Below are 72,089 nucleotides of genomic sequence, written 5' to 3'. Positions count from 1 at the left end.
CATATGCATACAAAGGTCGACGTTTCAATACTTAGAAGTATTTTTCTCAAGACAGCATATGTAGAGTAAAACGATAATAACAGCGCTCGGCGGCGCACAGAAAAATATATATACTCACCAGCATGAGATCTTCACCACGGCCAGGTGCAGTGAGCGTCCCCTCCGGCGGGAGTGGCGCTGTTTGCCAGGCAACAGTACAGGACGCCGTCCCCGGCCGCAGTTAGGATCATAGCCGGCCGTAACTGTAGCAACATGGATGCGCAGCTACACAGGGTGCCGGTGCGTGACATAACATGAAAGAAACACGTATTGGCCCAGGATAAATAGTGTATCATGTAACTAACGTTAGAGTCCACCATTTAAGGAGAAGAAGTGTACAATTAAGGCAATATACAATTAAAGAAATATCTGCCAACTAAACCTTTCATTAAGACCCTGTGGTCTGATGGTCTGTAGGCGATAGATCCACTTAGATTCCAGTCTTAACAACTGTCCAGCCCTGTCACCTCCACGAATAGATGCAGGTATATGGTCAATGACAATGAATCTGATGTCAGAGATGGAATGATTCATTTCTAACCAGTGGCGGGCTACCGGTTGGTCCGATTTTTTGTTTATAAGAGCACTGTTAATAGCGGATCTGTGCAATGCCATCCGCTCACGGACCGTTCTGATAGTTTTTCCTACATAATGGAGTAGGCAAGGGCAGTACAGCAAGTATATGATATGTGTGGAAACACATGCTTTATAGGGAACACTTGCGCAGTGTGGGGATGTTTAAATGTCCTGGTCACCACTAAGTTCATGCATGTGGTGCACTTTAGGCACTTATAGCACCCTGGTTGCCTTTGAAGAAAGTTGGTAGATGGGGTGCTGCTGGTAAACCCCGTGATATCTGTATGGACCACGAAGTCCTTAATATTGCGTCCCCGAGTGTAGCATGATAGGGGTCTGAGCGATTTAAAGCACGGTAAGGACGGGTCTGTTTTCACCAAGGGCCAAAGTGCCTTGGTGGCTCTTTGTACAACAGGGCTACTGGTGGTGAATTGCTGTTTCCATGGGAGGATGGACTCCCCAGATTTTTGTTTGCTGGACAGTAAAACTTCCCTGGGCATGGATAATATCTCCCTTTGTAGATTTCTGAGGTGAGATAATTGATACCCTCGCTGATGAAATCTTTCCACAATCATGTTAGTGCTGTGAACTGCTGCCTCCGCGGTGCTGGATATTCTTGCTACCCGCATCAGTTGTGATTTGGGTAGTCCGCGCTTGAGTGGTTTGGGATGATGACTAGAAGATAACAGCAGGGTGTTCCGATCAGTAGATTTTGTGTAGATAGCAGTTTGAATCATGTTGTCTTGTATGGTCACCAAAACGTCCAAAAAGTTTATACTCCTGGTTTGGACATTAATGGTGTATTTTATTGGAGAGTCACTCAAATTGATGGTTGCCACATGGTCCTCAAGGATCTGGGTGGGACCGGTCCATAGCATAAACACATCATCGATAAAGCAGACAAATAAGAGGACATATTGTTTAAATAATGGATGATGAAGGAACTTCTCTTGTTCTTCACTAAACATAAAAATGTTGGCAAAGCTGGGTGCCACTGGGCTCCCCATGGCACACCCTTTGAGTTGTTGGAAGAATCTCCCATCCTATAAAAAATAGTTACGCTCTAATGTGAGACGTAGTAGTTGCAGAAATAGTGATTGGTCCAAGTCCTGTATGTCATTATCCTGCAGGAATAATGCTACCGCAGCCATTCCTGCCTGTTGGGGGATGGACGTGTACAAGCTGCACACGTCCATGGTCACCAATACCGTATCAGAGGGAATGGTGTTGATGCGGTGTAATAATGTAAGGAAGGCTGTGGTGTCTTTGATAAAAGTGGACTGGATCTGGACATGAGGTTGAAGAATTGTATCCAATAATTTAGAAACAGGTTGATACAGGGATTGATTTGCAGTGATAATGGGTCTACCGGGAGGATTATTGATATTTTTGTGTATTTTAGGGACTGTGTAGATAAGTGGTACCACCGGACTAGATTGGACAAGAGCTTTGGCCACTGAGGGCTCCAGTTGTCCAGATGTCACTGCTGCATGCAACAAATTGTCCAATTCGCTTTTATATGCTGTGGTGGGATCTTTTGGAAGTTGAACATATGTATTGATATCTGAGAGCTGGGATTCCAATTCCTTTTTGTAGTCGGCCAAGTCTTGAATGACTATGGTCCCTCCTTTGTCCGCTGGTCGAATGGTAATGTGTTTATAGTTGGATAATTGAATGAGAGCTTCCCTTTCGACACGAGACATGTTGTAATTGGTGGTAGAGACTGCTCCATTATATTTATATATATATATATATATATATATATATATATATATAGAGAGAGAGAGAGAGAGAGAGATAGATATAGATATATATATAGCAACTGGAAAGGACCGGCACTCATCGGACTTAGCAATAAATCAGAGACAGACACGGCGGTCTTATCAGCGACGTTTCGGTTTATTCAACCGTTTTCAAGCTCAACCAGTGTAACAATACAAACAGACTTAAATAGACAAAAGAAAAAATCCACTCACCAACCCCCGTGTGCCAGCCGCCAGCCACCGTCCGATCATCCGGATCCCCTGACGTCACTCAGATGAGACGCGCACCCTCCGGTACGTCCGGACTTCGGAACTGGTTGCTAGGCGACCTGTGAATACAAACAAAAATATGTAAAACAATTAAAAACTGGAGATCATATGCAGGCAATAAAGTACGCATTTTAAACAGTGGTAGTCTATGGTAATAACAGATGACTGACTACGAATATGCTGGTCAGATAAACATCGTTCCTAACTAAGTAGAAGAAAGTCACAGTAACACACCGAAGGGTTTTATAAAAAGCAATGGAAGCTGCAGGACTCATTCAAGCCAAATGGATGCACAGTGTTTAAACGGTGGATCCATTTGGTTTCACGCTGTAGGAGAAGTTTACCCCCTCTGAGATTCATGGGCACCTGATCTATCATTTTGTACCGTAACATGGCTAAGTTATGTTTGAATTCCCTAAAGTGACGGGGCACCGGCTGCTCCATGGGACCACTTTTCCCTTCAAGAGCTGCCCTGATGGTGGATCTATGTCCCACCATTCTCGTTTTAAACTGGCAAGTGGTCTTGCCGACATAGACAAGACCACATGGACAGGTGATAGTATAGATCACATGTGTCGACACACAGGTCAACACATGTTTAATACTGATCCTCTTACCCGTGTGCGGGTGAGGGAAACTGTCTCCTGTTTCCAGATAGCTGCATGTAGTGCACTTGGCACATTTATAACAGCCGGGTTTGCGATGTAAGAAGTTACCAGGTATTTTGACATTCACATTGGAAACATCGTTATGTACCAGTATATCCTTCAAATTACGCTGACGTCTGTAGCTGGGAAGTAGCTGATGACGGGCAAACGGCTTAAGATCTGGATCATTGGCCACAATGGGCCACAACTGTTTGGCAGCTTTAGTGATAGATTGAGCAGCCGGGTTGTACGATTGTACAAACGGAATTTTGTTGGTAAGTGTTTTTTTCTCTTTAGGTTTCAGTGTCTCCTCTCTGGGTATCATAAGTGCCTTGGCTTTAGCTTTATACAGGTCATGGTGACTATAACCTCTGCACAAATTTTTTTTTACCATTTTATCAATTTCTGCTTCCGCATCTAGTGGATCTTCACAAATGCGTCTAATTCTCAGAAACTGTGAAAATGGGAGACCCCTTTTTTGGGGATCAGGAAGTGCACTTGAACAATGGAGCAGAGTATTTCTGTCTGTGGGCTTGGTGAAGAGACTAGTACTGACCTTGTTATCTCGCAATGAAATCTGTACATCCAAGTAATGTACGCTATCCTTACTAATTTCGTAAGTAAATTTAATGGTTGAATCGCGAGTGTTAATCTCCTCAATCAGTTCAACAAGCTCCTCTTGTGTCCCCAACCAGACAATGAGGAGATCATCGATGTACCTCAGGAACAGTCTAATTTTGTCACCTACACCAGGATTATCAAAGAAGAAGGCTTTCTCAATAGCAAACATATAACAGTTTGCAAACGCAGGGGCCACGCAAGATCCCATCGCGCAGCCCCTGCGCTGTAAGTACCAGCACTTATCGAAAAGGAAATAATTGTATTCTAATGTCATAGACAATAACTTGATGAACAGTTCAATGTCCGGACCATCATAAATGGGGCTGTTCTGTAGGAATTGTCTTGCAGCCTCTATCCCTTCAAGATGTGGGATATTCGTGTAAAGACTTGTTATGTCTAACGTACATAACAAGCAGTTTGATGGCAAATCTGTAAGTTCCTTAAGTCTGTTAATAAGAGTCGTCGTGTCTTTCAGGTTTGTGGGCTGAATTTGTATCGAGGGCTGGAAATAGTGGTCTAAAAATGTAGCCACTTTGTAAAAGACAGAGTCACGGGCTGCGATGATAGGGCGGCCCGGAGGGTTGGTTGCGTCTTTGTGCAGCTTAGGTAGGGAATAAAGTACTGGTGCAATCGGATGCGTTTGAACAAGAGCGTCAGCTGTCGATTTACTCATTTTATTATCCATAACAGCTTGAGACAAGACTTGTTTCAGGAGATCATTATATACTAATGTAGGGTTATAAGGAAGTTTGACATATACCTCCTTGTCAGCTAATTGTCTCATTAGTTAATTTCTGTATTGCTCTATGTCCTGGATCACAATACCACCGCCCTTGTCAGCCGGGCGGATGGTAATTGAAGGATCTGATCCCAGACTTTTAAGGCATTTCAATTCTGTTGTCGATAAATTGGGTACCTTCTTATGGTCGCGTCGACCCTCAGTGGCAGCGTGATGATCCAGTACTTTATTGAAGGTTTTCAATGAGAGATTGTTGGTGATGGGGTCAAATGTGAATCGTGGACGGAAAGGATTCTTTTCAGTCTCACCTTCATCATCCGTCCTATTAGTAGTGCCACCTTTTTTGGAGAAAAATTCTTTCAGCCTTAGTTTACGGTTGAATTTGTAAGATTCGACCTTCCAAGTGAACTCATCAAATTTGGGTGTAGGGATAAACGACAATCCTTTACTAAGTGCCGTCATCTCTTCAGTCGACACAGCTCTTTTGGATAGGTTGAAAACTACTTGTTCCGATTGCCCTGATTGTAGGTGACTTTCCTTTTTGAGGATGCGGACCCACTGGCCTCCTCGTCGCGTAGAATGTCCCCGTACTCTACTCTTTGAGCCCGGGTCTTCACCCCTAAAGGGGGTCTTTGTCTGTTCGTGTCCTCTCTTTCGCTTTGTGAGGAAGCTCCTCCACTGGAGGTGTCGGTATCACCCCACCTCCTACGTGAGCGGTATTGCCGTCTGCGGTCAAGACGCGGCCGTGTTGTGGGATTATTCTGGACCCAAGTGTACACCTTTTGCTCTTGATAATCTTTTTGTACAGTGTCGAGTTTATTTCTCTTGAATTTGATAAGGTCACGTTTGTAAGTATCAACTTGTGTAGCAAGTTTCTCTAACCACTTGTTGTCCACGTCGCTTTGCAGGGTATTGCAGTGTGTGTGTTCAAATGCAGTGATCTTTTCTCTGACGTCTGTCAGTTCTTTGGTGGCTTCTGAAATGACCAACAAGATCAGATCTAAGCTACACTTGTTGAGGATAGCCACCCAGCGTCGGCAGAAGTCTGGGCTGTGCTTCCCGATTGTCGGTGTGTTTCTAATTCTGAAACCACGTGGAATTAGACCGGCCCTGTGGTAATCCGACAAGGTTACGCCGTGGAGATGAAAGTCAATTTCTCTCTTTTTCAATTTTAGCAACTTTGCAAAGAGAATTTCATTCGGTTCGGCCCCTCCTGTAGCCGCAAGATTTTCTTGGAAGCGGATACTGTCGGCATCAGCGTCAGAGAAACTGTGGGTTTCACCCGTAGGTAAAGTGAAGTTTCTATAACCGGCTTGTTCTTGCATGTTAGGAGCTGCCAGCTCTGCGATAGGATTCCAGTATGGGTGGTCTTTTTGGAGCGAGAAGGATATCGATATTCACGGCGGCACTCAGAAATAATAGTCGACACAGGTAGCTCCAAGCCTGTGTCGACTATTATTACTGAGTGCCGCCGTGAATATCGATATATTGGAGGTTCCTGGAAGGGGAACTTTATCGGAAGACACCGGGACATTTATTGATGTACAACGGGAGTGCTGCCCCTTCCCTGGCTATATATATATATATATATATATATATATATATATATATATATATATACATACATATATATATATATATATATATATAGATATATATATATATATATAGAGAGATATATATATATATATATATATATATATATATATATATATATATATATATAGCCAGGGAAGGGGCAGCACTCGTCTGCGGCACTGGGGACTGCAAATAACTCACACAACAACCAGCTTGGAAGTTGACGTTTCAGCCTTTATCAAGGCTTTTTTCAAAACAGCTTACACCTTGAAAAAGGGGCAGTTTGGAGCCCCGAAACGTTGGATCAATAAACCACTGTTTTGACACCATTGAAAACTCCTGTCGAGTGCCACTGCTTGTCTGTAAGCTGTACGATATATATATATATATATATATATATATATATATATATATATATATATATATATATATATATATAGCAGCAAACTCTCACCAATAACTTGTTACAGCAATGGATAAGAAAAGAGGCGGCACTCCAACGGATTTGAAATCAAGTGCTGATGTATTAAGCAATGGTTACAGCATATTAATGAGTGCAAACGACAACGTTTCAAGACCTGAGCGGTCTTTTCTTCAGGTCATGCATAATGTGCAGGGTGAAAACAAACAGTTTCTTACCTCACTTGAGACACATATATAAGGTGCAAACGACGTGAAATTGTGCAGCTACGATGCCGAGATGCTCCACCTTCCGGGAGGCTGGACACCTAGGGCCGCCCCATGGGTGTTGCCTCTGTGATGTCATTACACCTCCGGACATCGCGCTGTATGTACGAAAGGATAAATGTCAGGCATGTGCAAAAAATAGTGCATAAAATCGTACATATATATAAGGAGACATACATTTAAAACACTAACCAGATGGGGTTAAGTTAAGCATAGCTACCATAGCGGTATAGCTAACGTATATATCGTAACAAAATTGTTGTTACAGTTAACCAGGTTAGCTGTCAAACGCGGCTGTCACGTTCAAGGATTGGTGTGTCAGATCAGGTCTCCTTCAGTTGCGGTTGCCTCTGGTCGGCCACCGTCCTGGCTGTGACTGCCTGTTAGCGATGTATGCGGACGCAAGCATAAGTATAGTGGATGGTTGCTTAGTGTGTACGCTAGGGAGCAACCTGATAACTTCTAATGATAATGTACCCAATGAGGGACCTTATGGTAACAATACTCGATCTATTGTCCATACTGGGCGAAAGAAGTGTTCGATGAGAATTTTAGAAAGTCCAAATAGATAATTAAGTCCAATGTTCCTTGCGATCATCACAAAAAAATGTTCCAAGTGAATTTATCGTTGAGTCCATTCGGCGTCAGTGTGTTGAGGATGTGGATCCATTTGGATTCACATTGTGATAGTTTTTTTTGGCGATCACCACCCCTCATAAGACGGGGTACGTGGTCGATGACCTTACACCGCAGGCTGGCGAGTGAATGTCCTGAAGCTTTGAAGTGTTTTGCGACCGGTTGTTCCACACCCTTTGATTCCTTCCCTTCCAATACTGCACGTATTGACGAGCGATGTTGGGCCATTCTGGTACGGAGGTCCCGGATGGTTTGACCCACGTATAGGAGGCCGCACGGACAAATGATGATATATATAATGTGTGTCATAGTGCAGGTTAAGGTCTGTTTTAACTTGTATTTTTGGCCAGAGTATGGATTTTTAACATACGTCCCTGGCTCCATGTAACTGCAAGTGACACACGTGGGGCATCTCACGCATCCCCTGTTGCGGGTAGGTAGAAAAGTCTCCTTAAGGATCGGAGTGAGGTTGGTTTTGACTAGCATATCCCTTATGCTACGACCCCGTCGATAGGCTGGCATCAGTGTCTTATTCTTCAGGCATGGCAAGTCTTTGTCACTAGACACAATGGGCCACAACTTTTTAGTGGTTTGAGGTAGCGACACACAAGCTGGTGTATATTTGGTGACAAAGGGAATTCGATGATCTGATGTTACTCGGGGTGCCTTTTGCAATAAATCTTGTCTGGGGATCTGTAAGACCTCTTCTTTGGATTTTAAATGGTCTTTGAAGGGGTAACCTCTCCTCACAAATTAACAACCGTTAAAACGGATTACGAGGAGTACAAAGTGTACAGGTGGCTCAGCGGTACCCAACCATCCGCGTCACGTCCCTATAACAAAGCTCGTCCATCATGGAGAAACAAAAGATCACAAAACAGTCGCAACGTCTCCGCATCGAACAGTGATAGTGACTTCCGAGCACCCGACTCTGATGAACCCTCCACTAGCGCCACTGGCCCTTTAGGAGCAACTACCAGAGCAAAAGCCGGCGACACACGCGGCGAGGGGGCCAAAACCAAAGAAACTTCAAAGCCTCCCTCCAAGGGCTCGAGTCATTAGTATTCAACCTATCTGCCCATACACTGACGGAATCGGAGACAGCGGTCCTAAACAAGGGCTTATCTTTCTTACCTACCACCGTCCATCAAGACCTTCAGTGGAAAATCGATCTATATGGCTTACACCGCACATTAAAAACCAAAGAATTTTTTCAAAACAAAACAGACACCGCAAAACCACAGATCCATCTACCAAAGAAACAACACTCAACTACATTCGACCCACCGTCCAGCAACGCTTCTCTAAAAACATTCAACCGGCTATTAGATCACACGATCACTACAAAACATCAGGACAATCAATCGCACCAAAACAATTTGTCTAAAGTTGAAAGGGTGGCGTTAAAACATCTAGCCCAGGATCAATCAATCATCATCCGCCCCGCCGACAAAGGCGGGGGCATAGTACTCCAGGATAGAGTCAAGTACATTGGAGACTTGGATACTTTGCTGCAAGATCCTATAACATACCGCCGGTTACCGATAAATCCTACTGAGAAATTCAAAACTGTATTACACAACATCTTACAGCATGCGGTAAACACCAACCAAATCGATGCTAAGACAATGAAGCTCCTGAGCAATGACTTTCCAAAAATCCCGGTGATCTATTCGATCCCCAAAATCCACAAGGATGAAAGGAACCCACCCCCAAGACCGATTATATCAGCCATCGATTCAATTGCCCACCCAGTAGCTCAATGGCTGGATACATTTTTACAGCCACTAATAGCCCAAGAAAAAACCCTTTTGAAGGACACTACACACCTTTTGAACCAGTTGCAAGATTTACCAGATATTCCATCAAACATGGTGATGTGCACGTTGGATGTCAAGAATTTATACTCAGTAATACCACATAGCAGTGGTCTGGCGGCGGTTGAAACATTTTTATACCGGAAAAAATTCGACATCATTCCCATTCCTTTATTCATCGAACTTCTCCAATACACCTTAAGTCATAATTACTTCATCCACAACGGACAATTCTTCATCCAATCCACGGGATGTGCGATGGGGTCTCCCGTAGCGCCATCGCTGGCGAACATTTACATGTTCCAACAAGAGCACCAATTATTCTTCTCGGATCCCGCTGTATCAAGTAAAATCTTCATGTACACACGGTACATCGACGATTTGATGATATTCTGGACCGGCACGGAAGAAGATTTGCTACTGACAAAACACTCCAATTAAGTTTACCCACGAGATGAGTAAACAATCCATCCATTATCTGGACGTTGCAATTAAAATCGTGGACAATCGTATCCACACATCAGTATATAGCAAACCGACAGACAGGAATACGTTCCTGGCCCGATCCAGTTGTCACCCGCCAGCACTTCTCCGTGGTCTACCTAGATCCCAGATGCTGCGGGCGGCCCGCATCTCGAGTGATAAACCTGCTTTGGCCGCTACACTTGATACAATGATCAAGAAATTCGTGAGGAGAGGTTACCCCTTCAGAGACCTTTTAAAATCCAAAGAAGAGGTCTTACAGATCCCCAGACAAGATTTATTGCAAAAGGCACCCCGAGTAACATCAGATCATCGAATTCCCTTTGTCACCAAATATACACCAGCTTGTGTGTCGCTACCTCAAACCACTAAAAAGTTGTGGCCCATTGTGTCTAGTGACAAAGACTTGCCATGCCTGAAGAATAAGACACTGATGCCAGCCTATCGACGGGGTCGTAGCATAAGGGATATGCTAGTCAAAACCAACCTCACTCCGATCCTTAAGGAGACTTTTCTACCTACCCGCAACAGGGGATGCGTGAGATGCCCCACGTGTGTCACTTGCAGTTACATGGAGCCAGGGACGTATGTTAAAAATCCATACTCTGGCCAAAAATACACGTTAAAACAGACCTTAACCTGCACTATGACACACATTATATATATCATCATTTGTCCGTGCGGCCTCCTATACGTGGGTCAAACCATCCGGGACCTCCGTACCAGAATGGCCCAACATCGCTCGTCAATACGTGCAGTATTGGAAGGGAAGGAATCAAAGGGTGTGGAACAACCGGTCGCAAAACACTTCAAAGCTTCAGGACATTCACTCGCCAGCCTGCGGTGTAAGGTCATCGACCACGTACCCCCTCTTATGAGGGGTGGTGATCGCCAAAAAAACCTATCACAATGTGAATCCAAATGGATCCACATCCTCAACACACTGACGCCGAATGGACTCAACGATAAATTCACTTGGAACATTTTTTTGTGATGATCGCAAGGAACATTGGACTTAATTATCTATTTGGACTTTCTAAAATTCTCATCGAACACTTCTTTCGCCCAGTATGGACAATAGATCGAGTATTGTTACCATAAGGTCCCTCATTGGGTACATTATCATTAGAAGTTATCAGGTTGCTCCCTAGCTTACACACTAAGCAACCATCCACTATACTTATGCTTGCGTCCGCATACATCGCTAACAGGCAGTCACAGCCGGGACGGTGGCCGACCAGAGGCAACCGCAACTGAGGGAGCCCTGATCTGACACACCAATCCTTGAACGTGACAGCCGCGTTTGACAGCTAACCTGGTTAACTGTAACAACAATTTTGTTACGATATATACGTTAGCTACACCGCTATGGTAGCTATGCTTAACTTAACCCCATCTGGTTAGTGTTTTAAATGTATGTCTCCTTATATATATGTACGATTTTATGCACTATTTTTTGCACATGCCTGACATTTGTTTTTTTTACACATTTTTTATGCTAACACCCATTTATCCTTTTGTACATACAGCGCGATGTCCGGAGGTGTAATGACATCACAGAGGCAACACCCATGGGGCGGCCCTAGGTGTCCAGCCTCCCAGAAGTCGGAGCGTCCCGGCATCGTAGCTGCACAATTTCACGTTGTTTGCACCTTATATATGTGTCTCAAGTGAGGTAAGAAACTGTTTGTTTTCAACCTGCACATTATGCATGACCTGAAGAAAAGACCGCACAGGTCTTGAAACGTTGTCGTTTGCACTCATTAATATGCTGTAACCATTGCTTAATACATCAGCACTTGATTTCAAATCCGTTGGAGTGCCGCCTCTTTTCTTATCCATTGCTGTAACAAGTTATTGGTGAGAGTTTGCTGCTATATCTACACTTATTGGAAGGCACCGCGGTCCACTGCTCTCATTGTCCTGAGTGCCAATCATCAGAACAGTGGGGTCCCTTGACTGGGGCTGCAGGCTTAAATGCATTGATCAATTCATGAACCAAATCTCCACTATTTATTATCAGTTAATTTAGTGTGTGCAGAGCACCTCCAATGTCTATATATATATATATATATATATATATATATATATATATATATATAATCACGGTATAACCGCACTCCAAGCCAGCTCTTGTTAATAGGGGTGCTCCTTAAAGCAGCAACGTGTGCTCCCTCAATATAACATATGACGGGCCCCTTGGGGTCCAATCAGGGCACTCACCAAACGATTTGTGAAAAATAGTAATTTAATACATCACCAAATGAAGTAGTGGACCGTAGTCCTAGTCGCACTGTTACTCTGCACTGCTGTTGTCTTGACAAAGGCCGGTCTACGGCCGAAACGTCGACTAGGACTACGGTCCACTACTTCATTTGGTGATGTATTAAATTACTATTTTTCACAAATCGTTTGGTGAGTGCCCTGATTGGACCCCAAGGGGCCCGTCATATGTTATATTATAAGGGCACGGTAGTGCCCTTATATTAAGGCTGAATCCAACGAACGGATTTTTCCCATAGGGAACTTTTCGGATGGGGGCATGGTGTTTGAGGGACTGCACCTCAAAAGTGACTGGGCGTACTGAGCTGAAATTTGGCATGTACGCGTAGAATCGTCAACCGGTGCTGCGTGCCAAATTTCAGGGCGAAATATTAAAAAATGACCAATTGGGAGCGATCTAAACTTCCAACTGTCAGTTTTTTTCTGACACTTCAGAAATGACACTTTGTCACCCATGTTAGTCTATGAGGTTTTTTTTGGGAAGGCATAACTCGGGGTAGAGGAACAATTGAGACTTGGGGTTTGTTTTATTAGGTAGATATTGTCCCAGTGGAGTGCCTTTTGGGGTTGAGGATTTTCAGATAGGTGCAGTTTTTTTATAATTTAGTGAAACGTCCCCCATTATAAAGATAGGAGGTTTCAACTTGTTGCGCAGCCGTAGAAGCCACCAGGAGGGGGAGTACACAGAGAGGCTTCACTTGAGTGTATCAAGATGGCCGACTCCTGCTCGCAAACTGAAATTCTTTTGTGTAAGTGTAATTAGTGGTGTTTATGTTATACATGGGGGTGAGGATGGAGGGGTGGGGGGCGCTGTGTGATTATTTTCACTGACACTGTTCTAATGACAGAGTTTAATAAGGTCCGTGCTGTTCCGGAGGTGGGTGTAAGCTGAGTGACGTCAGCTAATTTATTCACTGCACTGCCAGCACTGCCGGGAAATTCAAATATGAAAGTGCTTTTTGTGGGGAAGTGCTCCTGGTGCTGGGCTGCTGGGTGACTGTCCTGCCGTCCAGCAGGCGTTATATGCGGGCGCTGTCCGGGTTACTTTACCACCCTGCAGGTGTGTGTTGTATGTTAGCTGTGCAGTGCACGGCGGGCGGCGGGCAGCGGGGATGATCAGGGCACTGGCTGTGGCTTCTCTCCCCCATAGAGGAAGTTGTGGCTCAGGCTGCAGCCAGCAGGGACAGAGGGAGAAACAAACAATTGTGGCGCTGCTACAGGGGAGTCGGCTGACAGCTGCCCGACATGAGTGCAGTTGCTGAGCGCTGGTGAGTGAGTTCAGATGGTCTCTGTGCCAGCTGAACGTCACATGCAGAAGCAGCAGATATAGCAGCCTGGAAGAGGACTCCATGGAGCAGGGTAGCCCAGGGGCAGCAAGTGAGTGCTCACAATGTACCCCTAATGCCCACCATAGGCGTGCACACGGGGGTGCACAGGCACCTCCTTATGACTGTCAGCAGCAGTGTGATGCTGCTGCCAGTCTCAGAGCCGGACGGGCTGGCTGCTGTTGCAATGCTGCTGCTGAGCTGACTCAGCCTCAGACCGGCTCTGCCTCACTAGTCAAAAGCAAGTCAAACCAGGCTTTAGGATTCCCCGCTTGTCCCCTCCCCCGGTCGGCTAGCAGTAGCCTGGGCTACTGATAGTTTTCAAAAGGGGCGTGGCCTAATCACGGACCCCCCATGGCCACGCCCCCTTTTGAAAACTATCATGCTCCTTTGCTTGTGCATGGGGTAGCTTTGCCTGGGGATTACTGTAGCTGAACACCTGCTTACTGATCTGTGGCATGCTGCTCCAGGCTGAAGGTAATGTAAGCATGGACTGGGGAGGCACCAGTGTGTGAGAGCATAGTTTGTAAGAGGAACAGGGGGGGCCTGATTCAGGATCACTCGCTAAGCAGTGTTCTTTTGCTGCTTAGCGAGTGGAACGCCGCCCTCCGAACGCCCACCCCCTGTGTAATATGAATATGGATCAGTATGCGCTGTGTAATGTGAATATAGGTCACTGTGCAATGTGAGTATGGGTCTGTAATGTGAATATGGTTCGCTACGTCCTGCTTAATGTGAATATGGGTCACTACGTTCTGCGTACTTTGAATATGGGTCACTACGCACTGTGTAATGTGACTATGGGTCACTACATGCTCTGTAATGTGAATATGGTTCACTACGTCCTGCTTAATGTGAATATGGGTCACTACGTTCTGCGTACTTTGAATATAGGTCAATATGTCCTGCGTACTGTGAATACAGGTCACTACGTCCTGCGTACTGTGAATATAGGTCACTACGTCCTATGTAATGTGAATATAGGTCACTACCCTCTGTGTAATGTGAATATAGGATACTAATCGCTGTGTAATGTGACTATGGGTCACTACATGCTGGGAAATGTGAATATGGTCACTACGCGCTATGTAATGCGAATATGTGTCACTACGTGCTGTGTAATGCGACTATGGGTCACTACATGCTGTGTAATATAAAAATGGGTCACTACGTGCTGTGTAATATGAATATGGGTCACTGTGTGCTGTGTAATGTGAATATGTGTCACTACGTGCTGTGTAATGCGAATATGGGTCACTACGTGTTGTGTAATGTGACTATGGGTCACTACGTGCTGTGTAATATAAAAATGGGTCACTACGTGCTGTGTAATGTGAATATGGGTAATTATGCTGTATGTGCTATGAATATGGGTCACTGCGTGCTGTGTAATGTGAATATGGGTAATTATACGCTATGTAATATGAATTATGAATGTAATATGAATGTACGCTGCCCCCCCTCCGTGTACGCTGTGCCCCCCCCTCCGTGTGTACGCTGTGCCCCCCTCTCCGTGTGTATGCTGTGCCCCCCCTCCGTGTGTATGCTGTGCCCCCCCTCCGTGTGTATGCTGTGCCCCCCCTCCGTGTGTATGCTGTGCCCCCCCTCCATGTGTACGCTGTGCCCCCCCTCAGTGTGTACGCTGTGCCCCCCCCTCAGTGTGTACGCTGTGCCCCCCCCTCAGTTTGTACGCTGTGCCCCCCCTCAGTTTGTACGCTGTGCCCCCCCTCAGTGTGTACGCTGTGCCCCCCTCCGTGTGTACACTGAGCCATTATATATTATTATTTATTATATTTCCTGCCCAGACGCTGACCTCCCCATGCCACAGCCAGGACTGAGGAGCTTCCACAGCCTGCGGACCAGATTCAGGCGCTTCCTTGAGTTGCCTCCGCCACCGAGAAGGCAGAAAGAAGACACCCGGGCCATCAGAGGAGCAGCTGCATCCAGGTAAATCCGTCCCCCCACTGTCCCTGTGTGTACCCTGTCCCCCACCCCACTGTCCCCGTGTGTGCTCTGTCCCCCCCAGTACACCCGTGTGTGCTCTGTCCCTTCCCAGTGCCCCCGTGTGTACGCTGTCCCCTTCCCAGTGCCCCCATGTGTACGCTGTCCCTTTCCCAGTGCCCCCGTGTGTACGCTGCCCCCCCCCAGTGCCCCCGTGTGTACGCTGCCCCCCCAGTGCCCCCGTGTGTACGCTGCCCCCCCCAGTGCCCCCGTGTGTACGCTGCCCCCCCCAGTGCCCCCGTGTGTACGCTGCCCCCCAGTGCCCCATGTGTACGCTGCCCCCCCAGTGCCCCCGTGTGTACGCTGCCCCCCCAGTGCCCCCGTGTGTACGCTGCCCCCCCAGTGCCCCCGTGTGTACGCTGCCCCCCCAGTGCCCCCGTGTGTACGCTGCCCCCCCAGTTCCCCCGTGTGTACGCTGCCCCCCCAGTTCCCCCGTGTGTACGCTGTCCTCCCCAGTGCCCCCGTGTGTGCGCTGTCCCCCCCAGTGCCCCGTGTATATGCTGCCTCCCCCCAGTGCTTTCGAGGGTATAGTGCCCCCGTGTGTATGCTGTCCCCCCCCAGTGCCTCCATGTGTATGCTGCCCCCCGTGTGTGCGCTGCCACCCCTCCGTGTGTGCGCTGCCACCCCTCCGTGTGCGCGCTGCCCCCCTACTCCGTGTGCGCGCTGCCCCCCTCCTTCGTGTGCGCGCTGCCCCCCTCCTTCGTGTGCGCGCTGCCCCCTCCTCCGTGTGCGCGCTGCCCCCCTCCTCCGTGTGCGCGCTGCCCCCCTCCTCCGTGTGTACCCTGTGCCCCCTCTCCGTGTGTACGCTGTGCCCCCTCTCCGTGTGTAAGCTGTGCCCCCTCTCCGTGTGTACGCTGTGCCCCCCTCTCCGTGTGTACGCTGTGCCCACCTCTCCGTGTGTACGCTGTGCCCACCTCTCCATGTGTACGCTGTGCCCACCTCTCCGTGTGTACGCTGTGCCCACCTCTCCGTGTGTACGCTGTGCCCACCTCTCCGTGTGTACGCTGTGCCCCCCTCTCCGTGTGTACGCTGTGCCCCCCTCTCCGTGTGTACGCTGTGCCCCCCTCTCCGTGTGTACGCTGTGCCCCCCTATCCGTGTGTACGCTGTGCCCCCCTCTCCGTGTGTACGCTGTGCCCCCCTCTCCGTGTGTACGCTGTGCCCCCCTCTCCGTGTGTACGCTGTGCCCCCCTCTCCGTGTGTACGCTGTGCCCCCCTCTCCGTGTGTACGCTGTGCCCCCCTCTCCGTGTGTACGCTGTGCCCCCCTCCGTGTGTACGCTGTCCCCTTCCCAGAGCCCCCGTGTGTACGCTGTCCCCTTCCCAGAGCCCCCGTGTGTACGCTGTCCCCTTCCCAGTGCCCCCGTGTGTACGCTGTCCCCTTCCCAGTGCCCCCGTGTGTACGCTGTCCCCTTCCCAGTGCCCCCGTGTGTACGCTGTCCCCTTCCCAGTGCCCCCGTGTGTACGCTGTCCCCTTCCCAGTGCCCCCGTGTGTACGCTGTCCCCTTCCCAGTGCCCCCGTGTGTACGCTGTCCCCTTCCCAGTGCCCCCGTGTGTACGCTGTCCCCCCCCCAGTACACCCGTGTGTGCTCTGTCCCTTCCCAGTGCCCCCGTGTATACGCTGTCCCATTCCCAGTGCCCCCGTGTGTACGCTGTCCCCTTCCCAGTGCCCCCGTGTGTGCTCTGTCCCTTCCCAGTGCCCCCGTGTGTGCTCTGTCCCTTCCCAGTGCCCCCGTGTGTGCTCTGTCCCTTCCCAGTGCCCCCGTGTATACGCTGTCCCATTCCCAGTGCCCCCGTGTGTACGCTGTCCCCCCCCAGTGCCCCCGTGTGTACGCTGTCCCCCCCCAGTGCCCCCCTCCTCCGTGTGAGCGCTGCCCCCCTCCTCCGTGTGAGCGCTGCCCCCCTCCTCCGTGTGCGCGTTGCCCCCCTCCTCCGTGTGTGCGCGCTGCCCCCCCTCCTCCGTGTGTACGCTGTGCCCCTTCCTCCGTGTGTACGCTGTGCCCCCTCTCCGTGTGTACGCTGTGCCCCCCCTCCGTGTGTACGCTGCGCCCCCTCCGTGTGTGCGCTGCCCCCCCCTCCGTGTGTGCGCTGCCCCCCCCTCCGTGTGTACGCTGCCCCCCCTCCGTGTACGCTGCCCCCCCTCCGTGTATGCTGTGCCCCCCCTCCGTGTGTATGCTGTGCCCCCCCTCCGTGTGTATGCTGTGCCCCCCCCCTCCGTGTGTATGCTGTGCCCCCCCGTGTGTACGCTGTGCCCCCCACCGTGTGTACACTGAGCCCTTTTATTTTATTATTTATTATATTTCTGCCCAGACGCTGACCTCCCCATTCCACCACCAGGACTGAGGAGCTTCCACAGCCTGCGGACCAGATTCAGGCGCTTCCTTGAGTTGCCTCCGCCACCGAGAAGGCAGAAAGAAGACACCCGGGCCATCAGAGGAGCAGCTGCATCCAGGTAAATCCGTCCCCCCACTGTCCCTGTGTGTACCCTGTCCCCGTGTGTACCCAGTGCCCCCATGTGTACGCTGTCCCCTTCCCAGAGCCCCCGTGTGTATGCTGTCCCCTTCCCAGAGCCCCCGTGTGTATGCTGTCCCCTTCCCAGAGCCCCCGTGTGTACGCTGTCCCCTTCCCAGTGCCCCCGTGTGTACGCTGTCCCCTTCCCAGTGCCCCCGTGTGTACGCTGTCCCCTTCCCAGTGCCCCCGTGTGTACGCTGTCCCCTTCCCAGTGCCCCCGTGTGTACGCTGTCCCCCCCCCCAGTACACCCGTGTGTGCTCTGTCCCTTCCCAGAACACCAGAGTGTGCTCTGTCCCTTCCCAGTGCCCCCGTGTGTGCTCTGTCCCTTCCCAGTGCCCCCGTGTGTGCTCTGTCCCTTCCCAGTGCCCCCGTGTATACGCTGTCCCCTTCCCAGTGCCCCCGTGTGTACGCTGTCCCCCCCAGTGCCCCCGTGTGTACGCTGTCCCCCCAGTGCCCCCGTGTGTACGCTGTCCCCCCCCAGTGCCCCCGTGTGTACAGTGCCCCCGTGTGTGCGCTGCCCCCCTCCTCCGTGTGTGCGCTGCCCCCCTCCTCCGTGTGTGCGCTGCCCCCCTCCTCCGTGTGTGCGCTGCCCCCCTCCTCCGTGTGTGCGCTGCCCCCCTCCTCCGTGTGTGCGCTGCCCCCTCCTCCGTGTGCGCGTTGCCCCCCTCCTCCGTGTGCGCGTTGCCCCCCTCCTCCGTGTGTGCCCGCTGCCCCCCTCCTCCGTGTGTACGCTGTGCCCCTTCCTCCGTGTGTACGCTGTGCCCCTTCCTCCGTGTGTACGCTGTGCCCCCCTCTCCGTGTGTACGCTGTGCCCCCTCTCCGTGTGTACGCTGTGCCCCCTCTCCGTGTGTACGCTGTGCCCCCTCTCCGTGTGTACGCTGTGCCCCCCCGCCGTGTGTACGCTGTGCCCCCCGCCGTGTGTGCGCTGCCCCCCCCTCCGTGTGTACGCTGTGCCCCCCTCTCCGTGTGTACGCTGTGCCCCCCTCTCCGTGTGTACGCTGTGCCCCCCTCCGTGTGTACGCTGTCCCCTTCCCAGAGCCCCCATGTGTATGCTGTCCCCTTCTCAGAGCCCCCATGTGTATGCTGTCCTCTTCCCAGAGCCCCCATGTGTACGCTGTCCCCTTCCCAGAGCCCCCATGTGTACGCTGTCCCTTCCCAGAGCCCCCGTGTGTACGCTGTCCCCTTCCCAGAGCCCCCGTGTGTATGCTGTCCCCTTCCCAGTGCCCCCGTGTGTACGCTGTCCCCTTCCCAGTGCCCCCGTGTGTACGCTGTCCCCTTCCCAGTGCCCCCGTGTGTACGCTGTCCCCTTCCCAGTGCCCCCGTGTGTACGCTGTCCCCTTCCCAGTGCCCCCGTGTGTACGCTGTCCCCTTCCCAGTGCCCCCGTGTGTACGCTGTCCCCTTCCCAGTGCCCCGTGTGTACGCTGTCCCCTTCCCAGTGCCCGCGTGTGTACGCTGTCCCCTTCCCAGTGCCCCCGTGTGTACGCTGTCCCCTTCCCAGTGCCCCCGTGTGTACGTTGTCCCCTTCCCAGTGCCCCCGTGTGTACGCTGTCCCCTTCCCAGTGCCCCCGTGTGTACGCTGTCCCCTTCCCAGTGCCCCCGTGTGTACGCTGTCCCCTTCCCAGTGCCCCCGTGTGTACGCTGTCCCCTTCCCAGTGCCCCCGTGTGTACGCTGTCCCCTTCCCAGTGCCCCCGTTTGTACGCTGTCCCCTTCCCAGTGCCCCCGTGTGTACGCTGTCCCCTTCCCAGTGCCCCCGTGTGTACGCTGTCCCCTTCCCAGTGCCCCCGTGTGTACGCTGTCCCCTTCCCAGTGCCCCGTGTGTGCGCTGCCCCCCCCCAGTACACCCGTGTGTGCTCTGTCCCTTCCCAGTACACCCGAGTGTGCTCTGTCCCTTCCCAGTGCCCCCGTGTGTGCTCTGTCCCTTCCCAGTGCCCCCGTGTGTACGCTGTCCCCTTCCCAGTGCCCCCGTGTGTACGCTGTCCCCTTCCCAGTGCCCCCCGTGTGTACGCTGTCCCCCCCAGTGCCCCCCGTGTGTACGCTACCCCCCCCAGTGCCCCCGTGTGTACGCTGCCCCCCCCAGTGCCCCCCGTGTGTACGCTGCCCCCCCAGTGCCCCCGTGTGTACGCTGCAACCCCCCAGTGCCCCCGTGTGTACGCTGCCCCCCCCAGTGCCCCCGTGTGTACGCTGCCCCCCCAGTGCCCCCGTGTGTACGCTGCCCCCCAGTGCCCCCCGTGTGTACGCTGCCCCCCCCCAGTGCCCCCGTGTGTACGCTGCCCCCCCCCAGTGCCCCCGTGTGTACGCTGCCCCCCCCCAGTGCCCCCGTGTGTACGCTGCCCCCCCAGTGCCCCCGTGTGTACGCTGCCCCCCCAGTGCCCCCGTGTGTACAGTGCCCCCGTGTGTACGCTGCCCCCCCAGTGCCCCCGTGTGTACGTTGCCCCCCCCCCAGTGCCCCCGTGTGTACGCTGCCGCCGTGTGTACGCTGTCCTCCCCAGTGCCCCCGTGTGTGCGCTGTCCCCCCTAGTGCCCCGTGTGTATGCTGCCTCCCCCCAGTGCTTTCGAGGGTACAGTGCCCCCGTGTGTATGCTGTCCCCCCCAGTGCCTCCATGTGTATGCTGCCCCCCCCCCCAGTGCCCTCGTATGTATGCTGTCCCCCCAGTGCCCCTGTATATACACTGTCCTCCCCCCCAGTGCCCCCGTGTGTACAGTGCCCCCCGTGTGTGCGCTACCACCCCTCCGTGTACGCTGTGCCCCCCTCTCCGTGTGTACGCTGTGCCCCCCTCTCCGTGTGTACGCTGTGCCCCCCTCTCCGTGTGTACGCTGTGCCCCCCTCTCCGTGTGTACGCTGTGCCCCCCTCTCCGTGTGTACGCTGTGCCCCCCTCTCCGTGTGTACGCTGTGCCCCCCTCTCCGTGTGTACGCTGTGCCCCCCTCTCCGTGTGTACGCTGTGCCCCCCTCTCCGTGTGTACGCTGTGCCCCCCCCTCCGTGTGTACGCTGTGCCCCCCGTGTGTACGCTGTGCCCCCCTCCGTGTGTACACTGAGCCCTTTAATATTATTATTTATTATATTTCCTGCCCAGACGCTGACCTCCCCATGCCACCGCCAGGACTGAGGAGCTTCCACAGCCTGCGGACCAGATTCAGGCGCTTCCTTGAGTTGCCTCCGCCACCGAGAAGGCAGAAAGAAGACACCCGGGCCATCAGAGGAGCAGCTGCATCCAGGAAAATCCGTCCCCCCACTGTCCCTGTGTGTACCCTGTCCCCCACCCCACTGTCCCCGTGTGTACCCAGTGCCCCCATGTGTACGCTGTCCCCTTCCCAGAGCCCCCATGTGTACGCTGTCCCCTTCCCAGAGCCCCCATGTGTACGCTGTCCCCCGTCCCCAGTGCCCCCGTGTGTACGCTGTCCCCCCCCCAGTGTCCCCGTGTGTGCTCTTTCCCCCCTAAGTACACCCGTGTGTGCTCTGTCCCTTCCCAGTGCCCCCGTGTGTATGCTGTCCCCTTCACAGTGCCCCCCTGTGTACACTGTCCCCTTCACAGTGCCCCCCTGTGTACACTGTCCCCTTCACAGTGCCCCCGTGTGTACGCTGCCCCCCCCAGTGCCCCCATGTGTACGCTCCCCCCCAGTGCCCCCGTGTGTACGCTGTCCTCCCCAGTGCCCCCGTGTGTGCGCTGTCCCCCCCCAGTGCCCCCGTGTGTATGCTGCCTCCCCCCAGTGCTTCCGTGGGTACAGTGCCCCCCTGTGTATGCTGCCCCCCCCAGTGCCTCCATGTGTATGCTGTCTCCCCCAGTGCCTCCGTATGTATGCTGTCCCCCCAGTGCCCCTGTATGTACGCTGCCCCCCCTCCGTGTGTGCGCTGCCCCCCCTCCGTGTGTGCGCTGCCCCCCCTCCGTGTGTGCGCTGCCCCCCCTCCGTGTGTACGCTGCCCCTCCTCCGTGTACGCTGTGCCCCCCTCTCTGTGTGTACGCTGTGCCCCCCTCTCCGTGTGTATGCTGTGCCCCCCCTCCGTGTGTACGCTGTGCCCCCCCTCCGTGTGTACGCTGTGCCCCCCCTCCGTGTGTACGCTGTGCCCCCCCTCCGTGTGTACGCTGTGCCCCCCCTCCGTGTGTACGCTGTGCCCCCCCCTCCGTGTGTACGCTGTGCCCCCCCCTCCGTGTGTACGCTGTGCCCCCCCCCCCCCCGTGTGTACGCTGTGCCCCCCCCTCCGTGTGTACGCTGTGCCCCCCCCTCCGTGTGTACGCTGTGCCCTCCTCCGTGTGTACGCTGTGTCCCCCCTCCGTGTGTACGCTGTGCCCCCCTCCGTGTGTACACTGAGCCCTTTAATATTATTATTTATTATATTTCCTGCCCAGACGCTGACCTCCCCATTCCACCGCCAGGACTGAGGAGCTTCCACAGCCTGCGGACCAGCTTCTTTGAGTTGCCTCCGCCACCGAGAAGGCAGAAAGAAGACACCCGGGCCATCAGAGGAGCAGCTGCATCCAGGTAAATCCGTCCCCCCACTGTCACTGTGTGTACCCTGTCCCCCACCCCACTGTCCCCGTGTGTGCTCTGTCCCCCCCAGTACAACCGTGTGTGCTCTGTCCCTTCCCAGTGCCCCCGTGTGTACGCTGTCCCCTTCCCAGTGCCCCCGTGTGTACGCTGTCCCCTTCCCAGTGCCCCCCGTGTGTACGCTGCCCCCCCCAGTGCCCTCGTGTGTACGCTGCCCCCCCCCCCCCGCAGTGCCCCCGTGTGTACGCTGCCCCCCCGCAGTGCCCCCGTATGTACGCTGCCCCCCCAGTACCCCCGTGTGTACGCTGCCCCCCCCAGTGCCCCCGTGTGTACGCTGCCCCCCCAGTGCCCCCGTGTGCGCGCTGTCCCCCCCAGTGCCCCCGTGTGCGCGCTGTCCCCCCCAGTGCCCCCATGTGCGCGCTGTCCCCCCAGTGACCCCGTGTGTACGCTGCCTCCCCCCAGTGCTTTCGTGTGTACAGTGCCCCCGTGTGTATGCTGCCCCCCCAGTGCTCCACGCCTCCGCCACCGAGAAGGCAGAAAGAAGACACCCGGGCCATCAGAGGAGCAGCTGCATCCAGGAAAATCCGTCCCCCCACTGTCCCTGTGTGTACCCTGTCCCCCACCCCACTGTCCCCGTGTGTACCCAGTGCCCCCATGTGTACGCTGTCCCCTTCCCAGAGCCCCCATGTGTACGCTGTCCCCTTCCCAGAGCCCCCATGTGTACGCTGTCCCCTTCCCAGAGCCCCCATGTGTACGCTGTCCCCTTCCCAGAGCGCCCGTGTGTACGCTGTCCCCCGTCCCCAGTGCCCCCGTGTGTACGCTGTCCCCCCCCCAGTGTCCCCGTGTGTGCTCTGTTCCCCCTCAGTACACCCGTGTGTGCTCTGTCCCTTCCCAGTGCCCCCGTGTGTACGCTGTCCCCTTCACAGTGCCCCCCTGTGTACGCTGTCCCCTTCACAGTGCCCCCGTGTGTACGCTGCCCCCCCAGTGCCCCCGTGTGAACGCTGCCCCCCCAGTGCCCCCGTGTGTACGCTGCCTCCCCAGTGCCCCCGTGTGTACGCTGTCCTCCCCAGTGCCCCCGTGTGTACGCTGTCCTCCCCAGTGCCCCCGTGTGTGCGCTGTCCCCCCCCCAGTGCCCCCGTGTGTATGCTGCCTCCCCCCAGTGCTTCCGTGGGTACAGTGCCCCCGTGTGTATGCTGCCCCCCCAGTGCCTCCATGTGTATGCTGTCCCCCCCAGTGCCTCCGTATGTATGCTGTCCCCCCCAGTGCCCCTGTATGTACGCTGCCCCCCCTCCGTGTGTGCGCTGCCCCCCCTCCGTGTGTGCGCTGCCCCCCCTCCGTGTGTGCGCTGCCCCCCCTCCGTGTGTGCGCTGCCCCCCCTCCGTGTGTACGCTGCCCCCCTCTCCGTGTACGCTGTGCCCCCCTCTCCGTGTGTACGCTGTGCCCCCCTCTCCGTGTGTATGCTGTGCCCCCCCTCCGTGTGTATGCTGTGCCCCCCCTCCGTGTGTATACTGTGCCCCCCCTCCGTGTGTACGCTGTGCCCTCCCTCCGTGTGTACGCTGTGCCCCCCCCCTCCGTGTGTACGCTGTGCCCCCCCTCCGTGTGTACGCTGTGCCCCCCCTCCGTGTGTATGCTGTGCCCCTCCGTGTGTATGCGGTGCCCCCCTCCGTGTGTACACTGAGCCCTTTAATATTATTATTTATTATATTTCCTGCCCAGACGCTGACCTCCCCATGCCACCGCCAGGACTGAGGAGCTTCCACAGCCTGCGGACCAGCTTCTTTGAGTTGCCTCCGCCACCGAGAAGGCAGAAAGAAGACACCCGGGCCAGAGGAGCAGCTGCATCCAGGTAAATCCGTCCCCCCACTGTCCCTGTGTGTACCCTGTCCCCCACCCCACTGTCCCCGTGTGTGCTCTGTCCCCCCCAGTACAACCGTGTGTGCTCTGTCCCTTCCCAGTGCCCCCGTGTGTACGCTGTCCCCTTCCCAGTGCCCCCGTGTGTACGCTGTCCCCTTCCCAGTGCCCCCGTGTGTACGCTGTCCCCTTCCCAGTGCCCCCCGTGTGTACGCTGCCCCCCCGCAGTGCCCCCGTGTGTACGCTGCCCCCCCGCAGTGCCCCCGTGTGTACGCTGCCCCCCCAGTACCCCCGTGTGTACGCTGCCCCCCCCAGTGTCCCCGTGTGTACGCTGCCCCCCCCCAGTGCCCCCGTGTGCGCGCTGTCCCCCCCAGTGCCCCCGTGTGCGCGCTGTCCCCCCCAGTGCCCCCATGTGCGCGCTGTCCCCCCAGTGACCCCGTGTGTACGCTGCCTCCCCCCAGTGCTTTCGTGTGTACAGTGCCCCCGTGTGTATGCTGCCCCCCCAGTGCCCCACTCCTCGCGTGTACGCTGTCCCAGGGGTGTGTTATCATTAAACATTTAAAAAATCTAATTTTATTCTTACACTGAAATTTAAAATTTAAAATAAATAAAAAATAAATTGAAAAAAGCTATGAAATTACATTGACAAAAAACCTTACGGTTTCACATGTCCCATTAAGGCTTCTTAAACATGATCTGGCATTTCTGAAACCTGTTGTAACTCTTCCACTCAAACGCCAAAAAGCAATGAAATTACGATCATTAAGGCTGACGCCTTAATGGACGTGTTCCTTGCGCAATAGATATGGTACGCCATCACAGCCTGTGGGTAAGTGCAGATTCAGCACTCTCACAGAGTGAGATTGCTGTCACTCACACAATGGTGGAGCTGCTAATTCACAGATTTGTGTGCTCATTGGAATACACACATGCAGTCTATGCAACTGAAGGTCTGAGCAGTAAACAGAGCTGAGAGGATTAGGTAAAAGTGGTGTTGATTGGGGTAGGAGGCAGTGTGGTGCGGATGGGGAGGAATAGAAATGCGTAGATGGTAGGAAGGCTAAGCAGCACTGATGGGGGACTAACGAAGCAGATGGGTGGAAAACAGTGGCACAGATTGGGGAAGGTAAGACAGAGTGATGCGATTGGGTGGGAAACAGGAGCAGTTGGAGGAAAGACAGCACTGATGGGGGAGGGGGTTCAGAGCAAAGGGGATAAAGGTAAAACAGAGCATTACAGATGGAGAGGGGAGACAGCAGTACAGATGGAATGAAACTGTGTCATGGATGAGGCGATCAGAGCAGCATGGATGGAGGGGGAGACAGCAGTACAGATGGAAGGAAACTGTGGCATGGATGAGGCGGGCAGAGCAGCATGGATGGAGAGATTGACAGATTATCACTAATAGAGGGGAAGCCAGTGGCACAGATAGAAGGAAACAGTAGCATCTGTGTGGAAAGACAGGACAGAGCACATAGGAAAAGACACATTGGTGCGGATGAGGGAGTACACACAGCAGTAGGGATTGGGGAAGACAGAGCAGCATGAAGGCGTTTAGGAGAAGAAAGTGTAGATGCATAGTAGTTGGGAGTATTATAGTTTTTGCAATTATGAAAGATGTTTCTGGTAACTGCATGTGAATACTAAATGAAATGGATAGATGTAGTGAGTGTGAAAGATGTTGGACCCTCAGTGGGATAGTTCTAGTAATAGTGTTTATTCTAGAACCCGCCATCTTTGAAAACCCATGCAGTTCCTCTTCCCTGTCTGGGGTGTTGCTGTCTTCTGTAGTGTTTCTAGCACAGATCTGGTCTGCAGTGCGGATATACAGACCACACTGTGCTAAAATTACTATAGCAGACAGCTACACCCCAGGCAGGGAAGAGGAACTACATGGGTTTTTAAAGATGTGGGTGCTAGAATGAACACTATAGTAGCTCAGAGGTATAGACAATTTTATATGATTGCAGGTACTTATTAGGGTGAGTGTGCCACACTGCTCAGACCTTCAGTTGCATAGACTGCATGTGTGTATTCCAATGAGCACACAAATCTGTGAATTAGCAGCTCCACCATTGTGTGAGTGACAGCAATCTCACTCTGGCCCTTATTCTGATTGACGCGGACTTTACCGCGTACTTACGGATCGCGTCTTTATGGCGTCTGCGCATGCGTGGAGAACGCTACGCGCATGTGCCACGCCTTGACTCGGTACCAGTTCGGCCAAATCCCGTCCAAAACTGTTCACCGCTATCAGTCGGGAAATAGGGGCGTATTATGGGCGTCATGCGGAATGACACATGGGCGTAGTTTCAAAGTGGGCAAAACGGGGCGGAAACATGGGCGGACACGGGGGAGTACACTTATGTTGGGGGGCGTACATTCGGAAACCACTCCGAATGCACGCGATCAAAAAGGGCAGAAATGTGCGGTGTCCACAAGTGTACTATTGCTTTGCGGACACCACTCGTTCATGCGGTAGGCGAACGTACGCCTAATGACTACAACCATTAACACCTGAACCCAATAGAATCGACTCCTTTACTCATTACTCACTAATAGGACGCTTGTCAGTGCTTTAATTGAAACCATTGCTGCTTCAAGGAACCCGTACTAAACACCCACATATGCTGTACTTGTCAGACACTTTCAAACTGCTAACAATGGACATGACAGAATATTAATACTAGCAATACACATGTGTATTTGACATGTACTCATGAAACCACACATTTTGGGTAAAGTAAACACATTTATTTATATTCATGTCACAGTCAATGCCAGTGTGATGCAATGACCATAAAATAATACATACAAACAATAAACAACATGGCAGGAATGCCGCAAAATAAATAATAATTGTGGGTTGTTTGGCGTAAATACGCCGCTTACGTGCGGTAGCACCGCTTGGCTCCCGTTCGGATGCGGTATTCCCGAGCATACACTGTAATACTCTGTAATACCGTGCCGAATCGGAGTGTTTCTCCCGCGCACGCATGCTTTGTATGTCGTCCGTAAACACGCCCTGTTCTTAAAGAGTGAGTCCGTCCGAATGCGGAGGACACGTGGGCGTTTCTACGGACGATGGCCGCATGCGGCAAAACACCGTGGCGTGCGGACCGCTCCGTAAGAATGCGGGAATTTCCGCACAGATCAGAATAAGGGCCTCTGTGAGAGTGCTGAATCTGCACTTACCCACAGGCTGTGATGGCGTACCATATCTATTGCGCAAGGAACACGTCCATTAAGGCGTCAGCCTTAATGATCGTAATTTCATTGCTTTTTGGCGTTTGAGTGGAAGAGTTACAACAGGTTTCAGAAATGCCAGATCATGTTTAAGAAGCCTTAATGGGACATGTGAAACCGTAAGGTTTTTTGTCAATGTAATATATATATATATATATATATATATATATATATATATATATATATATATATATATATATATATATATATATATATATATATATATATATATATATATATATATATATATATATAAATATATATATAGTATCCTGATATGTTCGGCACTCCGGACGATAGTTCACAAGTACCGCGGTGCCCTTAAGTTCATGGGTACAAAGCTCTGGATCCCCTGTACTGAGCCCAGTGACAGGGGAAGGAAACGGCACTCACGGATTTGAAAAAAGGTATTTATGGTAACGTGAACAATTTACAGCATTATCAACGTTTCAAGGCAGGTTGCCTTTTCGTCAGGATGCGCTGTGTAAAAAGTGCCAAAGGTGCGGTGAGGTTCACCGCACCTTTGGCACTTTTTACACAGCGCATCCTGACGAAAAGGCAACCTGCCTTGAAACGTTGATAATGCTGTAAATTGTTCACGTTACCATAAATACCTTTTTTCAAATCCGTGAGTGCCGTTTCCTTCCCCTGTCACTGGGCTCAGTACAGGGGATCCAGAGCTTTATATAAATATATATATATATACTTGAGATTGTGGCTGCAAAGCAAGGATTCAGAGCCTTAATGACAAAGAGACTGTTTAACTGTCCAAGTTCTTCTTTAAAGAGACTAACTAGTGCAGATTTCAGCACCTGTATTCTAAGTAAATGGTGTCAATTGCAATTGTTGCTTGAAGAAGCTGAAATTGTAATAAAACCCTTTTATTTCACTATCACCTGTTTAATTTCTGCCTCTTTGTGAAGAAATCTGAGTTGCCACTGAAGACGTTCCTGAAAGGTAAATCTCTGTAACCTCAGACCCGAGTGTTACAAAGCGCTCTTGATTGTCTTTTTAGAGAAATATACACATATATATATATATATATATATAATATATACACTTAACATCGGCACTCACCTTTCCTAGTTTTGGGGTGCCCTATGGCTGATGATTAGTGACAGGTGTGTTGGTAGCTGCTCACCTATAAAAGCAAAGTGTGCTGTGAGCTTCAGACCAGATAGCATGCCTGGAATCAAACATTGATGTGATAGCTATGTGTATTGTAGCCATTTTTAGCGATAGTGTTAGGACCTGCAGAAAACTGGGGTCCCGTGAAGGGGGCTGCAGGCTTAAATGCATTGATCAATTCATGAACCAAATCTCCACTATTATCAGTTAATTTAGTGTGTGCAGAGCCCCTACAATGTCCATATATATATATATATATATATATATATATATCCACAGCAGGGACCAGCACTCCTGGACGTCGGTCCTTGAAAATGGGGGCACTTATCCCGCTATGCGCATATGTAATGAGCGGGTCCCGCTCGTTAAATATGCATGGAGCGGGACCAATAGTACTCACTGCTGCCTTGGTACCATGTCAGACCCGTTCAGACTGAAAAAAACGGGTCTGAAACGGGGAGGACCCTGCTTTTTTACCGTTTTAAAATACCAGTTATATTAAAATGGTAAATTCACTCTAGACCTTTCAGAACGCACAGATTACTGTTTTGAAATGGTAAAAAAATGGCAAAATACTGGGTAATAAGTGCGGTCTGAAAGGGGCATTAATAATATGACTGGTTGCTAATAACACTGAGTTTCCTACTAGTAGGAACCTATATCATGGCATATCAACAATGTTTATTACAATAAAAATGTATCCAAAAAACACATTGAGGGCCAGATGCACTAAGCTTCAAAAGTGATAAAATGGAGAGTGATAAACAGACAGCCAATCAGCTCCTACCTGCCATGTCACAGACAGTGTTTGAAAAATGACAGGCAGGAGATGATTGGTTGGTTGTTTATCACTCTCCATTTTATCACTTTTGAAGCTTAGTGCATCTGGCCCTGAGACTGGAAAAATGTTCATAGTCTTTAACAGTTGTTTTGTGGATAATCATATAAAACAGAACTCATCTCACAGAGACTTCATCAGGGGTTAAAAAAAACCCTACAAATTTTTCTTGCATCCAAGTTGAGTTGACATTAAGGTGACCAACTCATTCCTTTAATCCGGGACACATATTAATTACACAGGTTCTGTGGCTGGCTTTCACCTGGTTTTAAACTGCCACTTAGTTGACATGCATTATGTCGACAGTCAATAAGTCGATCACTATTGGTCAACATGCATTAGTTGACATGGGTAACAGGCCTCCACATACAGAGGTCAACACATGAAAATTTTGACCATTTTTTTAAAATGAGCTAGTACTTCCCCAGAAGATTAGCTAACAACACAACTCTGGAGGCTACACTTCTACACTGGTAAAACTTCTTATTTACCTTTGAAGGGAATGTAGACAATGAAACAAAATGGCCAATTTTACATTTCTACATGCAAGGGTTAAGTCTTATTGCAGCCTAGAAATAATCATTTTTAATATCATATTTGCAGCTTCACTGGTAATGTAGGGATTAATTGGCTGACTAGGAATATTTCTTTTTTAATGAAGCCCTGTGGCATTTCCATGTGTGAACATGTCCATTCTTTCAGATTGAAATTGTAATTGTTCACCCATCTGTTCTCAATTTCTGCGGACAACAATGTAATCTTTATATCCCCTCCCTACTCTCACATCACGGGCAAATCCAGCTCTTTATTGAGCAGTCTGAAAACTGCTTTTATATTTTATTTAAATATTTAACTTTTTACCTTGTTAGGCCATTTCTATTAAAAATATATGAAATTTAAAGTTAGACATTTTAACCTCGTCCTGATATTTTTCTGTGACACTGAAGATTTGTTAGACACATCAGGACCGATTTGTTGACACCAGTGTCATTTCATTGTACTAACATGCAATTAAGAGTCTCATAGGAATGAGAAAGACAACTTGTCAAGGAGTATGGTGTACAGCCATAAACCATCTAAAGGTCCATACACACTGGGTGATTATGCCCAACATGTATGGACAGTGATGACCGCTGTCATCACTGGGGGGAAAGCCGCTCAGTGCATACACACTGAGTGGCCAATGTAGATATCAAGATGTCGAAGGGAAGACGCTTTGAAATGAGTGTGCTTTTAGCCAAGCAGCAGTTAAAATAAATGGGTAGTCACTCCCAGTCGTAAACAAGAAAAAGGTCAGGAAGGGTAAACTGCGCTAGATATACATTGGAAACATGTCAATTAAAAATAGCATTTCATTAGTAAATGACATCAGAATAAACACTGAATACAATAAAAAATACTTAGAACAAACACTTGTTGTGAGAGGGAAATAAAAAATGAATTCATAAAATTGCGTGCGCTTAGTATAATGACATGAGCGTACAAATAGTCATCCTTTGTGTATCCGCCAGTACTGGGGAAGTCCAATTTGTTTTGATGAAGGATTGTTGTCCAGTGAGTAAGGCGGAGAAGTTTTCTTCCTGGTATTTGGAAAATTGTCTCCGGGTCCTTAGGGAGGTGCTGTGCCTCCCAACCATATGTTTGCCGCGGTGGAAGGAAGAAAAGTTGGTGCTTTATCCGGATGATGGTACAATAGTGGAACCTCCCCTGGAACAAGTGGCAATTGCTTCTTAGGTGGAATAGGGTGGCTATTTCTGTGAATGAAGGCAAGAACCTATGCATTTCAGAAAAAGCTGCATTTTGGCAGCGTAATGCTTAGGTTCTTGCCTTCACTCACAGAAATAGCAACCCTATTCCACCTAAGAAGCAATTGCCACCTGTTCAGGCGGAGATTCCAGGATTGTACCATACGGGCTATACACACTGGGTAGCTTTGAGCTGAAAGCAGCTCAAACTTGCTGTTTTGAGCGGGTGCCGGGTGGCTGACAGACAGTCGGGATTCCGACAATCATTACAGTGATGTCGGAATCCCGACTGTTCGAACCTCGACACTCGGGATTGAGATGGCCACCGGCTATTTTCCCTTGTGGGGGTCCACGACCCCAAAAGAGGAAGAATAGAGTAGGTGCCAAGCATAGCAAGCACACTGTGCCCACAGTGTGGCGAGTGCAGCGAGCATGCAAGGGGCTTCGTTGCGCTCCCCCCGCTGTCTGAGTCCGGGCAGTTGGGATCCCAACATCGGACTAATGACTGTCGGGATCCCGACTGTCGGTGCGCTATACCACATCTGTTTTAAGCGACTTTCAGCTCAAAGTCACCCAATGTGTGTGGGCCTTTACAGCTAATGTTGGGACAGCATGACTGATATAAGGCGCAGTCTGATGGCCGCTAGGGGAAGCAGTGGTCTACCTGCTCTGGTGAGATGTTAACATAAAATAGAGAACATTACACACGAGAGGTCTTGTTACCTTACTTTTTGTGCCACCTTTGTACATTTACTGTGGACATCACTCATGGTACAAGGATCCATTTTGTCATTGGTTTGATGACATCCTGTATTTATGAGAAGCAAACTATTCATAATTATATCTAATCATATGTGGATATAAAAATGCTTAGGATGTTGTTTCAGTTACATGAGCGCCGGAGTAGTTTCTTCAATAAAAATTCAATTTGGGTTACTTTTTGTTTAAGTAAAGCACTTAAGCTAGTATTCGGATGAGTTCTGATGGTAGGTAGATAGGGCAAGCATGTGCAGAAAATGTTATTAAGGTCTGCATTACTATGTAACACAAAGTGATGGAGACACAATTTGTTTGTGATCACAAGACAATAACGAGAGCATTGAAAGGATCACCAAAAAATACAGAAACCAATTTTGGACCACCAGACAATACAGAGAGCATTTTGTCACCAGCATACAATGCCTAGTATTTAGTGGCTTCAATATACAGAGCACTTTAGTGACTACCAAGCAATACAGATAGCATAGAACACATCTGCCAAAAACCATGTAACCCAGAGCCACACAACAACATGAGTCCCACACAGAACATACAGTACACAGAACACACATGCTGCATACAGAGAACATGCATGTAACCCATAGCAGGGACAAGGGGAACCTATTCCCGCATATTACTACAATGGGGTCAGTAGCAGAATAGGGTGCCCACTCCCTACAGTATGTTGCATTCACCGGGTGGGGTTTGGTGGACTTGCAGCCTTGCAAATTAACCAGAATAATCCCCATAATATTGAATATATTCAGGAGAAGGGGGCCTGGACTGCACACCTTAGCTACTAATAATGGGATGTGCTACCTAACTGAGACTTAGTATTACAACATAGGAACAGAATAGAAGGTGCACCATACACCATTTACATTTTTATATATAATATATGAGGTTCTTGGCATAGTATTGGCCAATAGTAATAACCGCTTTGGGGCACCACCATTTAACATTACATCATTCTTTTTTTTTTTTTTTATATACCCGTATGAACTTTTTTAATCATCATAATGACCTGTAATGTTTACTTTGTATAGGAAATATAACCTTTTTTTGCATAAAATATCTCATTTAATTTATATAACAAACGTTAGCGACTGTGGCAGATATTTTGAACATCTCTCACAGAGATCTTGGCACTCAAAGAGTTAAACACTTGCATATAATATGGTGTAGACTGGTGGCTATGTCTCTCTGTGCTGTCCTGTAATCTGTATTTAATATATTGTTCAACCCTTCCTTTCCATGACCTCTCCTTTTCAGGTGCGAGTAATCAGAAGTGTAAAATCAAGCAAATTTGCATAGAATATGTGTACGGCCTCATTTCTGGACATCCGCTCTTGCTATACATTCTGACATTACTCTCACCCTACATCGCTGCCTTTGGGTATCTGAAGCACTGTTGAAATGATTGATTTAGTGGTGGGTTATTATTAAAGTACAGCTTAGTAGAGCGTCGTCTATGCTGCATTCCCAATTAGATTATTAAGTATATCATCAACGAAGCATGCTAGCATTTAAAAACACTTTTAGATCTCATAATCTTTAGCATAACCTACTCATAACACTGTAAGAAATGATACTTTAACTTTCAAGGCTTCACTTTAAGTTATAAATATTTTCCATAAACCAAGTCAGTTTGGGTATGGATCATTAGGTCACAGCACTATGGTTGACAAGCATTAGGTCAACACAATTAGGTCCACATGCATTTCGGTCGACATGGGTTAAGGTCGACATGACTTTAGGTTGACAGGGTCATTAGGTCGACATGGGTAAGATCGACAGGGTCATTAGATCCACATGGGTAAGGTTCACATTGAAATACCTATATATCTTTTATAAACAAAGCAGGGCGCTAATTGGCAGCAGCTGGAATTATCCCACGGAGACCATCAATTCTCCAGGTATGAAATAGTTCATAGGCAAAACAAGAAAGGGATAACCAGCGCATGAGGTGAAACTTGCTTGTGAGCAGGAGATCAGGAGACAGGTGCTATGATCAGTGAGCTAATGAAACCTCACTTACTTTCAAATCCTATCTTGCATTCACATACTGTAGCAGTTTCTTTAACAGGTAAGTATAATACTCTCCCCACATGGACCAACACTTACTTCAGATTTCTATCTCGAATAGACTGAAAGGTATCTTTAATATTATACCACCAATATGGTTTTCAACAGGGTGCCAAATAGATAGTTGAAACTTACTTTAACTTTCTACCACACGTTCCCATAGCAGTTTCTTTAAGTAGGATCTGACATCAAAGGTAATAACACAGAATTTATTCAAATGTTCACATACATACAGAATCAACAGACAAGCGGTGCACAATATCCCATCTAGTGAGCAGATCACGTAACAATCACGTACACGGCGCTGCAGAAGCTGGGATTGGTAAACTCACAGGCTGGAACCGGCACCGCCACCTACATCGAAACACGCTGGTAGGAGATACGCTAGCGGTCACAGCACTAACGTCAACACGTTTCGGATTACTCCTTTATCAAGATGTGCTGCTCTCACTCCCAGGTCCGGAATTTATGCCCAGAGTTTTTGTCACATGATCGGACTTTTACCAATCGCATTAGTATACCTAAAACCCAGCTCTCTCATACTCTAGATATAGTAGCAGGTTTTTGCAGGTTAAGCACTCCTAAACGTTCCAAAGTTAACTGAGCTGGTGCAAGGCACATAGGTACATGAACAAAAGCACTTACCCCCTCTGTGTAGAAGGAATTGGAGCCAGCACTCAGCGATGTAGGTGAAAAAACAAAGAAACTTTTATTGCAAACACATCATTGCAAAAAGTGACAGCTGTAGGAACCTGTAGGTTAGAGGTAGGAGGGCCCTGCTCGCAAGCTTATAATCTATAGGGATAATGGGAGGGATACATAAGGATAGAATTCCATGGCATGGCAGTCCCATCAGATTACAAGAGGGTCCTGGTGGGGGACAATTAGATATAAATGCTACTGGAGGTTGTGTGGGGGTCCTGAATATGATAAGCTTGCCTGAAGAGGTGAGTTTTCAGGGAACGCTTTAAAGTTTGGAGGCTAGAGGAGAGTCTTAGTGTGCATGGGAGGGCATTCCATAGGGTGGGTGCTGCCAGACAAAAATCCTGACAGTGTAAGTGGGAGCAAGTAAGTGGATGAGAGACGTAGAACTTGTGCAGAGCGGAGAGGTCGGTGGGGATATATTTTGAGATAAGCAAAGAGATATAAGTTGGTGTAGTCAGAGTGATGGCTTTATATGTAAGTAGAAGTATTTTATATTTTAATATACAGGCAACCAATGGAGGGACTGGCAGAGCGGATCAGCAGACGATGAACGTCTAGCCAGGAAGATCAGCCTCACAGCTGCATTCAAAATGGATTGTAGTGGTGAGAGTCTTTTCTTAGGAAGATCGGTAAGGAGGCCATTGCAATAATCAATGCGTGATATAATGAGTGCATGGATTAGAGTTTTTGCAGTGTCTTGTGTAAGGTACGGACAAATTTTGGATACATTTTTTAGATGCATGTAACTTGATTTAGAGACAGATTGAATGTGAGGAATGAAGAGTTCAGAGTTGAGGAAGACCCCTAGGCAGCGAGCTTGTGGAGTAGGATTAATTGTTGTGTTCTCAACAGTGATAGAGATATCAAGTTGGTAACTACTCTTGGCTGGTGGGAATAGAATTAATTCAGTTTTTGAAATGTTGAGTTTGAGATGGCGAGATGACATCCAAGATGAAATGGCAGAAAGACATTCAGAGACACGGAGCAATACTGATGGTGACAATTCCGGGGAGGATAGATAGATTTGAGTATCGTCAGCGTACAGGTGATACTGAAATCCAAAAGAGTTGATTAGTTTCCCAGTGAGGAGGTATAGATTGAGAAAAGCAGAGGACCTAAGACTGAACCTTGTGGTACTCCAGGACAGAGGTAGTGAGGAGGAGGTAGAATCAGAGAAGTGAACACTGAAAGAGCAATTAGATAGGTAGGAAGAGAACCAAGAAAGGGCTGTTTCTGAAGACCTAGGAATTGTAGTGTTTGTATGAGAAGTTTGTATGGTCGACAGTGTCAAAGGCAGCTGAGAGATCTAGAAGAATAAGAAGTGAGAAATGGCCTTTAGATTTAGCAGTGGCCAGATCAGTGACTACTTTAGTCAGTGCTGTCTCAGTGGAGTGTTGAGAGCAAAAGAAAAGGCTGACTGAAGTGGGTCCAAAATGTTGTAGGAGTTAAGAAAGTGTGTAAGGCGAGTGTAGGCAATTCTCTCAAGTAGCCTGGAGAGGCATGGGAGCTGAGAGATAGGACGGTAGTTAGTGAGACAGTTTGGATCAGAATTGAGTTTTTTTAGAATGGGAGTAATAAGTGCATGCTTGAACAGAGAAGGAAAGATACCAGTAGAGAGGGAGAGAGAGAGAGAGGTTACAGATTTTAGTTAAGCTTGGGATAAGCACAGGATACAGAGCTTTACTGAATTGTAAGGGTATAGGAACTAGAGAGTTAGTGGAGTAGGAAGATGAGAAGAGTGTGGATACTTCATCCTCACATGTTGAATTAAATGAGGAGAAAGTGGCAAAGGGCTCAGGAAAGGAAGTAAGCAAGTCAATGGCTGAGGAAGAGCATGGCATTTCATCTTGGATTTTAGCAATCTATTCCTTGAAGAAGTAAGCAAGCTCTTGCGCACTGATATTGGCAGGTAGGGAGGGTGAAGGGGAAGGGGGGGTAAAGAAGTGATTTAAATGTATTAAAAAGTCGCTTGGGGTTAGCGGCATGAGAAGAGATGAGAGATTCAAAATAAGTTTGTTTAGCAGTGTCCAGAGCATTACGATAGGAGTGGTAAGTAGTCTTGAATGTGACAAAGTCACTTGGATTTTGAGATTTACACCACTGACGTTCCAATCTACGTGATAGTTTTTGGAGGTGTCTTGTTAATTTAGAGTGCCATGGTTGGCATCTAAGCCTACGTGGATTGTGAGGAGTAGCTGGAGCAGCTTCATTCAGGGCAGTTTGTAGAGTCTGGTTCAGGTGGGTTACAGCTGTCTCAGGACAGGCAAGTGTAGAAATGGGTGAGAGCAGTTGTTGCAGAGAGGTAGAAAGTTGTTGAAGATCAATAGCATTAGTATTTCTGCTGGTTAGAGGAGGCTTGCATGATTTAGGTATTATAGAGTTTGGAGAAATGGAGGAGGCTGAGAAGGTGATACGGTTGTGATCCGAGAGAGGGAATGGTGCTTTAGTGAATTCAGAAACAGAGCATAGCCTAGTGAATACCAGATCAAGGTAGTGTCCCTCCTTGTGAGTAGAGGAGTCAGACCATTGGGTGAGGCCAAGAGAGGTTGTTAGAGAGAGGAGTTTATAGGCATGAGGAGAAAGTGGGCTGTCAATAGCGATATTGAAATCACCCATAATGATGGTGGAGATGTCAGAAGATAAGACGCGGGGGAGCCAGGCAGAGAAATCTTCCAGAAATGTATGTTTGGGAAGCCCAGGTGGGCGATAGATAGCTGTGACATGCAGAGAGAAAGGGGTGAAAACCCTGATAGAGTGAACTTCAAATGCTATAAATGTGAGTGAAGAAACCAGTGGTAGGATTGTGTATGTGCACAACTGGGACAGTAATATACCTACCCCACCTCCTTTACTGTTACCAGGCCTGGAGGTGTGTGTGAAGTGGAAACCACCATGTGACAGTGCTGCAGGGGAAGCTGTGTCTGATTGCTTGAGCCAGGTTTCTGTAATGGCCAGCAGGTTGAAGTTGCCAGAGAGATTATGTATACTGTTTTAAAAAAAAAAAAAAAAAAACAGTGAAAAAACCCATGTCTACCTAATGACCCTTTTGACCTAACCCATGTCGACCTTAAGTCATGTTGACCTATATGCATGTCGACCTAATGCTTGTCGACCATCATGCTGGTGACCCAATGACCGTATCCCCTCAGTTTAACATATAACAACAGTAACATTAAAATGTCTATCAATTACACATTCTTGCAAAACAATTGTATAAACTGATACATTTGTTACATAATAAGTTGTGCCCCATCCCATTCCTGCTGCCCTGGATCCACTCAGTGTACTGTATGAAAAACATGGGGGATTCCATGCACTACTAAGACTAGCAGCACTGGTGCATTACCACCAGTGCTTCTACCAGACCGCCGAGCAGTCTCTGCCCCCTCTCACCCAACAGCTAAAACAGAGCCTGCTCAGCTACTTAGAGCTCCTGCATCTCAGCCTCTCTGCAGGACACGCACAGACGACACGTGGCCCCAGATGGAGCCTGGCCACTGACACCATGTCCAATCTGGCAGCAGAGTCCCAGAGCTCCGTGCACCTGCAGAAGGACGAGTGCACACGCACCTCTATTCAAGATGGAGAACTGGCCGCCCGCGCCACCTCCCTGCTTGCAAAGCCATGGCTGGGGACTAAGACTTGGGGCACAGGAAAAAAAGTCTGCTTACCTTCTGGACCTCAGGTGCAGTCATGCAGCCAGCAATGGGAATCGCAACAGAGGCCTCTATACACAGGCCCTGATACATCCTTTACTGTCTCTGTAGACAGGTCGCCCAGAGACCCGTAGCCAATATTTATAATGAGGGAAAGGACTCCTCCTGAGACATTTCTAAAATTTAAGGAAAAATAAATAAAACCTACTATGTGCAAAAGTTACGATCCTTTTTTCTCCCTTCATCCTTAACCAAAATCCATAAATGAGGTACTATTTTAAAGATTAAGTTCTCCGCTTCTGATAAATTGTTAATTTACAATTGCACATTCTATTGTTTGTTTAAAAATATAGGTTAAATATATACTCTTGGCCCTAGAGTTCTTTCCCTGGATGTGTCGCTATGGATGAGTTTTGCTCAGCTACTCGAAATGGCTACAAAATGAACCAGTTCTTCTTTCATCCTACTACAAACCACCAACCTCACCATAAAATGAATTGGATTTTATTTGCATGCAAAATTTTCCCATGGGCCACCTAGGCCCTTATTCTGATTGATGCGTACTTTTCCGCATACTTTCGGATAGCGTCTTTACGGCGTCTGCGCATGCGTGGAGAACGCAACGCGCATGTGCCACGCATTGACTCCGTACCTGTTCGTGCAAATCCCGTACAAAACTGTGCCCCGCAATCAGTCTTGAAATATGGGCGTCATGCGGAATGAGACATGGGCGTAGTTTCAAAGTGGGAAAAACTGGGAGGAAACATGGGCGGACACGGGGGAGTACACTTATGTTGGGGGGCGTACATTCAGATAGCACTCCGAATGCACGCGACCAAAACCGATAGAAATGTGCGGTGTCCATAAGTCAAGTATTGCTTTGCGGAAACCACTCGGTCTTGCGGTAGCCGAACGGAACGCCTAATGACTACAAGCATTAACACCTGAACCCAATACAATCGACTCCTTTACTCATTACTCACTAATAGGACGCTTGTCAGTGCTTTAATTGAAACCATTGCACTTCAATTGCTGTAAGGGTTAATGTGTGCAATGCATGTGTTAGGCATGCTTGTAAGGATATATTGGCATCTAATTGATTCCAATTCCAAACAGGCATTTTTGTATGAGGATAGGTAATTGAATAAGTGGGTCATGTGATGTATTGCAGAATAGACATAATAGTTTGTAGTTTGGCGTAAATACACCGCTTCCGTGCGGAAGCACCGCTTGCCATCCGTTTGGATGCGGGATTCCCGTGCATACTCTGTAATACCGTGCAGAATCGGAGTGTTTCACCCGCACACGTATGGTTTGTATTTCGTCCGTAAACACGCCCTGTTCTTAAAGAGTGAGTCCGTCCGAATGCGGAGGACACGTGGGCGTTTCTACGGACGATGGCCGCACGCGGCAGCACACCGTGGCGTGCGGACCGCACCGTAAGAATTCGGGAATATCCGCACCGATCAGAATAAGGGCCCTAGTTATGCCTATTATAAATGCACAGGTTCAAGATTACATATAATATTGTGTCATTGGTGCACATAAATGAATATATCTCCAAACACAATAAAATATGCTATTTCCCAAATGTTAACACCCTCAGCCGAGCCAAAGATGAGTTTAATCTATTACAATAAGTTAATACCATTGAAATATGACCTGCTATTCACACTGTATTAATGGCCTGTGCTAATTCTGTGATATCAGAAATGGATATGTTATAACTGAAAAGCAGTCGGGATTCAGAGTCTTTTCTCTGACATCAGAATCCCAACTGTCATAATCCCCAGTGCCAGATTAAGGTCTAAATGGGCCTGGAGCTGAAAATGATCACGGGCCTATTATGCACAATAATAGGGGTTGTGGCCAGCACCTAATAATGTGGGGGGCGTGACCAGTGTTCTGGTTGGGTGGTCTGCTCATGGGTGTGTCTGTATTTGTGAAAATACTTTCAACTAATTATATATGCCTGGAAAAGGCAGGGGGCTGGCATAGTAAATGTACAGGGAGATATATTGGCAGGTGCCCTCCAAAGGTGCACCCGCAGGATACCGATGTCCTAAGATACTTGCGGAGTGAGGCGTACTCCAGTCATAAAAAAAATACTGAAAGCCGAAACTTGGTAGACAACATTTCAGCACCTTTTATGTGGTCACCTAAATGTACCACACCATATACCCCTTATACAAATTATGCAACACAATAGTAACCCCTTTATACTATACTTACCTCTTACACATAATGCTACATGGAATGAGCCAAAATTCACACCGACTAAGCCAAAATTCACACTATGGCACACAGATTGAGTCAAAATTCACATTATGCCACATGAATTGAGCCAAAATACACACTATACCAAACAGAATGAGCAATAATGCACAATATGCTTCAGAAACAGGGGCATTGCGCTTAAGGTGCGCATTAAAAATTTACACTATAATGCCTATTACATGTTAAGCCACACACCATAATGTCCATTACGTATTATGCCAAACACCATAATACCTATTAAAAATTATGCTACATAAGTGCTGTTTACCTAAATGCTCATTGCCAGGGGTTCCATGCTCATTGCCATGTGGGATTACATGCTCGTTGCCAAGGGGGAATACTTGCCTGCGGTAACTGGAGGACAGCTGCCGCTGGGCAGAAATGACAGCCATTGACAGCTAGGCAAAGAGCAGCTGGCTGCCCGGCTGTATTCATAGCACTGCAGGTCCCAGCTATTTGAAATAATACCCCTTTCACACCAGAAATTTGGTTTCATAGAAATCTGTCCTCAAACAACATGAACAGCCATGAAATTACATTTCAGAAATTAAAAGAGATCAACAAGCTTCTGTGATGCCGGAGGGGGAACTGGCAGCCGATGGAACCTGGTGGGGTCGGAATTAGTGGGTCCCATGTTATCCTATGGGGAAAACGTTCTATCTTTGCCTGGCGGTATCTCCGGTTCCCGGCTAGTGATGCGGGGCCGGGCTCGTTGGAAAGCCCTTGCCATCAATTGGCAAAATGGGCCTAATTGGAGAGTGGGCCTGTAGATGTAGCTCCATCAGGCCCATTGTTAATCCGGCCCTGATAATCCCCCTGAGACAGGAGGTGGCGAGCGCATTCAAGCCCTTGCAGAATCGCTGAACTCTCCACCTATTCTATTCTCCCTCTATGGGGGTCATGGATGAGGGAAAAATAACATGTGTAAGTCGGGATTCCGACTGTCGGGCTACTAACAGTCAGGATTTCGATGTCAGAGAAATGACAGTCGACATCCCGACTGTCGGTGATTCATCCGGCACCCATCAGAAATACTAAGACAACCTATGGGAAAACAAGTTTAATCACTAAGGGTGAATATGCTGCTAAGGACAGCATATGGCTTCCAGGTTGTTTGCCTACAACATGTTGGTATTTTGAATGATCTAGAAATTTGTCTAGTTGTCTAGGACATGGGTCCTCAAACTGCGGCCCTCCAGATGTTGTGAAACTACAAATCCCAGCATGCCTTGCCACAGTTTTGCTATAAGGGAGTGGTAAAACTGTGGCAAGGCATGCTGGGATTTGTACTTTCACAACATCTGGAGGGCCGCAGTTTGAGGACCCATGGTCTAGGACAATATTCAGCTTCTACGTGACAAGTTAATTAATTGCTGCATAATCATTTTATGACATAGCTGAAACAGTTTTTAAGCACCTACATATATGTTCTTGTTCTGATTGGAAGAAAAAAATGATTACAGAAAATGAAGAAAGTTAGAGATGTTGAAAAGGGTAAACAATGGCTTATACATAGATTAGGTAAAACACACAAATACACGTGCAGAAAACCAAAATCCTTTGAAGGAAACATTTTATTATGTGGAGCAAATATGTGCAATTTGTGGTTTGTAGTAAACTAATTCATTGTAACTTGGTGTTGACTGAAAGGATTAAGTGGAGCAGTAAAAGATTCAATTAACCTAAACCAGGAACCAATTGAAACAATCTTTGGATTGGTTTACAGTAGAAATAAAGGAGAACCAAGTATTTGCCACAGATATCTGCCTACACACATGCCATCTTTGCAAATAATGTTGATTCCCTGTTTCTTTTTTATCTCTGTTTAAATTAAAAGCATAGTTGACTAGAAAGGCCCAGTTCTATGAATTTCACTAGAAAACTAGTTGAGTATGATACATGCTGTTCCAGCCAATCAGCTCCCAATTGCAATTTTTCAAACACATGACAGTTAGGAGCTGAGGCTGGAGAAATTATTTATTATATGCAACAAGTTTTAGGTAGCTAAAACTCGTTGATAAATGATCTCCAAATGCACCATGTTTACTGAATACAGTATAAAATCATAAACATTTGAAATAGAACTACAAATGTTCTAAATGTGTAAAAAGGTCAGTTTTTTACGGCAGGATGTACTAACAGGAAAATGTGACTAAAAGCCAGTTTTGTACTAAGGGCCCAATTCAGATTTGAGGGCTGGGCTGCGAATTCTTGGAGCCCAGCGATCAGATGAATGTCGCCCTAATCCGCCTTGCATACACGAATTCACGCCCATGTGCCCGACTGCAAATGAGGGCAAACCATTTGCAATCACTGGGCCATAAACCCGGAAGTGCACAGACCAGCACTTGTCGCAAAGTGCAGCTCTCTGAGAGTCTCCATTGCTCTGAGATGGGGAAACATAATATGTCTCTTTCATACTATTATTAATTTGAATATCTACATTTATTAGCTCATGACAACTGAGAGTGGCAGAGTGGCAATAGCGGCAATAGACTACTATCTCTAGAATGTGCAACGGCCCAGATGCTCTGATAAGCTGACTGCCACAAGCAGCTAAAGGTGCCCATACACTTGTTCGATTTGGGACGATTTCACCCGATCCGTCAAATCGGCCCAAATCTGAGATGTGTCCTGTTTGCATCAAACCTGAGCCGCATGAACGTATGCACCATGCGAATGGTGGGCCGGCCAGGGCCGGCGCCACCACTAGGCAAACCTAGGCATTTGCCTAGGGCGCCGGCCACTGGAGGGCGGAAAATGCCGCCCGGGTACCTGTCCTACCGGCGCTGTCTATTTCAATCTGGCGGCGGAGGCAGCGGGGGTCCCTGCAGTCTATTAAAAATCACGAGCGCTATCCGCCGGGCTATGCGGAAGCGCTTCTAGTGTGAAAACTCTGGCAGCACGGTGCACGCTGATCTCAGCCAATCAGCGTGCTGCCAGAGTTTTCACACTAGAAGCGCTTCCGCATAGCCCGGCGGATAGCACTCGTGATTTTTAATAGACTGCAGGGACCCCCGCTGCCTCCGCCGCCAGATTGAAATAGACAGCGCCGGTAGGACAGGTACCACCCCACACCTCACACACACCACCCCCCCCCCCCCGGCACCGGGGCGCCCCCAGCCCGACTCGCCTGGGGCGCTCCGGTGCCTTGCACCGGCCCTGGGGCCGGCAAACCACCATTTGCAAGGCGGGATCTGGTTGACTCGCAAGGATGCAAATTTGCATCTGATCGAAACAACCAGAATAACCCCCTAAATGTCTTGTGGCTCACTTACTGACTTATTACCAATTATATACATCTGCTAGTAATACAGTAAGTATTGATAAATGTAACATCATGCCACTTACTAATATAGGAATATATAATGCCAAACATCGCTGTTACATTATTAATAATTAGAGAGAGGAATTCTGAGACATACTATAGTTCATGGAGGAGGAAGATTTGTTTTGCCGGGATACAGTCATTGGGTCACCAGCAAGTAGGTCAACAAGCATTATGTCGACACAACTAAGAAAACATGTCAACCTTTTCACTGTCAACCTTGTCTCTAATGTCCCTGTCGACCTAACCCATGTCGACCTTCCTGCATGTCGAACCTAGCGGTGTCAACCTAATGCTTATCGACCTACTTGCTGACCCAATGATCCATACCCTACCATCCATGCCATACTCTAAAGAAGTGTATTCTTTTTTCCACAACTAGATGCCATATGCTATTATCATCATCCCTGGGTAAAGCAGTCGATGTTTTCCATTGAATGGAACAGAATACAAACACACTGATAGCTAACAAGTCTTATGGTCATCATGTGGTGATGCAGTGCGCCAATAAATAACATGGTGGCCAATTCAGTCCTGTTTTTTAGGGTCCGAATTCGTTCTTGATGTTCATTTTATTTATTTATTTATTAACAGTTTCTTATATAGCGCAGCATATTCCGTAGCGCTTTACAATAGCAGACAGTGAAACAACAAAACAGGGTATTTACAGACAGTCAAAATGTAGGAGGGCCCTGCTCGCAAGCTTACAATCTATAGATTCATGATTTGCGCATGTGTGAATATGGGCATAAGCAAACCCCGGGAGCAAACACACTCGCCGGGCCGTATGCTCCGCGAAGGGACGGCCGCGGGTGGGCGCAGGGGTACACCTAGCAATTCATGGCATGCCCAAAAAAATGGTGGGTGCACTCATGAAAACGCTGTTCGTACCTCTACGAATGCAGGTGGATTGATGCCTGCTCGGGGCAAGCGTGTGAGTTGACGCCAGCTAACGCCCCAAAACTGGTGAGCAACCATCAAATTATTTATTTTCCGTTCGGCTGCGAAAATATCCACTCACTTGCTAGCAAGCGAACTTCGGGCAGAACGAGGGGGGGGGGGGGGGTTTCAGCGGGGCATAGTTTATCTGTACACTAGTATATGCTTGGGTCCAATATAGTGTATGTAATATTATATTGGTGTTTATATTTCTTGTCCGTTACCTGCAAATTAATTTTCTTATTTCTTACACTTACAAAGAAGGCTGCTTTGTTACAGCTCTCGGAGTGTCAAGTAGTCCGCAGCTTGAGCGTTACGCTAGACTACTACTTGTAAGTAATGTAATAAAAGAAATTATAAGAAATACCTAAAATTGCATATTCATGCATAAATCCTAGAAACAACTGGTGAACTTCAGAACAGTATCCATATAAAACCAAAATCGGAAATTGAAATTTGTTCCGGAAACTATTATTTTCATGACAGGTTGTGTGAAAGAATCCTAAATCCCGTGATGAAAGGTGACCATGTTGTTCAATGAAAGCAACATTAAACGAGAGCTGTAAGCTAACATTCCTGTGGTGAGCGTCTTTTAGAGATAATCACAAAGCAAATACTGCTAGGAGGGTTTTTTTGTTATATAGTTTGTAACCTAAAATAATTTATACACTGAGGTTTCAAGTAGTACAAATAACGTAAAAGTCTGATCCACCAAACCTAGTAGGTTGCTGAATGCTAATAGATCATAGAGGAGCATATGGAAATGAGGAAAGAATTTTAGTTATTGCTTTTCAAAAATACAAACCAGTGGCGTCAGTGGCGGAACTCCCGGAGGCAATGGAGTCCAGAGCCGGCCTTAGGCATAGGCAAACTAGGCAATTGCCTAGGGCATTTGGAATGCCTAGGGGCATCAGCAGCTTCTGCTGATTAAAATGATATGCAGCATGCCTATATTCTATGTGTTAGTGAGGCTGTATCTGCATATGAAATAGTGTATTTATGGAAATCACTGTAACATAGCATTCTGTATGCAGATACAGCCAGTCGCACACAGAATATAGGCACGCCGCATATCATTTTAATCATAATGTGCAACATATGTGTAATGGGCATTGTGTGTGTCATGTGTATAAGGGCCTTTACTAATGTGCAACATATTTGTAAGGGGCATTATGTGTGTCGTTATGTGAATGAAGGGCATTAATAAAGGTTGGCATAATGTGTAAGGGGCATTATGGTTATAAGGACATTAATAATGTGTGTCATGTGTAAGGGGCATTACTGTGTGGTATTATCAGGGGTGCCGAGAGAAAGGGGTAGGGGGTACAAATTACCCAGGCCAAAGTCTGATGGAAGGGCCCAGTGGGGGCCCGAGCCCCCTCCCCTTAAGTGACAGCAGCAGCTGCAGCTCTTCTTCTCTGCCCAACACACAGTGTTTTGTGCTGGGTTGCAGTGTGGCCATGGAGGTGCTTAAAATACAATATTTTCTCAGGGTATAATGTGAATAATGTGAGGAGTAATGTACATAAGGTAAAGTGGTACTACTGTGTGATGAAACGTGAATAAGGGACACCATTGCATGATATAATGTGAATAAAGTTGCACTACTGTGTGGCATAATTTGAATTGGGGGTACTATTGTGTGGCCATGCCCCTTCCCAGCAAGAACACACCCCTGTTTGGGCTGCGCACCGAATGTGTGCACTGTTTCTATTTAAAATATTGCGGGTAGGAGCACCAAAATGATGACTGCTATGATGAGGGTTGATGGTGCTGGGAAAGGGGAGCAGAGTCAGAGGCGGAACTAGTGGCGGTGCTAGGGGGCACCAGCCAAAATCTTGCCTATGGCGTCATTTAGGCTAGGGCCAGCTCTGATGGAGTCATCTGCCGCCGGGCGCCAGGCTTAATCTCCATTGCCTCTGATGTTCCGCTTAGTGCTGCTGCCGCTTGCCGCACTTATCTTATTCAACGGCAGGTGGCTATGTTATGCAGCAGTGCGGGCTGGTGCAGGCTGCCCCCCCATTCTTATGAGCAGTGGTGCGGACGCGCGCCTACCTCCCCCGTAGCCATGTGCGCATCGCCTCCTCCCTGTCACCTGGTATATTTGTTAGGGACTGACTACCCCTAAAACTGAGCAGCAGTCCTTTTTTCTGAAAACCAGCTCTAATTCCCTGACGCCCTTGTCTTTATCTCTAATTCGAAAAATACCTCTTTTTGGGGCAGAAGTCGGCCTGACGAAGAGCCGGGAGTCGGGCGGCAGACAGTTCACTCCACACAGCCAGTGTGCGAGTGTAACTAAAAGCCGGGAGCTGGATGGGAGACGGTGCAGCGACAGTCTTTGAGGGTAAGTCTATGAAGCACCTCACATTCTTGTGACATTCCTTCTATCTCTCTCTCTCTCTCTGATGGAGATTCTCTAAGAATCTCCGCCCCCCTTCGCCTGTCTTCGCAATTATAATTATCGCATATGTTGTAACATATGCGATAATTATAGCAAAGGACAGCTCTTGCGTTAAGAGCTGTCCTTTGCTGTGAGAGTCGCCGGGTCCCAGCAGGTCCCGGCGGCTCCCCCATCCCTCACACACCCGGCGCTGCTGCTGCTGCGCCGGGCTCTCCTCCTCCCTGCACCCGGAAGAGGATCAGTGCAGGGAGGAGGTCACAGATCCGGGCAGCACTGCGCTGTGCTGCCCGGACACAGGTGAGGGGGCGATGCGGGGTGGCGGGGGTCTGTGCGGGGCGGCGGGGGGTCGTTGCAGGGCGGCGGAGGGATGCAGTAGAAGCCCATTGGCTTCTATGGGGCATCGCCAGATTTTTCTGGTGATGCCCCCCGCCGCGTTAACCCGGCGGGGGATGCTTAGAGCATTCCAAAATGCAGTAAAAACCCCGATAACGGGTTTTTTACCGCTTTTCTTATTTAGAGAATCTCCCCCTGTCTCTCTCTCTCTCTCTCTCTCTCTCTCTCTCTCTCTCACTCCTCTATCTCTCATTCACCCTCTCTCTAGCTAGCTAGCTTTGCGGGAGGGGGGGGGAACTTTTATGGCGTAACTATAAATTTTGCTCCCCCCTGCCAAAAAGTTTGAGGCCCCCCCCCCAGGCTCCTCTCCAGCAGTGTGTTTCCCCAGCAACAGTGACGCCAGAGACATTATTCCCTATTAAATAATTGCAGTTGGAGTCTGACGCATGTTCTTAAAATGGTCCCAACAAGCCCGCCCAGAGTTTTGCTGCCACTGCCCATTTCCTGCTCTCTGTCACTTGCAAATGAATCCTCACTTTGAGCTTAATCACAATTCAATTTCTGAGCGCGTGCAGTGAAGCATGCATAGCCGCAGGGCTATTTTTCTGGACCAGAAGTTCTGGACCAGTGTATACTAGTTCAGCAGCACTGCAGCAGCCATGAGAGAGTGACTCTGGAGGGGGGAGGGGGGGGGGGGGGTTGCTGCTGCAGGGGCAGAATTAAACTGGCTGACCACAGAGAAACCTTGGTTACCAGGTGTCTTTTCCTTCCCCAAGCAGTAGTAGCCAGCGGCATCCCTCCATGCGGCCGCCGGAAGCTCCGAGGTTGTCGACAGCACTTAGGTCATTAGGTCGACACCATTGGGTCGACAGGTGGGAAGGTCGACAGGGTTGTAGGTCGACAGGTGTCTAGGTCGACATGGGACAAAATCAACATGGGTTTAGGTCGACATATGCGTTAGGTCGACATGGGTCAGGTCGACAGGTCGTTAGGTTGACATGGGTTTTTCACTGTTTTTTCACTGTTTTTTGACCCGATATGTGCCGACAGGTGGTATGTCAAGCCCTACCATCCACTAGGGCGTGGTGTGAAAATAAAATAGTGTGCCGAGCGCAGCGAGGCACCGTGCCCGAAGCATTGCGAGCGAAGCGAGTGATGCAAGGGGCTGCGGTTGACTTCCAACTGACTTCCAACTGTGCCGACATTTGGGTAAAAAAACAGTAAAAAAAACCATGTCGACCTAACGACCTGTCGACCTAACCCATGTCGACCTAAACCCACGTCGATCTTGTCCCATGTCAACCTAGACACCTGTCGACATTCACCCATGTCGACATACAACCCTGTCGACCCAACGGTGTCGACCTAATGACTGTCGACCTAACTATGGTCGACAAAACGATCCACACCCATTTCTGATCACAGTGGCAGCCAGTGGTAGCCCTCTGCATCCCTCTTCGTGGCCCTCAGATTCAACATAGAGAGGCACCTATGATGTCCTGCCTCTTATGATACACCCCACAGCTCCATGGCAGAGCTGCGCCTGAAGTAGTGCCAGCTCCATGCAGCCTGGCTGCGCTGAGAAGAGGTTGTTGGAGAAGTCCTGCTGCAGGTAACCCAGTGTCCCCCTTTTCTGTCTCTCAGTAACCTAAATTTTACCTCTGTAGCCTGTGACCCACATCTCCTGTACCTCCCACTACCAGTCCTCCTGTGCTCCCCTGCCAGTCCTTCTGTGCCCACTCTGTCAGTCCTCCTGTGCCCCCCTCTGCCAGTCCTCTGTCCCCCTCTGCCAGTCCTCCTCTATTCCCCAAGTACCACAGTACACCTCTCTGCCAGTTCCACAGTACCCCTTCTTCCAAAAGCCAGTCTCTCTGCCAGTCCAGAGTTTGATGCCCCACCCCCACAAAAGCTCCGTCCACATCTCCGCCCACTCTGCTCCTTCCCAGAGAGTACCTGGACCCAGTGGCGTAACTAAATACATGTGGGCCCCATAGAAAAAGTTTGTAAGGGGCCCTATTTATCACCTACTGCTGAAAAATGTATACAGCACATGATATTTTGACAGGCAAAGTGTGCCCCCCTCAGCTCTGGGCCCCATAGCAGCTGCACCTCCCTGCACCTATGGTAGTTACGCCTTTGCCTGGACCTATTTTTCTACAAAAATAGCACTGCATAGCCCATATATAATAGCTCAATTGTATGAACATTGGAATAGCAAATATGAACCAGGCCCATCGCTCATTATTGTATACATTATTTAAGAAATTATGCTTATTTCAAGGTGATTTATTCCTTCTGCAAATTAAACACAACTATCAAAGACAGTAATGACTGAATGAAATAACAAACCTGTGCTGTTTCTTTTTTAAACCATAACGTTTCTGGATTTTGGGAACAATTACCATCATGTATTCAGATTTTAGGTTAATGTGTGATTGATTTGTTATCTTCAACCTGCTACCTATAAAGAGGGATTGTGTAACACTGTTAATCAGTATTCCAAAACAGATTTGAGCATCAGCATACCTCCCAACTTTTGTAGTTGGGAGGTCGGGACGCTCGCGAAAAGGGGGCGCGGCTTCGTTTTCGCACAGCATCTATTCTTGGCAGGCTGGGGGGGCTACCAACTGTCCCCCCCACCGTGGGACAATGCATCAGTATGATCTTCACTTCACTTTCACTTTTAAAAGGAAATTATAAAGCTTATTTCAGGGCCATAATTAGGGATGTGTGGTTGGTGCCATCCCCCAGGGTGCAGGGATAGTACATGCACTTGGCTTGTAGCCTGATAGCATGATATCATGTGTTTTTGTCATCCCATTTGTTGGATCGTAGCGACATATGGGGCACATTGTCTTATGCAGTGGTGTCAAACTGCCCTCCAGCTGTTGTGGATCTTCATGTCCCAGCATGCCCTGTCACAGTTTTACCAATCCATTATATTAAATCTACAGCAGGGCATGCTGGGATGTGTAGTTCCATAACAGCTGGAGGGCCATGAGTTTGACACCACTGGTCTAATGTGGACCCGCTATGATGCTGACGATGTACTCTCCCTTCCATCATCAGCAACATCCTCTGCTGGGCATGCATGGAAGGAAGGCATCATGGCAGCCACCAGTGCTCTCTTGCAGTCGGCATCTGTAAGTGTGTATGCCAGGTCCCAATGGCGGTGATGTCACATCGGGTTGTGTGTACCTAGCTTAATGTACATTATATTGGACCTAGGTAGGATATAAATCATTTATGCACAATTCATTCACTATATTTATTACATGCATTCCAGTCAATTTGTTCTGTCTTTCAACTGAGTGCTCTATGTACATTTATCCTGAATAGAAAGTGGTATACTAGGTAATGCTAAGTGACTGGTATATTAAATTCATATTCCTAGCAATTCAGAGTTAAACATATGAACACAATTTGTTTTGTCCAGAAAGAGTTTGTTGGCATACAAGTATTTCCATAGACACCAGTGACTGTGCCAAGTTCCTTTCATGGAATAGAAATCTCATACAGACAAACTAATCTGTGAATGCACTTTGGCTTAATTCTTGGACCTGATACTTATTATATTGTGCTCAGTACGGTAATGACTGATATTCAATGGTATTTTCTATGCACAGATAGTTTTTAGCAAACATGAGCTCTAATGTGAATGATGTGTGTGATTGATTAAAGTCAACAAAATTGAACATGATGGAACAATGGAAAAACTAATGGAAACATTAAGGGGGGCAGTACGGACAGTGTAATATTTAGCATTACTGCCTCACAGCAATGAGGTCCTGGGATCGATTCCCACCATGGCTCTAACTGTGCGGAGTTTGTATATTCTCCCCGTACTTGCGTGGGTTTAAAATAAATAAGGGGGAAATTTCCTAAGATGTGAATTCTACTTCACATGTGATGTTGCTTTGGGCAACCAATCAGAATCTACTTCTTATTTATTTAGTACCCTCTAGAAGATAGTAGACAGCATCTGATTGGTTTCCCATAGCAACACCGCCTGTGAAGTAGAATTCACATCTTAGTAAATGTCCCCCTAATAGTTATAGATGTATGTAATACTCTAGCAAGGCAAATTCTATTTTTTTTTTGTTGCCACAGTTACTAATAGAAAATGCTCCTGTCATTTGGCACAAAGAATGACAAAGGAATTAAATGTTAGTGGATCTGCAACCAAAGAGTCTATAGTTCAATTATATACAGTACAGTATGGATGATCAGAAGATGGGGAAAATTCAGAACAATAAATATCTTTATCCCCATTCCTGCCATCATCAGTGGGAAATTTAAAGCTATAAATAAAATGTTCAGCTTAAAATATTTAGTTACTTCATCATTGATGGACCAGTGATATCAATGCAGAATCAACAGTATGAAGTCTACATTGTCATTGTTGATCTTTTGTCTACATCCCAGTTTTTCTGATGGGACACATATACAGGTTGAGTATCCCGTATCCAAAATGCTCTGGACCAGGAGAATTTTGGATAACGGATTATTCCGTATTTCGGAATATTTTAATATTTCAATGATGTATTTTGAAGTATCTTGCATTTATGCTGTATAAACACATAATATACACACAAATATATTTTATTACCACATAAAATACACACAAACATATTTTATTTGTTCAAAAAACAAGGTTTCAAAACGTGAAACAAAATGTGTGTACTATCTCAGCACTGAATTTGAATGCCAAGCAATCATTGTCTTGCACATATATAGTGCCAGTTACATATCATGTCCCCAGTGATGCTGTTACATATGTCCCCAGTGAGTTTTTAGCAAAAAAAAATTTTTTTTTCACTTTCTGGAATGTCCGTATTTCGGAATAATTCGGATAACGGATATTCGGATACGGGATACTCGACCTGTATTAATTCTACACAAATATAATTAGTTATTTCTGTCACAGGTATTATTATTTTTACTAAGTTGTACAAATATTATAATCTTGTTGAAACAGGAGTGAGCTACTGTGAAGACTCAAGCCTTCCTATTTTCCAGTGAGGTTTCATGCCCTATCCCAAGATGGCCACCAAGTTCTCTTTTGAGCATGTGCAGGATCCATCTTGTCCATAACTTTGTGAGAGATTGTGTTGTGTGACATAGTGGGAGACAGTGGTCTCCTGCTTAGCTCCAGAGAGGTCACAAGCTGTTCCAGCATCCCTGCACTGTTACCTGTTGGCAATATACATTGACCAGTTGGTGAGCTGTATGAAACACCACTTAGCTAAAGCTGCGCTCCAGCATCATTGTACATGTTACAGTGTGTACCTGCTATCCATCTATCTATCTATCTATCTATCTACAGCAGGTATTCCCAACCACGGTCCTCAAGGCACACCAACAGTGCAGGTTTTAGTGATATCCAGGCTTCAGCACAGATGGATTAATCAGAATCACTCAGGTACTAATTAAGTCACCTGTGCTCAAGCCTGGATATCACTAAAACCTGTACTGTTGATGTGCCTTGAGGACTGTGGTAGGGATCTACAGTATCTATCTATCTATCTATCTATCTATCTATCTCTATCTATCTATCTATCTATCTATCTATCTATCTATCTATCTATCTATCTATCTATCTATCTATCTATCTATCTACCAACATCAATGATAAAGTAACATGGCTGTTCATAGTTTGAGTCCCCCACTGGTGTATGCCTATATAACTTCTAAGTATCTATAAGAACACACACATCATTTCAATCAATTTTTAGCATGGATATTTATTTTTCAGTACTTGTTTAGTTTCACGGCGTCACATATATCGCATGCGATTTCATCCAATTTTGTACCTGTTCATAACCCTACTATCCACTACACATGGAGATGATTTTCTATAGTGTGGCGAGCGCTTTACATGTATTCCTTGGTGAGTGCATCGAGCCCCGCAAGGGGCCGCGGAATACATGTAAAGTGATACGCGTCCGCTCGCCATGCTCGGGCTGGGTGGCTCGCTTTGCTCGCCACACTATATGAAATCAACTACATGCGTAATGGATAGTGGGGTTATGAACAGGTCCAAAATCGGATGAAATCGCATGCGATATCGCATCTGCCGCCGTGAAACTAAACAAGTACCTTTACTAAATGATAAGAGACACAGTTTAAATAAACCATAGTGGGATTGAACACATTTCTCGTTAACCCTTGTTCCCACATACCTAGGACTACTAGAAGAACCCTAGAATTTTAGTGGTTCCTTATAAACCGCACACTGGGACTGATTCAGATCCAATGGTGAGCCACTTTAAAATAAGAACATTAACATCGTTCAACATTCATTGTAGTCCATTTTTTAATTAAAAAAAATTACAATTCATTTAAACCAGACTGTTTGAATTGCAAAAAAAATTTGGACTGCAAAAGTTTAGGCTGCATGCAATTTAGGGGTTTAAAATATCCACATACCACTTTGGGTTTTACCACTGGGTAATAAATTTAGTAATCTAGGGGGCGAAACAATTCAGTAATGAATAAAAATAAAATAACAGCCTATGATGAATTCCGCCTTGGAAGTTGCTCAGTAAGATCTGTTGGATAACTTGCATATTCCTAGCATCTTATGTAGCCTACCAACATCAGTCTGATAATATGGCAGCTTTTTATCGTACATATAGAAATATGAAGTATACAGTATAAGCACACCTTTTAGCAAAACACTGACCACTTATATTGGTTACTTGGAAAATGCACCAAACTATAAACTGGGCTATAATTAAGAATTCATTTCTAAACTATGTTCCTTCATCACATCTAATTATACTAGCCAGAGGTAATTGCTGCAACATAATAGCTTCCTTTATTTCATTCCAGATTAAGAGATTCCTGGATCAGCTTTGTTCCTGAGAAATCTATCTACCTTCACCTGGCGTGTACATGTGACCAGTAGAGTACCGGTAGAGGAATACTTGTGAACAGCTCCCTGTCGGATTGTTCCCCCCAGATAAAGTGCTGTTCATAACAATGGACATCTGTTACAAAGGATACCTTCCTCTTTTGGAGGGAACATAGGACGGAATGTACAGTGAATACTGCATACCAGGAACTGAAATATTTCCATCATATCTTCTTTTATTATTTTACCAATTAATGCCTTAAGGGTCACCATTGGCTTTTGTCCATGCATTGCAAAATGTGTACAGTATATCCATAGCCATCTGCAACCATTTCTCCCAAAGCACAAGTACAGTATGTGGAAGAGATCACAGGGTGATCCGTAAGATATTTCAAAATGAGTTGGCAGCCTTTACAAAGTCATTGTAATTCTTTAATGTAAACTTGTTGAAATCACTTGTGTTATTTTTCATTTGCCAAATGAGCACATGGCAGCTGCGACACAGCGCAAAATAGTCTTCAGTGAGATCACATGCCTGCCCTTGTGGCCTTAGAGTTCTGCCAAAGTGCATTCATCAGATGCAGAGTAAGGTGGCGGCATTTGCAGAGTGTAGGTTAGTATAGTGCATTGAGAGGACCTACAGTACAAAAGATGTGGAACAAGATTTTAGTACATAGAAAGAGGGTTGGATATAATGTAGTCTGTGGTGTCCTGTGCTATAAAGAAAAAATGTGAAGCAGCGCTTAATTAATTAAAAATATATGAAAAATAATCCAAAAAAATCAATTGGTCTGATTTTACTAAGATAGATACATTTAAAAATACAATTAATAACACAATATTGACCACTCAATATTATGTGAATATAAAACACAGATGTGTAGCATAAATTAAATAACCCACACAGTTCCTGGTTAGTATAATAAGGGAGCTGTCCATTCCTATTATGTCCCCTTTAGTGTGTAAGACTGGTACTGCACCATCTGAGAGAAGTGACCAACTCTCATCTTGACCCTCTGCAGTTCGCCTACCGGGCAAACAGAAGCGTTGAGAATGCGGTCAACCTGGGACTGTGCCACATCCTGCAACACCTGGATCATCTAAGCACCTATGCAAGGGTCCTATTCATTGACTTCAGCTCAGCATTTAACACCATTGCCCCCAGTACCCTGCAGCCCAAGCTTCTCTCCCTTGGAGTCCCGGAACCAAACTACTCCTGGATTGTGGACTTTCTGACACAACAAAACAGGTGGTAAAAGCTGGGTCCTTCATGTCCTCAACTCAGATGATCAGCACTGGAGCCCCACATGGGTGTGTATTCTCCCCGCTGCTCTTCTGCCTTTACACCAACAACTGCTCCTCAACTGAGTCAGTAAAAATCATAAAGTTCGCAGATGACACCACTGTCATCGGCCTATTCAAGGTAGGGGATGAGTCTGCATACAAAAGGGAGGTGGCCAGGCTAACACAATGGTGTGACATGAACAACCTAGTATAAACCCTGCCAAAACAGTCAAGTTGGTGGTAGACTTCAGAAGAAAACACACAAATTTCTAGGGACAAAAATTTCAAGAGACCTCAAATGGGGGCCCAATATAAGCACCATCGTTAAAAAGGCCTAGCAATGGCTGTTCTTCCGACGGTCCTTAATTCTTCAGAAAATTTGAAATCCCACAAGATCCGCTTCACATATTCTACACAGGGATGGTGGAGTCTGTCCTATGCTCCTCTATTTCAGTCTGGTATGGATGAGCTAATGAGACTGATAAACAAATACTTTAAAGAGTGGTGCGGACTGCAGAGAAGTTAATTGGGAGTGAACTCCCCCTAGTAAGGAAACTTTACTTAACCAGGGTGAAGAAGCGTGCAAGGAAGATTGTAGCAGACAAGCTCCACCCTGGTCATAACCTACTAGACATTCTGCCATCATGCAGATGCTTCAGGACCATCTGTGCCAAGTCGTCTAGGATGGCAAGAAGTTTCTTTCCCATAGCCATTCACCAGTTGAATATGTGATCTAAGCTAATGACATTCCAATTGCCTAAATAGGCGAAGCATAACCACAAGCTAACTGACCACCATATACAGAGCAGTTGGACTGTATTGTATTGCAATGTAATGCTCTGAAATGTTAAGTCTGTCATGTCCCCCACCTCCTGCACCACTGCTTGTAAAGCCGGACTGCACCGCAAAAATTTCCAAGTATACGCAAGTATACGTGGCCAATAAAGTTGATTCTGATTCTGATATTGTGTCTGAATGAAGAATTTAATGGAGTAGTGTTAAATATGGTCGACTAATGTAGAATGAGCAGTCCCGCACTTCTGTTCACCACTTATTGTTGGTATTTTAGGCTGGTCCAAACAGGGTGTCCAGTCCACCATTAAGGATATGTTTGGCGGTTTAGAATGAAATCAGGTGAGGAAGGTTCTACTCAATCAGAGTGTATATGGGGCTGGTCCGGATCAGTTCCAAATTGATGTAGACCTGGAATGTAATATCTCAGTCCAGGATAACTGTGAGGGCAAGATATACCACATCAAAAGGGCACCTTGATCACACGGCCAGATGTGTGGCATCAGGCCTAAGTAATGATTGACAATAGCGGAAGTTGGGCATCCCTACCATCAGTCTGGTCATGTGATCACATACAGTATACTGTATTACAATAGCAGAAGTGGGACATCCTTATTTCAGTCCAGTAATGTGTCTAGAGTTGGCTAATATTACTAAAGTTATAATCTCTCATTTCTCTTTATATTTATAGAAATGCAGAGTAGTGAATAATCTTTAGATCCCAAATTATATCTATGATATCATAATAGAGATAAAATAATTGTGTGACATCCCGGACTGGATTTCCAAGGTCACATGTTCAATGTTTTCAAAGGTTGCCATAGCTACCATTGTTGGACAGGGAACAGCCCTCTAGGGTTCTGCAGAAGAGCAATCGGTTTTGTAAACAGACCAAATGTAAAAAATCTTGAAAGTACATAATAATCTTAGTGTACTTATATTTTCAGACATATAAACCTAGGGCTAATTAGATTAGCAGTAAGGTCTAAAAAAAAGGATAGAATTTATAGGGCTAAGTAACTAGAAAAAAATCAAAGGGTGGGATAGAAAAATGTAAATAGAATTAAATAAATCTGGGAACAGTGTGAATAAGTACAGTGACTGTGAAAATACATATAAATATAAGGAAATTCCCTACATAAATGTAAACATATTATAAAGGGTTTACTTTGGAAGAGGAACAGAACAGATATGAACATACAAATATAGATTTGAAAAACAATGTTATCAATATTTCAGATAAATGCCTATTTTAGAGAGGATCTTCCCCTTGGGTATGGCATTTTATCTGTTTTATTGTTGCCTGCCAATGGTTCTAAAATGGCACCTTAAAAGGGGGAGATTCACAGGACAACAAGGAAATATTATATCATAAAATTTAGCTCTACAACTTCATTGAAGCCATCTGGGTGGATGGACCCTAGCTTGTGCATCCAGCATTCCTCTGGCGTGACAGACTTCTAAATCTATCGCCTTCTCTTGGAGTTGAGGCGATATGTTCAATCCTTAGGATTTTAAGGGTTGATGGATCCATATTATTGGTGTAGGGCGATGTGTTTAGACACTCTACAAGTTTGAATACCTTTCTTGATATTTCTACGGTGTTTTAAGAACCGAGTTCTTCGTTTTCTGGTAGTTCATCCCACATAGTAAATATTGCAACTACATGTAAGAATGTAAATAATATATGTCAAGTTGCAATAAATAAAATGTTTTAATAGCATAAGGTTTGCCTGTAGCGGAAATTTGATATGATTTAGTATTAATCATACAGTATGTGTGCAGGTATTACATCTACTACCATTACAACCATAACAACCTTTTGGTTTTGGTGGAAGCCAGAAATTCTAGGTGTTCCATATTTGGCTTTTTTTTTTTTTTTTAAACGGGGTGCTAGTATCTGTTTCAGGGATGTGCTTTTTATTTACTGTATTTATTTATTATTATTTTTTAAATGAATAAAGGTTCTACCGGAAGAGACTTGATTAACAGGGGATCTTGTTTTAAAATGTTATAGTTCTTCTTTATGATATTTTTAATGTCCTTGCTTGATTTGTTAAATGTTGCAATATATGCTAGTGCTCTATTAAGCTTTTTTTGTTCTTTTTTCATTTGTGTAAGAAGGGATTTCCTCTCAGAATGGAGTACTTCCAAGTAGGCTTTATCCACTATGTTTTTGGGGACCCCGATGAAGGAATGCAGACGTAATTTCTTCAGCTTGTTCTATAAAGTTGATAGTGTTGGAGCAGTCCTGCCATAGCCTGGTAAATTGCCCTTTTAGTATAGTCTTTTTTTCCAGGAGAAAGAATGAGAAATAAAGTTATTCCCCACTTCTTTGTTTTGATTTTGGGTGGTTATCTAGTTGTTGACTATTTCCAGCACTATGTCCAAGAAAGTGATCTTAGACGGGTGGAATTGGTGAGTAAATTGTAAAATAAATTAATTGTGGTTAGGATGATCAACAAAAGATTGTGCTAACTGTGCATCCCCATCCCAAATAATAAATAGATCATCAATGTACTTCCCATAAAGAACCAGGTTTGCGCAATATAAAGGTTGGCATAACTATGCGCTAACCTGGTTCCCATGGTGGTACCCATGACTTGAAGATAATACGTACCAATAAAAAGAAAATAATTGTGCTGTAAAATAAAAAGAATAAATTCCCGATGAAAGTGTTGGTATTCCACTCTCAGGTCATCATCCTCTACTAATCTGTTCACAATTGCCTGAACTCCTAGATGGTGTTCGATGTTTGAATATAGGCTTTGGACATCGAGGGTCAAAAAATTACATAAAAAAAATAACATTATTAGTTATTACATTCCATCTCTACATCAATTTGGAACTGATCCCGACCAGTCCCAGATTGTCTCTTTGTGCCTTCCTCCACCTGATTTAATTTTAAAACACCAAGCATATCCTCCATGGTGGACTGGACTCCTGTCTGGACCAGCCTGAAATACCAACATTGGGAGGCGTACAGAAGTGTGGGGCTGCTCATTCTACATTGGTTGATGGTATTCCATCCAATTCTTCATTCAGGCACAATATACACACTAAAGGGGACATAATAGGAATGGACAGCTCCCTTATTATACGCACCAGGAACTGTGTGGGCGATTTCATTTATTTCATTTATGCTACACATCTGTGTTTTATATTCACATCATGTTGATTGGTCATTATTGTGTTATTAATTGTATTTATTAAATGTATCTATCTTTGTAAAATCAGTCCAATTTAATATTTTTAATTAATTAAGCGCTGCTACCCATGTTTTCTTTTTCTTCTGAGTTCTTGGGATAGACTGTCCCATTTCCAGCAGCTGCAGGTAGAACATCTCCTGTCAAAGCGTCACTACCACCCTCTAGGGGCCCCAGATAATTCATGTCCTGTGCTATGGAGAAGTGTGCTGGTCCTTTCAAATCACAAACTTGCATTTTGCAACTTCCCAGAGGTACTTTGACCAAAGTCAAAAGTAAAATCTGTGAATGCACAGAATTGATAACTCATTATTATATTGACCTATAAATAAAACTAATCTATGCTGTATTTAAGGGGGCAGATTAAAAAGATTAATAGCATGGTAATGTAACAGTTACATTCATAGACAAACTCCTCTCCAGTTGCCAGGAAACCCCCTTCTCTTGGCAAGTGGCTCAAATAATGACAATTATTATTATTTTTATTACCAGTTATTTATACAGCCCTTTGCAAAAAATATTTGAACATTCACATCAGTCCCTGCCCCAGTGGAGCTTATATATATTCCCTGCCACATATACACGCTCACACATTCATTCTAGGGTTACTTTTGTTGGGAGCCAATTAAACTACTAGTATATTTTTAGATTGAGGAAATCGGAGTACCCGGAAGAAACTCATGCAAGCACGGCAAGAATATACAAACTCTGTCAGGTTGGGGTCATTGTGGGAATCACATGACCTCAGTGCTGTGAGGCTGTAATGCTAACCATTAGACTGTCCGTGACAATAATATAATTTAATATAGTTACTGTACTAGAGCTTCCCCAGCATCATGCAGTTTAACCCCTTCCTGACAGAGCTAGTTTTTGCGTTCCTGACAGAGCCCTTTTTTTCAAATCTGACATGTATCACTTAAGTGGGGATAACTTTTTTTTGCTTTTACTTATCCCAGTGATTTTGAGATTGTTTTTTCGTGACACATTGTACTTCAAGTTAGTGGTAAATTTTCGTCGATACAGTCTGTGTTTTTTTGTGAAAAATACCAAAATGTCGTAAAAAAATGGAAAATTTTGCGATTTGCAAAATGTTAAATTTTCTGCTTGTGAGACAAATAATCTTACCACTCAAAATAGTTAATAACTAACATAGACCATATGTATACTTATGTATACTTTATGTTGCCATCATTATTTCAACCTCATTTTCATTTTTTTGGACACTAGGAGGCTTAAAATATGAATAGCAAATTCTCAACACTGATTTTTTTAGGGACCAGTTCAGTTCTGATGTGACTTTGAGGGACTTGTATGTGAGACACCCCCATAAATGATGCCATTTCAAAAACTGCACCCCTCACAGTATTCAAAACAGCATTTTGGAAGTTTGTTAACCCTTTAGGTGTTTCACAGGAATTAAAACAAAGTGTAGGTGAAATTTCAAAATTTCATTTTTTTTGCAGATTTGCAATATTAATACATTTTTCTAAGGAACACAGCAGATTTTACTAGAGAAATGTGACTAAAAATTGATTCCCCCAATTCTTTGGTTTTCATAAATATCCTATATGTGGCCCTAGTGTGCACGGTGACCAAACCACAGGATTCATAATAGAAGGAGCACCTACTTGATTTTGGAGCCTCCTTTTTATGAGATTATTTTTTAGGCACCATGTAGGTTTCTAGGCACCATAAGATGCTAAAAGTTAGGAACCCCCCCACAAGTGACCCCATTTTGCAAACTACACCCTTCAGGGAATTCATCTAGGGGTATAGTGTACATTTCAAACACCCAGGGGTTTCACCAATTGTGGTACAACTGGGCAGTGAAAATGAAAAAATTTAATTTTTCATTTTCACAGCTCAGTTGTATCAAAATTGGTGAAACCCCTGGGGGTTTGAAATGTACACTATACCCCTTGATGAATTCCCTGAAGGGTGTAGTTTGCAAAATGGGGTCACTTGTGGGGGGGTTCCACTGTATGGGTGTTTCGGGGGTCATTCAACCAGAATCTGTGCTGCAAAATCCAAATATCACTCCTTCCCTTCTGAGTCCTGCCATGCACCCAACTGGTATTTTTTGGTCACATGTGAGGCATTGCCGTACTCGGGAGAAATTGGGGCACAGATTTTGGGGTGCTTTGTCTCCTTCATTCCTTGTGAAAATGAAAAATTTTTAGCCAGATCTGCATTTTTGTGTAAAAAAATGTAATTTTTTACAGAAAAATGCAGTTCTGGCTCAAAATTTTTCATTTTCACAAGGAATGAAGGAGACAAAGCACCCCAAAATCTGTGCCCCAATTTCTCCCGAGTACGGCAATGCCTCACATGTGACCAAAAATACCAGTTGGGTGCATGGCAGGACTCAGAAGGGAAGGAGTGATATTTGGTGGTGGAATGAATGGTGGGTGCTATGTCGCATTAGCAAGACCCCCGAAGCACCAATACAGTGGAACCCCCCCACAAGTGACCCCATTTTGGTCACCAGCTTTGGGAGGGGGGCTGGCGCTGCGGCTGGCGGGGGGGTGGGAGGGGTGCTGGCGCTGTGGCAGCCGGGTGGGTGGGAGGGAGGGGGGCTGCCGGGTGGGAGGGGGGGGGCTGGCGATCGGTGGTGATCGGTGCTGTACTTAACAGCACCGATCACCACCGATCACTGTGTTACCGAGCGGCTTAGCCGCCGGTAACACAGAAAACGCTGCAATTGGCTGTTCACATTTGAACAGCCAATCGCAGCGATCGCCGCGAGGGGGGATGTCTGCTGTCAGGGACAGCAGACATCTCCTAACTGTCACCGCGTCTATAGACGCAGTGACAGTTTAAAACCATGACGTATATATACGTCTTCGGTCGGGAAGTACCTCCCGACCATGACGTATATATACGTCATATGTCGGGAATATCTTTCTAATATATATATATAGGTGTGTGTGTATGTATATATATATATGTGTGTGTGTGTATATATATATATATATATATATATATATATATATATATACACACATATATATACATATATATATATATATATATATATATATATGTGTGTGTGTATATATATATATATATATATATATATATACACACACATATATATATATATACACACACATATATATATATATATATATATATATATACATATACATATATATATATATATATACATACATATACATATATATAATTCAGTTCATTATACAGTATGTTTTAAACTTTTTAAGCAGCTCATGAAGCTGCTGCTGCGGCTGGAGGGGAGGGGTGAGGGGGGAGCGCTGCGTGCGCTGCTGCTGCCGGGGGAGCCTGCGTCTGCACGGGTGAGCTGCCGGGTGGGAGGGAGGGGGGCCAGCTCATCGGTGGTGATCGGTGCTGTACTTAACAGCACCGATCACCACTGTTTTCTGTGTTACCGAGCGGCATAGCCGCCGGTAACACAGAAATAGCTGTGATTGGCTGTTCACATTTGAACAGCCAATCACAGCGATCGCCGACCGGGGGGGGCACCCCTGCCCCCCCTGGGCGGCGAGGGGGGATGTCTGCTGTCAGGGACAGCAGACATCTCCTAACTGTCACCGCGTCTATAGACGCACTGACAGTTTAAAGCCATGACGTACATGTACGTCAAATGTCGGGAAGTACTTCCCGACCATGACGTACATGTACGTCAAATGTCGGGAAGGGGTTAAGGGACAGACCAGAGCGGTTACACATGACCAGTGGTAACAATTTCTTCTTCTAAGTTTGCTGTGTGTCCTCAATCAGTGCACTGGACCAGAGAGCAGCTACCAGGAAGAATAATTGGGCGCCTTACAATGAGGTGAGAGAATGTGAGATTCGAAAGTGCACTACTGGATCAATTATGTTTGTGTATTTATTTATTCTTTATGTTATTTAAATGTTTCATACAGCCTATACAATAGACCATCAATTGTGTTAAATATTAATACTGTATTCCATACAGTATCCAGTATGTTAAAAGATTAAAGTTTATATTACCAGTGTCCAGAATGGGATGTTCTATAGCTCTCCCAGACTCTTGCTCCCTGTAGAGTAGGAGATAATAGACTGCATTCGGAAACCCCCTCTAGAAATCCTGCATTTGCCACTGACATTTATGCTCAGAATATTGACCCTACTTCAAGCAGTCATATAACCAGTGGTGGCTCCAGAGGTGGGGCTGCAGCACAGTTCAAAATTCAAATAGGGAGGCACATATGGTTGCCACCTGTCCCATATAACTCTGGACAGTTTAGTAATTAAGTCTGGCATCCGGAGTTCAGAGGGTTGGCGTTCCCAGACTTTACATTGTCAAAGAACCAGTCTGGAAATGGGGAAGGTGAGGCAGAGAGCAGCGGTCAACATGGCTGTATTCAGAGCAAGTCTGTGGCTATTTCAAATATCAGGCTGGCTCGGCAGCCAATCAGGAGCAGCAGGGGTGCTGCAGACCTGCTCTGATACAGCCGGGCTGACCATGAACATGAAGCACTTGGCAATGAACATGAAGCCCCTGGCATTGAGCAAGAAACCCCTAGCAATGACTATGTAGATAAGTGCTACTTATGTGGCATAATATGTAATAGCCATTTGGTGTGTGGTATAATATGTAATGGGCATTATGGTGTGTCCCATAATGTGTAATGGGCATCATGGTGTGTTGCATAATGTGTAATGGGCATCATGATGTGTGGCATAATGTGTAATGGGCATCACAGTGTGTGGCACACTTTGTAAGGGGCATTATGGCATGTAATGTAATGAGTAAATAGCATTATGGTGTGCAAAATCAAGAATAAAATGAAAGCAAAGGTTAAAAAAAAACAGTATAAGGTAGAACAAGTGGCGGGGCTAGGGGCAGGTCAATGGGTGGCTGTGGGTGGGTCAAGGAATCTCTCACCACAAAGGTGGTAACCCTAGATGCCCACCCACTGCCAGTGAGCCACATTGGAATGGCAGTTGGTGGCAGTGGGTGTGTCTCCCTTATTTGCTGCAGCCCCTTCTCTAGAGCCCCCACTGCATATAACCATAGAACATACCGGCTGGACAGGTGTAAAATCGAATTCATGCACTACATCCCATAAAAAAGGTCCTGTGAGTAAAGCAACTAATATATTTTTCATCCATAAGCAAAATCTATATGTGATCTGTACAAATATGACTTCTACACTACTAAGCCACGCATAACAAACATCTGAGCGGGGTTATAAAAACTTTCCAGATCCTGATCCTCTTTGTCATTTAACTGCTCCTACTTTTTATTTATTTTATAGATTAGTGTTTTGCACTTAAAATGCTTGTCATAAGAAAATACTAAATAAATAGTAACTTGCCAATGAAAATATTTTCCCTTTCAGAGTTGTAGTGGAAGCATATTTCCTCGTATGAATAGTCCCTGATGTAGTCACCCCAAGCACATCCTAAACTTTATTTTTTAGGCTCAATACCTAGAAACAAGATAAAGTTTTCTTCATTCTAAAGTCCACTGTCTAATGAGCAGATTAAATGGACCAAACAGGGTAATGCATGGTTCCTAAAGATTATTATTTATGGGCCCCAAGCCCATACCCACACTCATAGCCCAGCGACCAGGTCTAAATTTGTCCCAAAGCCAAGCTCATCTAGCCTACCTATGGCTGTCTGGTCACAATTCGATCCTCACTGCAGCGTGTCACAGCATGGCGAAGCGTTGCACAACGTGACTAATGTGGCGTTTTGGCATTGCTGATGAGTGTAATGCTTACATCCACCATATGTCTCTTTTGAAAATCACCATTGCGCATACGTGAGGTCTCCAATCAAATGCAGTACAGTAATATAATCCAAGAACTACTTTATTGTATGTTAAATGCAGCAATGTACAGTATGCTTTACAGATGAGCACTGGGCTACATACTGCATACTGTATTCCCCAGGTCTGAATTTGCTACTACGTAGCATATTAACAAAATTGCGGTTGGCAGAGACTATCTGCCACAAAGGCGCAAATCCTTATAGAGCTGAGCTCAACCTTAGGAGCCCATCCTTATGGAGTCTGTGATATATTGCATCATGGGCAGGGCAGCCATCAGGGGGGACTGCAGGCCCTACAGTCCCGGGCCCAGACAGAAAATGGACTCAGGACTGGAGTTTATTAAGTATCATTTGTCAAGAACAAAGTTCACATTTCCCATGAAGCAATGTAGAGGTTGAGTAGTGTGGCCAGTGCTGTGGACACAGGTCCCCCAAGGCATTCCAGGTGTTCGAGAAAGGGAAGGGGGGCCCTGCCTATTTTGCCAGTCACGGGCCCCACAATTTTCGATGGCAGCTCTGATCATGGGCATTACGATGTGCCACAGAATATGTCATGCCCACCACTATAATGCATCATGGGAATTATGGTGGGCCACATAATGTTTGGTTTGTGTGGTTCTGCGCTAACCTCTTTACAGCAGCTCTTGTAATAAATTGGTAATAATAGAAAAATGAAGAGCGCTATTATTGGTTAAATTAGTAAAATAATAAAATATCATGGGGTGCTAGGTGATATATAGTAATGAGTGGTACCTGTAAAGGAAGATTATGTTAAAAAACAACAATGTTTACACCCTTTTGGGGAATTGGTGTTTTGATTTAAGAACAAATTGCTCCGTGCGGCACTGTCCCTATCTTGCCCTGTGTACCTGCGTGCTGGGTCTTCCATGGTGGTCTATGGTATTAGTATGCATACAGTAGAACATACTCTGTGGGAAACTGACCGGGCATTTTTTTACTCAAACCAAAGTAAAGAATAAATATAAATACAAATAAACATAATTTAATGAACCCACCCCCAAAAATAGTATTGCTCATGGTGGGATCCGAACCCTAGGCACAGTGAACAGCACGTTGTGGCAGTAACCGGTAGGCTATGAGCACTACTGTACCATAGGCTTATCATCTCATTCACACTTGATGCAGACACCTGAAAGCCTTATGTAATTATGTGGCCCATACAGAGCTAAGCTTGGCATAAATTTCCCCACAGAGTCCTGGGGGCTGATTGAGTGATTGCATAGCATAATACCTGTACAACATGGTGGTGGGTGGAGACTATTGGCCACAAGGGAGCACTCTGTATAGTAAGCTTGGCATGCTGTACATGGCGCATCACATATACATCCGTGGCACTGTACTGTACTTTTCATTAGTGGAGTAATCGCCACCCAGCTGCAAAGCAGTGCAATGTAATGCTTTTGCATGCTTTCTCCATAGAACGCCTTGTGCGCCATAATGGGACATTTCTCATGGTGGAACAAGGAAGCCAGAATGGCAGTCCAACAGGCTAGATAAGCGTGGCTATATCTGTATATTAATTGTGCTGACTGCCCTGACCATTCCTAAGCCACCCACTTTGGTATATTTTACTGCATTAGTTTTTACATAGCTCCCATTATTTTAGCCCGATGCACCAGTACTTTTAGCACATGTGCAAGGGGCACAACCTCCTGTCTGCCAGGTCATCCCCATGGTGTGTGACATTTTGGTTGTACAGTATGACCTCATTCCTGCAAGCTCACGCCCCCTGTTGTATGATGTATTGGTGGCATGTCTATAGGTCACACTCCATTTTTCTACACACTGGGGGTGAAATCAGAACTCTAGCAGCTACGTGCTGCCCCCAGCTTCTCCTGGCACTGCATCGATGCTGCACTATGCTGGGCAGAGGTGCAGAGTGACCCCCCAACCTTCTCCCTCCACCAAACCCTACAGGACAATGGGCCAGATGTATTATAGCTGCGATTATCATGCAGCTATAACACTTCCTGCTTCACCCCATTAACAAGGCGAAGCAGGAAGGGACATCTACAAGATGTATTAACATCTTGTCTGCCGAAGCGGGGGGAGGGCAACTCCCCCCTCCGGCAATGTCCCCTCCTAGAGACAGCGTATCAGCTTACACTGACTCACTGTCTCCTTCCCCACAGCCAGCTGTACTGGGCTTGCATGAAATATAGCTACTCATGCAAGATCTCCAGTGCAGGCCAGAGCCAGCAGCAGGAACAGCGCTGTCCTTGCTGTGGAGATAGGGCTTCACTACCCTGTAGCTAGCGAAGCGGATAGCGGCAGGGGGTGAAACACATTTTCCCGGCATAATGGCCTGCTATCATTTAGATAGCAGCGCCGATATGGACATGGGTGCATAGCGCCCCTGCCATTTAGTGCACCCCTTCTCATACATGGGGGAGAAGAGGTATCAGTGCACATAATACGGGCACTTATACCCCTTCTCCCCCATAATAACATCTGCTCCAGAGTGAGCCATGGGTGGGACAATGTGATAGTGTAAAAGAGAAGACTGCACAGCGCTCGGAGAGGGAAAACCCCTAGCAGCCCTCACTCCTTGGGGGAAGTCTCGGTCCCCCTAGTAGTACAATTGAAAAGGTAGGAGAGGGGAGAGCTGGAGCTCAGGGGTTTGGTAAGGATAGTTAGGCGTATGGAAAGTCAGATGCTGGGAGCAATAACTGTGGGCTGGGTGTTGTGATGATGAAAGCAGGGGGCAATAACTGTAGGCTGGGTGTTGGGATGATGTATAAACTGGGAGCAATATCTGTAGGCAGGATGTTGATGATGAAGGTGATGGGAAGGTGATCCCCGACTACGGTAGTGGGATAGCAAATAATTACCATGAGGGATGTAGCCAAACGCGTTTCATCCTGGATTAGGACTTTTTCAATGGCAGAATGATAAAGTGGTGTCCTGGGGTTTAAATAGGGTGAATAATTGAGCTGCAGCTGTGGACACCACTTCATCATTCTGCCATTGAAATAGTCCTAATCCAGGATGAAACGCGTTTGGCTACATCCCTCATGGTAATTATTTGCTACCCCACTTTTTGCTTCCATTGTTCCAGTTGTTACTGGTAAAACCCTTCACTGGTAATACTTTTATTGTTACTAGCTATCTGTTAATAGTCACAATAAATAGTACCTTTGTAAATACACCAGTTCACTTCTCATTTGTTATACGTGCACCCCCAAGTCCCCTTCCACCCACTACACGAACACATTAGTCTCTGGAACCGTGTCAGCACATCAGGACTCGGGGAAGTCACGCATCATCGATATCTGCTGATACATCGGAACCATTCGGTAAGCTACTACCACCTTTTTCTACATACCACCTGCATACCCTGAACCACTTACGTTATCTTCTGAGGTACATCATCTACTCCAGGATTTGACGTGAATGGATCTGGGTACCGTGACACCACCATCTATCGGTGAGACAACAGGCATTGCCTTACCGTGGGACAGGTTACCGTAACATCTACCGTAGTCGGGGATCACCCTCCCATCACCTCCATCATCAACATCCTGCCTACAGATATTGCTCCCAGTTTATACATCATCCCAACACCCAGCCTACAGTTATTGTCCCCTGCTTTCATCATCACAACACCCAGCCCACAGTTATTGCTCCCAGCATCTGACTTTCCATACGCCTAACTATCCTTACCAAACCCCTGAGCGCCAGCACTCCCCTCTCCTACCTTTTCAATGTGATAGTGTCCCTGAATCATGATGGCTGGGGAGGGGTTATGGTTATTTCTTGGACTCTTGACCCACCAACATGAAAACAACCCATTCCACATGATACCAAAATGCTATTCCCCCAGTCTTCCCTCTTGACTTACTATTGCAAATACCTGGGCTAGAGAAACAGGGGCGCAGGTTTGTAATTATAATCTATTCTGACATTTTTATGTAGACTTGATCATAGACACCACTAAGAGAAACATAGTACATGCACACTTTAACATATGTCCTAACATGACCCTCTCTAGGAGGGACACTTTACTCTTTTTCTGGACTTCCCTCTTAATGTATGATTTCCATCACCTGTTTTGAGTAGGTTTATTGATAAGAAAGGTGTTTCACCACAGGTGAGAGTAATCATTACTTAACAGGGAAGTCCAGGAACAGAGCATTGTGTCCCTCCTGGAGAGGGTCATGTTGGGAGGTATGCTTTAATAGTTTGTACAGACATAATCAGTGGAGTCTACAGAGGAGGGGCTGCTGCACAATCCAACATTCAAATAAGGGAGCCACACCCACTGCCAGTGAGGAATTTTGGAATGGCAGTTGGTGTCACTTTCCTATTTGAATTTTGTGCTGTTCTGCAGTCCCTCCGCTGGCGCTGCCACTGGATAAAATACAGCATATTGTCCATTTTAAAAGTGAAATGTTATATATGTACTTTTTATCTGGTGGACTTTAAGTACAGAGACATACCTCCCAACTTTGGGAGCTCAGTAGGCGGGACGCTGCTGCTGCGCGCCGAAATTTTCGGGGCGTGGCCTAATTTGGGGCGTGGTCTATACTCGCGGCTCTCCCGCGAGGCCATGCCCCCATTTTGCCGCTATGTTGGCATGACCCAGAGGCTCTGTGAGCCTCTAGCCATGCCCCCAACCCCCTGGCTGTGGGAATAGGGGCTGTGCGCATGCGCACAGCGTTTATTCCCCGCTGCTTAGCAGCTGACAGGGGGGACTCCCAACAGCCCCCCCACACCGCGGGACACTGCCGGCCGCAGGAGGGACAGCGGGACAGGCCCTGACAATCGGGACTGTCCCGCTAAAATTGGGACTGTTGGGAGGTATGCAGAGATACATAAACAGTGCAAAATAAGGAGTAAACACAAGCACTGTTAATTTGAATCTGATAAGCTACAGTAGGTGCACTGAAATTACACTTTCAAATGTCATTGTAGGCCAGAAACAATCCACCAGCTCTTATAAACTGCACCTAACTACCAGAGAGTAAAGTGAACCCATGTGTTTAAGAGACTCACACAAATATCTGACTCTGGCATGTTTTCCAGATAGAGTAAATTCTTGGGTCTGATGTGTTAGCTCAGATATTTGAAACTTGGAATATAACACTAGTGACTGCAAAGTATGCACAGCAGGTGCAGAGGCCCAATTAGGACATTTCTCTTTATCCCTTCTGTTGATTACTGAGCATTATAGGCTCAAGCAAATTCCTTAGCATGTTAGTTAACTTATATATGCTTGCTATACTATCCCATTAAAACGGGGCACTCAAGAATCACACAGGTTCTGTGGCTGGTTAACTTACTGTAGCCTGCATTTCACTTGGATAGAGTGTCGCAGTTAAAGGAATACTACATTAATTTAAAAAAAATCTCTCTCCTCAGAATGCAAGAAGATGTCTATACTTAATCAAATATACAGAAAGAAATTTTACTATGTGAATCTTTCCATGTCTCATTTATCTTTAATAATAATCAATGGTGGCATCAGGGTCGGTTAAACCATACTACCCAACATGACCCATTCCGAGAGGTACACAATGCTCTGTTTCTGGACTTCCCTCTTAATGCATGATTGTCAGCACCTGTTTCAAACAGGTTAATTAATAAGAAAGGTGCTTCACCACAGGTGATGGCAATCATAAATTAAGGGAGAAGTCCAGAAACAGAGCAATGTGTCCCTCCTGGAGAGGGTCATGTTGGGAGGTATGGTTAAACACCGTACAGTAAATGGCCTTCAAAATGGTGTTTGGCCTAGTATAAATGGGTGTGGCCTGTTTTGAACCCTATGCTTATATTATTCTTACATCATTCTGGGGTGTGACCTAGGGGGAACGGGGCATGTCTTAGTAGCGTTTTCCTGTTTAAGAAGGTAAACCAATTAAACACATTGGTCCTTCCTTCCCACACTGCACCTTTCTAGAAAGATGAGAATCTTCCTTTTATGAAAAAAACTAAGTATTCATGTTTTTTTTTTTAAATATTATTTTTTCATCTTTTTTGCTTTTACCATTTAATTGACTTTTAGTTAACTTTTACAGTTTCACCTTTCAATTTTATATGCTACTCTTTTATTTGCTATATCTGTTAAAATAAATTAATTTTATACTTTTATTTTATATATTTATATATTTTTATCTAACGTGTCAGTCATACTTTTATAGAATTTAAGACACCTCTTTTATACTCTATCCTTTGTTTTGTACATTTTAAAATAAGGCCCATCACCACCCCCTGAATTTTTTAGGTTTAAGCTGACACCCAGTTATCTGAATATTTTTTGCTGATGCAAATTACATACCCTTTGCAGATATACACAGAATTGACTGCTTCTAAACAGATAGAAGTCTCTAAAAGGTATGTCACGTTTAAGCTGTAAAGGGGTGCCCATACACAGAGCATTATTCCTGTGGAAT

General features: G+C 46.6%; 1 long non-coding RNA gene across 1 annotated transcript; it reads left to right on the top strand.

Annotated features, from left to right (window-relative positions):
* Positions 1–17,794: 17,794 nt before the first annotated feature.
* LOC146029196 (uncharacterized) lies at positions 17,795–55,340 on the top strand. The gene is made up of 5 exons (XR_014455323.1): positions 17,795–17,913; positions 21,050–21,216; positions 22,322–22,454; positions 24,177–24,306; positions 54,586–55,340. It is a non-coding gene; the product is annotated as an uncharacterized LOC146029196 (long non-coding RNA).
* Positions 55,341–72,089: the final 16,749 nt, after the last annotated feature.

This window comes from Crinia signifera, chromosome 1, assembly GCF_055691185.1.
Source record: "Crinia signifera chromosome 1, ASM5569118v1, whole genome shotgun sequence".
Taxonomy (NCBI): domain Eukaryota; kingdom Metazoa; phylum Chordata; class Amphibia; order Anura; family Myobatrachidae; genus Crinia; species Crinia signifera.
This window is presented reverse-complemented; position numbering and strand designations above follow the sequence as displayed.